Raw genomic sequence first — 71,898 nt, 5'->3', positions numbered from 1 at the left:
AGGACCGATTTGTCAGATGCATCACTAGTGCTTGCAATATTGGCAGAGTGTTGTTGTCGATTCTTAAATTGTAACTTCCTACACTCAAACTTGGTGTGGCCTGGTTTCTTACAATAATTGCACATGATGCTCCCGAATTTGGTGTGCGGTTATCGTGGTCCTTGTGAATTACCTCCTTTAAATCCACTTGGAGTAGAGTTTCTTTCGGTGCGGAATGATTACGACTCACCAAGGCGCTATTCGAGGAGTTGAAGAGGTAGTCTCGTGCGAAGAACACGAGTAAACACATCTTGTAAAGAGGAGACATCGAGAACCGAGAGAGAACTTGTGACTTTGCGAGTCAAATTCAGATGAGAGTCCTGCAAGAAAACTCATAATAGCCATCTGTTCTCGTTGGCGCTGTTGAACTTTTACATCAGGACTAAACGGTAATAGCACATTAAGTTCTTCATATGTTTTCTTGAAAGCCATAAAATAATTCATAAGAGACTTATCTTGTTTCTCCGCGCGATAAAAAGCTTTGCAAACATCATATATGCGAGATATGTTGTCTTTGCCAGAATACAAAAACTCCAAGTAACCCATTAGTTCTTTAACCAATTCACAATGATTAATCAAACTAATTACCTCATTATCGATAGAATTTCGAATTTGAAGGAACAAGCGAGCATCCTCACGGAGCCATATTTTCCTTGAATCGTTTGTTTCTTCAGGAGGATCGTCAGTCAAGTGATCATCTTTGTCAATACTCCTCAAATACAGTCGAATCGTCTTACTCCATTCCAAATAATTCGAACCAATCAACTTATGATCCGTGATTTTAGACATCACGGGAACAACATCAGAAACAACAACTGATTTAGAATCTAATCTTATCTCTGCCATAATCTCAAAAACAAACACAAAGGACAGAGAAAAAGAACAAAAGAACACCAAGGAATGAACACCCAAACACGAAGAAGACAAACAAATACCGAATTACAACCTAGAACAGATGCGAGTGGGCTTAGAAGAACCCAGTGAAGAATCGGCAACAGAACGCCGTCGAAGGCGCCGTCACACGCGCCGGCGCGTGAGCCCCACGCGCAGAAGCTTCAGGCGGCGCGTGAGCCCCACGCGCGAGGAATCCGGCGACCGGACTTCGGGGGTTTGTAGATCGGCGGCTGGCGATCCTCCTATGTGGGCGGTGAGAAAAGATGTTCACTCCAAATAGGATTTTCGAAAACAACCCTAAACTCAAACCCTAAATTTTTTTTTTTTTTTTTTTTTCAGAACCCTAATTTCGAATTTCGAATTTTGAATCACAATGGCTCTGATACCATGTAGAAAATAGTGATTCGAATTGTGTGTTGATTTCATAGAATAATACATATTTATATACAGAGTTAGGAGACTAAATATCTACTAAATATCTACTAAATATCTAACTCTCTTACAGCTAATATACACCTAATATCTAACAGAGACAAATAAGAAGCCCAAATGTAACAAAATTACGGATGGAAGATCAATGTTCTTCTGTGAATTCTCTACAAAAGCTAGGGACACATTAGCTTGTCTGAAAACAAAATGCAACAAATACAACAAATGTAAGAATATCAACTGGTCCCCTTCTCAAGGGTGTAATTCTATAGGCAACAAGGATAAAAGGTGGTCACTCATCAATTTAAATATAGAAAGAAAAGCCACAATTCTTGACAACGTATTGAGGTGGGAATCAAAGGGTGGAAGTGCACAAGATTTTTATATGTTTGGTAGAGACACACATAGTTGATGCTAGAAGCCTGGAAAAGGTATAATGGCAGGATCCAGAAAAGGAATAAGATACATTATTCAATTAATTAGGGAATGAATTAGCAAAGTAAACCTGTCAAAAGTTTTTAAATTAATATAGGGCTGAAGAAGCATTGAACTCAAGCTTGGTAAAAACCTAATGTCATCAGGAGACAAAAGGTGATCATTTTGGTACATTGGAGTAAAAAATATCACAATTTTGTCCATGAATTCAGCCTACATAGTTGAAACATGTGCTTCTAAATGTGTAAAACCATCAGACGTCAGTGAAGCTCCCTATATTTTCTAAGGGAAATCCTTCCACCTTTTCCTTCAGGCATAGAATTACGTACCGAAAACACTACACAAATTTGTTAACCAGAAAATAAATATAGAGAACACCAAACTGGGCAAGTTCCCTTACTTATTCTTACTTTTTCTCATTCAAACCAACATAAAATGCTCAATTAATTTGGCACTAACTATACAAAGGTGAACTCCAAAAAATATTAAAGTAGAATATAGAAATAACCTGTGTAGCGAACTAGAAGTCAAATGTACTTCTTCAAGATCCATCATTCCTTTGTGCCTCTTTCTAAACGTCTCAAAAAGCTCATCTCTAATAGACAGAAGCTGAGGAGAAAATGAGTTAATTGATTCATGTTTTATACATATACATATACATATGAAATAAAATATAGATTTGCTTAAATTAGGTACTGAAATTAATTAACACGAGATGGCACTTGCTATAGAAAGGAAAAAACCATAGTCAGCATAATCTCTAGGACCGATATCATCATTCCTTTCATTATTAAATTAAAATAATAGGAGTAACTTTTGAAAATTGGTTATTGATTATATGTTTATAAATTGGGTAGTTCAAGCAGTGATGCTTGTGGTTTGCACTTTTCTGAGTACTACATAGCAAGCGATTGCTATAATTTCTTGATCCTTAAATATTGTAGGGTTTTTAGACAAGGACTCCAATTTAAAAGTTTAAGAGATAACAATAATAAAATTATATGTTTATATGTCCTGGTGACCCTACTCATGATAAAGATTTGAATTAAAACAGCATCTTATGCAAGGAATCGAGATATTGAAACATTTGCATAAGCACATTGTGGTTTGAAAGTTTTAAAAGAAAAAAATTGGAAGAGTGCCAAACTGTTAGACCTTGTTTGGACCTTGGATTTTACCAATACAATTTTATGAGAGAAAATAATAGGGAAAAATTAATGAAAAATGTATTAACTTTTTTTTCTTTTAATATTTTCATTTTTTGAACATATTTATAATTGTTCTTTTTTGATAAATTTCAATCAAACTCATAGCATTGATCCAATTACCAAAACTCTATCATGGGGTTTATTTATAATTGTTCTAAGTATTAAATTATACTAGATTTTGTTCAAAAAAATAAAAATAAAAATTATACTAGACTTAAGTTTTAATTTTTCTAGAAAAAGAATTCTTAATTTATTGATTCAATATTAACATGTTTGGATCAATTTATCAATATTTTGTTAACATCTATTTAAGCTTTAACACCAAATATCATTAGTTGATTGAGAAAACTAGCATTGGGGAAGCAATATATTAGCCAACTAGCATCAAGTAACTAAACAAAAGATAAAGGTGCAGAAAACAAGAAATACATACCGGTTGCTCCACGTGGTCATTAAAAAAGCTGACTGTAGAATCCTTTGCTTCACGTATCCAATTGTTTATGTCAGAACTTCCCATTAGACTACTATGTTTTAGGAGCCACATAGAACAAACAGAGAGGCCAACTGCACCACATGCATAATGAATCCAGTATCGAGTTACTTTTCTTGGTTTCTTATGTTTTTGGACCTGATTAAAATACAAAAGTGTCAACGATAAGGCTTCTAACAATACTGTCTTTAGGTTGAAAGTTCATTGCCTACAATAAAACAAACCATCCAAATCCAAGCGATGGTAGCCATGAAAAGTGCATACACAAATTAGCAACCAGATTCCAGATATATAAATTTATATATTTCTATTTTATTAAAGAAAACACACACAAATACACACTCAGTTTCAATTTTTTTTTAAACATCCAGGATACAGTTGCAGTAAATAACAATCCGGCCACCATCACACTAATACATTAACATACATCCAACTACGTTATGTTGCAATCTTATTTCAGCATGATAAATTGGCATGACAGACACCTAATACACATGATTTAAAATTACCAATAGATGATTTTTATAAGGTACCGATTTTTAAGTTGATACACGAATCAAATCCACAAGCTCTTACAGTGAAAGATATGTAAGACTCCAACTTGTGTAGATTTTGATAAACCAAGTCAATAGCATTCTTGATTTCAAAATCTGTCCATAGTGGTCCTTCTTGATTTACTTCTGCTAGCTTCTCAAACAGTGGTGGAAATGAGTAGGTTTCATCAATCAATAAATCAATCTGCATAATCATAGCATGAAAACAAAACTATAAATGTGAAATGGAACCAATTCCTGATAAATTTGATTAGAGAAAGGTGAACTTTCTACCACAAAGACCATAGTGATAAACCAAGACCTTATCTTCTTATAGTTACCTGGTGCTTTGTATGTATCTGGCTAATCGATGCTTCTAACTTGGAAAATAAAGCATTAATTTTAACCAATAATGATACCAAGGCCTTGTCTGGATCATTTATGAGCTGCTCCCCCAACTGGTCAGCTTCAACATAAAACTACAGAAAAGCAACAATGAATGATATCATTTTCAAAAAAAATTATTAGAGCTTGTAGAAGAATTATGCAACCATGGAGCTGAATAGCAACAAATTTTGGATTCCACATAAAAGATCATGCCTATATTTGTGTACAGGTGCATTTGTGTCTGTGCCAATGCACGTACACTTGAAAATGGAGATTATGAACCAGCCAACTATGTTCCAGTGGATGAAAAGAAAACTATGTATGAATTGAGTGGTGTATGACAAGGCAATGCCTCAATTTGTTAATCGCTGAAGCTAAGGAGGGAGAAAGCAGGCTCTGTTCTTTGGAAAACTGCAGTGATAGAAACTTTCTGGACTATTTGGTTGGAGAGAAATAGCAGAACCTTTGAGGGAAATAGTTTTACAGGTAAAACTTTATGGGGAAAGATTAAATACTGCACTGGGTCGTTTTAGGGGCCTACAGTGTTAAAGACTTGAAAAAATGTAATAGTATCTGACCTATGTAGAGACTAGAGACTGGGATAGTCTGCTGTAAATCCCAACCATGTTGCCTTTGTTTCTGTGGTTTTCCAACCAAATCCCTATCCTTGTACTTTCCGGTTTTTATAAAGTTTTGTTAAAAATATACATAAAAAAATACAAAAGGTCACTCAAATCACACTTATAGGATAGAACCTAATTAGGGCATTCTTCGGATGATACTAAATGCTCTAGATCTATGTATTCATACGCACAGCTAAATGTGTAAGACATACCAGTAACAAAGTTTCTCTCATACACACATCTGAACATTATATCAAAACATTCTTCCTACAAAAATTTCAAAGAGAATTGTGAAATTCAGAAATGAAAGCATGTCAACCCCCCACCAGCATTCTTACTTATACAATTCAATCAAGAATAAGGTTAACCAAACCAGCTAACCTGAGCCAGAAATGTCGCAAGACAACATTGTAAGCTACTTAAGACAGCTATCCTATCAGATATATGAGCAGATGCAGAATGACTTATATGCTGCATGGAAGAACCTTCAGTAACAGATTCACGTATCAATCGAATCGTTCCATCACATAAAGCCCGCGGCCCTCGCTCAAACAGCATAAAATATGCCTTTCGAGCATTTGTTTCCTGAAATTAGACATTATACACAATCGATGAATATATTATCAAAATGCACTTTACACAAATCAAGAAAAAATATATGTATAAAAAATGAAATTAGATTCCAAACGCCTCTTTTCTTATATATGAAAGAAAATTTGCAGTAAAGCTGATTAACTAACCTCAGCCCTAGATTGCCAAAACTGCAAGTTCTTCTGAATGCTATGCAAATTTGAATATATCTGTTCCAAAATATCCTCCAAAACAATGATAACACTAGATGCTTCTGTTTTCACCCTGTATGTTAAAGCATTATAGAATCAACAAAGTAATAGAGAATAAGATAAAAGAGGAAAGACCACCACGTTCTTACAATATATTGGAACAATTGATTCAATGCTTAAACAATCGTAAATATGTCTCATTAACTAACGATCTTCACAAAATAAATCAACACAAAAAAAAAAAAAACATTAAGAAAGAAAAACTAAATGAATATTTAGGACAACATTCATATTAGTATACATAGCCAATGAATGAACGTGTACTTAACTTCAGGTTACTCACGGACACTCAGAAAACAAAAGTGTACATTTTCTTTGTAAAATCAAGTTCATACTTCATATCACTCTAATAAAGCTCATAAAGTCAATGCCTTCGTTAACAAACTTGCGCAGGTTAACCCTCCCCTCCCCTCTTGTAATCAGTAATGAATTAACTCTTGATTTCGCATTTTATTTCTATAGTCTGTATGATTTCATATAATGACATATCACAACCACATTATTATAAGATTATGGCATTTGAGTTTTGATTGTACAAAACTGGAATAAAATGGAACCAAGAGAGCAAATGAAACAAATTTTCCCATATCCCAGAGTTTTTGGTTCAAACTTGTAATGACACAATGAATCAACATTACTAAGTTTTGTCACTTAGAATCCATTTGTGGTATGCTTAAGCGACAATCAATATATTAAATTCATTTAGTTCTGGTAAGAATCTGATACAACTACAATAATCTAACATTCTTAACAACCTCATTGACTAATTTTCTCCCCAACCAAACAAAGAGAGAAGCAGAGATTTATAAGGCAAAATGAGAGAGTAAGAAAAAAAGTGAGCATACAGAGTCGAATCGAAAGCTTTGGTAGGAAATGGAAGAGGAAGACGCGGGCGACGTCTCCTCGATCGGGCGCGAGAAGCTTGGCGGTAAAGGTTGGTAACTTTCCCGAGAAAATTGGAAGCGGGGGAGGTAAGGAAAGTGAGAGCTCGACTACGGACGTAATTAGAGTAAAATGAAAATAGGGTTTTGAAATCGGCGGAGTGATTTTCGGCGGCGGTGGGAGATGGAGGTGAGAGGTCTTCCATTTTCAAACCTCTCAGGTAAAGGTGTCAAATATGAAATGCGCACGCGCCCTCCCGTTCTTGCTTCGTTGATTTTCTTTGTATAAATAGGATTTGTTCTCTTACGAGAACTGAACTAGTAAAATGGAGTTGTTATGTAAAAGAATAAACACAAATTTTGGTTTATTGTTTTTTTTTTTTTTTAAAAAAAAAAAAAGTAATGAGCAAAATGATTGATAATTAAATGTCATGCAGCCTAAATGATTATACATTTTAAAAAATAAATTAATGAGTAAAAATTTAGGTAAATAAGTTGGTTATCTATTTGAAAAGTATGCCAAGCTAATTTATGTGCAGCCATATTAGTCGATCAATGTATATAAATTAGGGATACCTTGTAAAATTAGATAACAACCATATTAGTCGACCAATGTATATAAATTAGGGATACCTTGTAAAATTGGATAACGTACTTGTTACATTCTCTAACAATAATAATGTCTCCTCACAAAAGCAGATACAATTACAAAAGGATCAAAATCAACTCCTTTAACAAATTTTGAGAGAATAACCTATCCAACATTACTTATGTTTCTAGATAAAATGCTTCAAATACTGAAAATTTTCATATTTCACTTCTAAGTTGACAATTAATATTTGTTCTGCTTCTTCTAAATGTTCCAATTAAAAATAAGATATTTCAAACCGCATAAAATACAAAGATAATTAGCACCTAATAAAAATTACTAAAAATTATTTCTAATGAGACCTAAAGTACAAAAAAAAAAAAATTATCTACTAAAATGTTCTTCTCTAACAAAGTAAGCATATAGTTTGAAGTCGCCAAAACTCAGAACGTTCTATTTTAATAACTTAATAACTTTAATAACTCAATAACTTTATTACTCTAATAACATATAATTAAAATAATCTAATTGTTATATTATTTATAATAATATAATATATAGATTAAATATGTGTAATAAACTAATAATACGTAACATATGACAATGTATATTAGTTTTCATCTTTTTGTAACATTTGGGAGTTACTTGTTACTATGAGTAACCTCCACCATCATCGCCAACATTAAGAGTGTAAAAAGATGTTACACATTTTAATTTGAAATTCTTAATGCTATAGGAGTTATGGTGTGTGTAGGAGTTACATTTGAGTCCATAACATCTATGGAGTTATGAGTTTGAATTTCAAATGGTGATGATATCCTAAACACTATATAAAGAGGTCTAAGGTGCTCATTTTGGAGATGAAGTTTTCTATAAAAAAAAAAAGCACTTTGCTAGAAAACCCTAAGGCTTTTGGACAAAGTTGTAATACCTTGTTCAAGTCATGGTGATCTCCACTAATCTACACTCAAGGTTGTGAATGAGTATATATATATTTCTTCATATTATATATATGTGTGTTATATAATATTGTGTAATCTATCTTCTCTTCTACCTTTCAGATATATGTGTAATATATATACTGTATATATATGTATTGTAACATATATTTAATCAATCTCTTATTCTAATCTTTGTATTATTTTACAATAGAGTTGTAATGTATCTTGATTTTTCTTCCATTGTAATAATATCTCTAACACTAATAACCACAAATACGGATGAGCATAAAATCTAGAAAACCGAAAAAATCGTTCAAATCGACTGGCAGAACACCTCTAGAATCGAAACCGGTAAAACCAAAAATTGAAAAAAGCGCTAACAGTTAAAACCGCCATTGAACGGTCATTTTTTTGGATAATAAACCAACCGAAAAAACTGAAACCGACCGTTATACATATATATTAATTTATTAAGTTTTTTTTTTACTTTATGTATTGTAGTTACTAATAATATATTGTTATTTTATTAATATTAAAGTTAAAAGAATAAGACAATTAGTTTTTGAACAATTAATTTGTATGTTTGAGGCCTTAGAGAAGCAGCTGGCCTACAAGGTGGGGAGGGAGGCCTGCATCCTTCGCTGCCGAGCTTCTAGACTAGGTGGCCATGAGCGCCTCAGAGTTGCCTATGGAGACCTGGGCTTCCTGCAGCAGCGTGGATGCTTTTTGCGTTGGCCCACTCTATTAAGCAGCACGCAGTTGGGGTAAGGCCTCGAGACACTTTATTCCACTTTTCTCTTTTTATTATTATTATTATTATTATTATTATTATTATTATTATTATTATTATTATTATTATTATTATTATTATTATTATTATTATTATTATTATTATTCTACTTCATGCTCCGATACTTTGGCCTATCTAACTTGGCCTATTCTGATAGGTGGCCTTGCTGGCGGAGAGGATCACAAAGGAAGTTGGCACGTTAGTAGCTAATCTGGAGCAAGTCGAGGCGGACAACCACGACTTGCGTGCTGCCCATGACTACTTTAAACTTTTAGGCATTCTTCCTATCTTGATCCTTGTCAGCCTAAAGTTTTAACTAGCGATGCAAACAGATGGGCTAAACTTATAAAAAATCCCCAAAGATGTGCGAGAAGGAATTCGAGCATATTTTTTTTTCTTTCAAGAATTTTGATCAAATACACATCTTATCTCTAGATTTGTGCTTAAGTTTAGCCCCTGAGGAAAGAATTCAAGTACCTTTCTCTCGGGAAGATTTAGTTGAAAACGCTTCCTGTTTTTGGTTGCACGTGTACACTTAAGCTAATCAACTTTAGCAAATGGACGTAAGACACTGTTAGAGTTGTCAATAATCGGGTGTACCGTACCCCCCAAATGAGCTGGGAATTTTGGTCTCAAATTCTCGGTTAATTTCTTAGAGTCTAACTTGTGTCCTTTTCCAGTCCTCGTGGAAGAGGTTTGAGCGTAGTTCTGCTTTGCTCCAGGAAATGTACTATTTTTTTGGGCCACGTCTTTCTTCTTTGTAACCACTTGGAGGGAAATTCTTGAAAGGGTAGCAGTTATCTCACAGCTTTCACAAAAAAAGAGTCGTGGGGTTAGTAAGCGGAAACTCAGTTGTATTGTTGTCCCCAAATGATCCCTCCACGACGTGAATCTCGTAGAGGAAATCATAGGCTTCTTGCGACACAAGAGGCTTTTGGTTTCCCAGAGGGAAAGTCGGGCTTGTGTCCTTGCACTGACAATTTTCTTCATGCTGAGATCCGCTTCGAGAGTCATGCTGCAATTTGTATTGGCAAACTTTGGTCTTTCTCTTAGGAAAAGGCTAAAAGTGCACGAGAAATTTGGACTTTGACTTTGCTTGCAAGAGCCGAAGGAAAAATATCTCAGGGTGAGCAAGAGTTATGTTGAATTTTTAAGAAGCAAGCATCGACTTCCGCGAAGAAAGGCTGAAGTTGCATAAAAATTCAAGCTTAGACTTTGCTTGAAAAGATCAAAGGAAGAAAGCATCACGGGGGGTAAGACAGATTTCAAGCAGTCCTTCCATTCCGAGAAGGAGGGTTGAAGACGTGCCATACTCCCAGTAATCTTTCTTCCACGAAAAATATCGTGCATGCGAGAGACATGTTGAATTTTTATGAGGTAAGCTTCGACTTCCGCGGAAGAAGGCTGAAGTTTCATAAAAATTCAAGTTTAGACTTCGCTTAAAAAGATCAAAGGAAGAAATCATCACGGAGAGTAAGACAGACTTCAAGTAGTCCTTCCATTCCGAGAAGGATGGTTGAAGACATGTCATACCCCCAATGATCTTTCTTGCACAAAAAATATCATTCATGCAAGAGCCATGTTGAATTTTTATGAGGCAAGCTTCGGCTTCCGCGAAGGAAGACTCAAGTTGCATAAAAATTCAAGCTTAGAAAGGATCACAAGGAGTAAAGAAGACTTTAAGAAGTCCTTCCATGCTGGGAAGGAGGGTTGAAGATGTTCCATACCCCCAGTGATCTTTCCTGCACGAAAAATATCGTGCATGCGAGAGTCATGTTGAATTTTTATGAGGCAAGATTTGGCTTCCGCAAAGGAAGACTGAAGTTGCATAAAAATTCAAGCTTAGACTTTGCTTGAAAAGATTAAAGGGAGAAAAAATCACGAGAAGTAAGCAGACTTCAAGCAGTCCTTCCATGCCGGGAAGGAAGGTTGAAGACGTGCCATACCCCCAGTGATCTTTCCTGCACAAAAAACATCGTGCATGTGAGAGTCATGTTGAATTTTTATGAGGCAAGCTTTGGCTTCCGCGAAGGAAGGCTGAAAAGATCAAATGAAGAAAGCATCATGGAGAGTAAGACAGACTTCAAGCAGTCCTTCCATTCCAGGAAGGAGGGTTGAAGACGTGCCATACCCCAGTGATCTTTCTTGCACGAAAAAAATAGCGTGTATGCAAGAGTCCTGTTAAATTTTTATGAGGCAAGTTTTGGCTTCCGCGAAGGAAGGCTGAAGTTGCATAAAAATTCAAGCTTAAACTTTGCTTGAAAAGATCAAAGGGAGAAAGGATCACGGGGAGTAAAGTAGACTTCAAGCAGTCCTTCCATGCCGGGAAGGAGGGTTGAAGACGTGCCATACCCACAGTGATCTTTCCTGCACGAAAAACATCGTGCATGCGAGAGACATGTTGAATTTTTATGAGGCAAGCTTTGGCTTCCGCGGAGGAAGGCTGAAGTTGCATAAAAATCCAAGCTTAGGCTTCGCTTGAAAAGATCAAAGGAAGAAAGCATCATGGAGAGTAAGACAGACTTCAAGCGGTCCTTCCATTCCGAGGAGGAGGCTTGAAGACGTGCCATACCCCAGTGATCTTTCTTGCACGAAAAACACAGCGTGCATGTAAGAGTCCTATTGAATTTTCACGAGGCAAGCTCCGACTTCCGCGAAGGAAGGCTGAAGTTGCAGAAAAATTCAAGCTTAGACTTCACTTGAAAAGATCAAAGGGTGAAAGAGTCAGTGAGAGTAAAGCATACTTCAAGCAGTCTTTCCCTTCCGAGAAGGAGGGTTGAAGACGTGCAACACACCCAATGATCTTTCACGCGCAAAAAGAAATGCGCATGCACCTCTCGAGCTCTGGGAAGCTTTAGGGGTTGCATGCATGCGCCCAAGGATCTCCTGGGCAGTCTGTTTCCTCCGGTGAAGTGCATGGCCTCTAATGGTTTTTGGGGAAAAAACTCAGACTCCCAATAGGATAAGCAGTGGACCAACAGGAGCTTCCTAACTGGTTTATAATGTCTCGAGTTGCTTTCTCTAATGTAACTCTGGGGTTGTAGTCACAACAAGCAACATAAGCCTTTTGAGTGAACTGTGTTAAAAATGGCTTGCCTCAATCAATAGTACCATAACCAGGCCTGACTGGTGGCCCAACAGACGTCGACGATATTGATGGTCTCCTCTTAACCGCCGCTATTACAGGATCAATTTCTGAACAACTTTTCCACCTAGTGCAAAGGCAGGGGAAGTAGTTGTCGGACAACAGATCCAGCACTCACACCAGCACCGGTGCCGGAGTCTCGAGCTAGATAGAGTCGTTGCATCTGACGACCCCTCATGAGTTATTCGTCATAACTGCATCGGGTCATATCTTCTTCATCTGGCTCCAACACCCCTTGTACCTCGTCGTATTTGTGTGGTTACGTCTTGGTGAACGACAAGAGATACATGTCTAAAGATACTGGTGGCCAGTCACCCTTACAGGGAGTTGGCTGGCCAGATCTGAGCTTCTAAGGGCAGATATATGTGCAGCAGACGTTCTAAGACCGCATGCGTTCGTACTTTGTATTCTTCTTTTGCAGATGAAGGCATCAGATCTTACTCTGGGCAACGCCTTCGATCTGCACATTTTTGGCCTTCGACCGGAACTCAGTAAGAGATCAGGAGGTCTTCCTTCTTTTCTCGCATGGGTTCTCTTTCTGACGGGCTTGTGTCGGTAACTACCGTGCATATTTCTTTCTTCAACTCTCAACAAAAGCACCAAAATGTTTATTGAGTTTTTCGACAACTAAATATTTTTAGATCTTAAGAAAGTAACAATGGAATAAATAGTGAAATAACAAACAAGAGATTTTTATGTGGTTTAGGCGTTAACTATCCTTAGTCCACGAGTCCTTTTATTAGGCTCTTTGGTCGATCATTGTTTATACAAATAAAGATACAATGGACTAAGACTTCTTCCCGCCGTGTTCATCCTGAAGAAGAGGAAGCTTAGTCGGAATATTTTGGAGTTAATAAAAGGGTTACAGACATGTGTTTTCTTGGGATGATGGAGAATGGGTCTTCCATCTGAAAAAGAAGGTCCTCCCGCCGTTGTCCTTTTTTGGGATATTTATAGGCCAGCTTCATGTATACGCTGCCTTGGATGGATCTTCGTTGGGGCAAGATCTGTCCATTGGATTGGTAGGTGGTATTTTTCCCATATGGCATTTAAAGGTGTCAGATCGTACTGATTAAACAGGCTGGGCCTTGGATGCGTGTCACTTCAGGGCTTTTCTTATTTGAATTTTCCTTATCCTTAGCCATTGGATTGTTTGGGCAGGTACACGAGGACATGCATGCTTTGCACGATGGTGTGTCATGACAATCTCTGACATCGTACATGAAAAAGTCTGGTCACTAGGTTCGTAGCCTAACATGCGTGGATAAAGCCCGCGCAAGCCGAAGGCGTATCTGGGACTAAGGCAGTCTCAAAATGTCTTGGCCTTTCTAGGAAAATCCCTACTTTTTCGCGATAGTGCATGGTGTTCGTTCCTGGAAGTGAGGGAGACTTTGTTTCACGGGTACCTATCATGTAGCTAGTTAGGGAACTCCTCTTCATGGAACCCCTTCCCGCGAAATTGGTGCCTTTACCTTCCCAGAGCATCAATTGAGAAAGTTGATCCGGCTAATGACTCCGTAGCCTTTTTTGATTGAAGTCCACGTGTCATGTTTACGAAAATGCAGATAACAGTAGTAAATATATTTTTAAAATTTTTATTAGCTAATTTATTACATTTGGCCATTTTCTTAATTTTTTTTAAAAAATAGACATTTATTAATTTAGTTTCTAAATTTACGGTCATTTTACATCTCAACCCTTATATTTTTGGATAATGTAAATATTTTTAGCATCCTTAAAGGATGCTACCATTAAAAATGCTCTTAATTGATAGGAAAAATAAAAACATATGTCATTTATTTATTGGAGGGATGTTAGACTATGAAAATGCTATAGAGGCTTATTAGTAATTTGTAAAGAGTGTGAAAGCCTATAAATATGTAATTGTGTAGCTATTGTTGGATATGGAAATAAAAAATAGAACTTTAGTTCAATTAGTGCTCCCACTCAATTATACTATCATGTTCCTAAGATGTAAATGTTCAGCCGACCAGACTTTAACGAACAACTCGAAGAACATAAATAATACAATTAAGAACGAACCTAACCATCTCAGGATTAAGATCTATAGAGTTAAGATCAACCAGTAATATTGACTTAGAAAGGTATAACAGTAAGTTTATGATATCTTATCCAAGTTCAATATCGATCCAATCCAATGTATGCTCCATACATCCGATACTAGTAAACTTTGCCAATGTCCTGAAAAGGACATAACACTTATCCAATGTGTAAGTATACTTTATCGTTGATTATCATGTCAGTCTAAACCTAGTGTACTGACAAATCATGGAAATTAAACTTTTGAACATATAATCATGATTATATCCCACTGTGCTGACGACACTATAATCATGAACAAATATATATATATATGTTATGAACTTAATAGAATTTATACATTAAACATAATCATAAAATAAATTATGTGAACCATGAAACATAAAACGATTTTTGATCATTATTAATTAGTAAATCTGATTATATTGAAATGGGTTTGATTTAGGGCACAAAATCCAACAAGTAGTCATTGTTGAGTGGAGGGTAGCATGGTCTTGTCGATTAGCAAAAGACCATCGGAGCAAAGGACGTTGACTTGGTCTTTATAATCACTGGTTTGCAGAAGAAATATATATACATCCTTTATTGGATTAATTTTTGCAAATATTTCAGAGTGTGAATGAAGCTTCAATTCGCTGAGATTCCATAGAGGTCACAACTCCAAAGATAATGGTTGTTGTTTTTTAAAAAAAAAACTAGAAGAAGACGAAGGAGAAGTAGAAAGGCGGTGCATCATCAGTGACATGGAAACTCTCTTTGCCCTATGAATTTTAGCCTGGGCTTGAAGCTAAATTTTTAAAATAAATAAATGTTGGCTTGGAATTAGTTTTATATTTCGAATGTTTTCTTGTGCTTTTTTTTTTTTTACCACCTTAAGGACAATGTAATTTTGAAGGGTGGAAAAGTGTTAGAGCATCTCCAATGGAGAGCTATAAATATAGTGTATTGCTATTTTTTAGAACATTTTGCTAACAGTTAATTCCAATGGTAATATAAAATGTATGCCAAATTTGGCCCAAGCTAAAAATTATGCTAAATTTGGCACAAAAGATAACATTAGCCAAATTTTAGCCCACAATAAATACTACTTTTTTTAATTACCTCTTTGCCACTTATTAATACTATTCATTGATTTTGAATAAGATATATTTATAAAATATTAAAATAATATAAATAAAATTAATTATTTTGTATATTTTTTTTGGCATAGTGATTAAAATCACTTATGAATTTACGATGCAGACATCCGCAAACAGCGCAGGAACCTCCTTGAACTTGGATAGCCTATCGTCTAACTGAAGGACATGTCTTGTCAAATCATGAACTACTAAAGATAGCGAGCAATATGGGACAAAACTGCCCCCAAAAATTTAGACAATATATTTATAGCTTCCCCAAACATCACACCCAAAGAGCTAAAGCTTTAACTTGTATCACTGAATACTACACACTTACTCATTAACATATCAAGAATGGTCCCAAAAATATCTACAAAATAAAATAAGATAAAAAATAAATTAATCTCCTAGCGATGATATTAAAACGTAATAAGAGAATTCTCAATAGTTAGAAGATAACAACTCTTAAATAAATAATATTTGTTGTCGAGTGAATTTTGCAACACCAAATTATATTATTTTGTTAATATCAAAGAGAATTTTATGTGTAATGACAAGTGCGAGTATTCAACCTAGAATGGCGAGTACTCGACTGGGAATGGGAAAACAATCAACAAAAGCTGGAAAATAACAATAAGACAGAGAATTATAGTGGTTCAGTCAGATTATGATCTGCTTAGTCCACTGTAGCAAGGGATTCGTAGGTGCCATTTCATGGTGGACCACCCCTTTATATACAAAGCAGGTGTCCAATCGGTTACACAAGGATCACATTCATTGTTAATCCATTATTTACATATTGAATTGCAATAATTAAGCCCAAGCAACGTTAACATTAATAAATGAACGACAGTTACTAAGTCCATCAACGTATGCGTCTTCCGCCTCTGCGAGTTGACTGTTCATGTTCCTTTGTTGAGCTCGCAGGGTGATCAGTATTTTTGGAACGTGTCGTACCCTTAGGTAATTGTCTCTTGTAGACATCGCATGTCGAGCTGGTAGAATCTAGACATGCGAATCTATATCGGCTTATCAGGGCTATTGGGTCGTTGGGACCAAATCGCACCATAGAGAGTTGGTCTCTATGTTCTCGCATAAGTATAGAGGGGATATTCACATATGTCCTGGCACATGCGAGTTGGGTCTACCCTGCATAATACGAACTACGGTTATGCGATCCGACTTAGGTCGTACTCGCAGTATCTCGCTGGCTTTATCCTGGGCGAGGTTTAAACATCGAGGAGTCTCTCATGGACATTTCAGCTTTCATTGGAAATCTGAATACACGTGTCCTTTAAATAGGAGTCTGGTCTCGAGTTTCTAGGTGAGAGAAATCTCACTATAACACATGCCCCTAGTTTCGCGATGTGACAGGTGCGGTCACAGAGGGAAACTATTACTCGAGAGACAGGTGAAGGGTTGTCACGAGGAGGTGACCTTTTGGTTGTCCCATCGAGGGTTTCGAAAAATGACGACTGCAATTATTACCTTTTATTGCATTTATGGCTCCACGTCACAAAAACTCCTCGGTTTTCGTGTAGGCGTGGCCATCGTTGGCCGTTGGATTGGGCGACCTTAGGCATTCCAGTTGCCACATGTCGTGATCCCAATTAATGATGGATATGGGTATTTAAACCCTTTGATACGAATCAAATCTCCCATTTTTCCCTCTTGTTTCTTAACTTCCTTCTTCCCTCCCTTACAGAGATTTCAAATCCATTTTCACCTTTTGCCCAGTTTTCTACCGATTTTCTAAAGCATCCTCAATCTCATAAGTAATCGAGAGCAACCGCAGGAACAACTTGCCAAAACTAAAGGTTAGTTTCGAGTTCCATTGCATTTTTTTTTTGTTTTCTGTGTTCGAGAAAGAGTGTTTCTTCTGGGTTTTGGTATTTTGGGGCTTTTTAGGAATGTATGTTTGTAAGGGATATGTATGAGTTTACGTTTTTTGGGTGAAAAACTGGGTAATCTTATGAAAAATGACCTGTAATTTGGAATAACCGCATACTGTGTAAGAAATATTTAAATAGACGCTGTTTCATACTTTGAATACTCGCGGGTATTCGGATGAACAGTTCGAATACCCGCACACTGACAGAACTTATTTACCTCTGATTATTAGCTAGATCTTTTAGGATTTTACATGCTGTGGGTTGAATTGCGAGAGTATTAATCGCTATTCCAAATGGTGGGTGTGTCACAGTATTCTAATGGTCATATATGCGATTATATGCCCCTTGAGATACTGAGATACACCCAGCCATTTGCGACATGCGTTAATATTCAAATGAGCGTACTCCTTGGCTGATAGGTAGTCTCGGAACGGTGGGAGAAACTCAGTAATTTCAGGGTCATGTTTGAGAACGCATGCCCCTTGAGTAACTGAGTTTCTCCCAGCCGTTTCTGGAGATATATCACTTGGCCCAGGATGCGCGACTTACTCGCATTTCAACTCACATACAAATGGGGTGGTCAGCATTCGTAAGGATGCTGACTATTCTGGCAACTGCGATTCTGTAATATCCCGATAAGTCTAATGGTAATTAATTAGGGTTTATATTTATATTATGTGTTAATCAGGTAATAAGTGGGATTATGATCCTACTAATTTATTTCAGCATAAAATTTAAATTTTACTATAAGTGAGTAAATAAGCGTAATTTATAAATTACGGAGATTTATATAGAATGTGTGAATGTAATATGAGCTATATGTGGAATAAAAATATTTTCAGGTTCGGTGACCTTGAAGACCTGATTAGTGCATAAATAAGCGTAATTTGTTAATTACGGAGATTTATTTGAAATATGTGGATATAATATGAATTATTTGTGAAATAAAAATATTTTCAAGTTTGGCGACCCTGGAGACCCGATTGGAGGCAAAAAATGTCACAACAGTTTTAGTTAGAAATATTGATGAGATTATTGGGATAAGTTGATTTTAAAAATATCGGGGTATTTTAGGGTACTCGAAGTTGGCCAAATACCCTAGAAATAGAGATTTCTTAGTGGCTAAGAAATAATAAGATAACTATTAATAATAAAGTTTTTATTAATATTATTATTAATATTATATTATTATTATTATTATTATTATTATTATTATTATTATTAATATTATATTATTATTATTATTATTATTATTATTATTATATATAAAAACGAAACAGTGATTTCGTTTTGTTTAAAAATATGTATATATTAAGTTTTAAGTTATAACAGTACAGAACGAACGAAAGGAACGAAACCCTCGTTCTATCCCTTCGACAAAATTTTCTCTTTTTATATCCATTTTTTTCGATTTTCAATCCAAAACTTAGCGATCTAAGCTCCGGTAGTAGCAGGATAGCAAATCCTTGAAAAGGGAAAGCTTAAGGTATGGTTTAATTTCGTTTTAAGTTTAAAAACGATTGGTTTTATATAGGGGCTTTATGATTTAAAAAGGTTATGGAGATTCTGACTTTGTAGAACTGTTCTTTGGTAAATATGGGACTAGTTTATGTGTTTACTTGTTGAATTTGAAGTGATTTTGAGTTAGAAATCGAGTTTGGAACTTTTTAAAGCTTAGTCCGAACGTTAATGGCGTTTTTCATTTAAAGGGTCGATTTTTATTTCTGTTACGTAAGGATGGTAATATTTATGGTATATATGCGCCCTGTGAAGTTTGGAGTGATTTGGATAAGTTTTGATAGTGTTTCGGTGAGTGCGAAAATTGTGATTCTCGAGTTTTATAGTTTTTAGAAATTCCTAAGAGATCAGAAATCGTATTTTTGTCATAACTTTTGACTCGGGTGTCCGTTTTGGACATTCTATATACCGTTTCGAAGCTTGCGACGAGCTCTACAATATGGTGTATGCTTTAGAATCAAAATATAAGTTTTATTTTAGTGTATTTATACCGCGGGGTTTGGTAGAAAACCCTAGATTGTCTTATGTTAATATAAGCAGTGTTTTGGGATAAACACTTATTAGTTTATCGTTGTTGTGACATAGGGCCGAGATCATCGGGAATAGTTCTCCACTTGAATTGGCCGAATTGTATGAACCTGGATTAAAGGTAAGAAAGTATATTGTACTGCATAGTACGTTGTATGTAATACAATTAGTATTATTATGAATTGATTAATATTGAGATATAGTTAATATTGTTATATATTAAAAAGTATATTGTACTGTATAGTACGTTGTATGTAATACAATTAGTATTGTTATGAATTGATTAATATTGAGATATAGTTAATATTGTTATATATTGAAAAGACTGATTCGTTGAGTATTGATAATGTGATAATATTATGCATGTGATATATGGGCTCACCTGATTAGGTGATGCAATTTTCCTAGCGACGTACTGGGCGTAAGTACGGGCGTCAGTGATATATGATGAGTACCGAGTGTAGGTACGGGCTCACCTGATTAGGTGGTGTGATTTTCCTGGCGACGTACTGGGCGTAAGTACGGGCGTCAGTGATATGATAAGTATCGGGCGTAGGTACGAGCTCGTCTAATTAGACGATACGATATATTGGTGCAAGATTGTGGCAGGGGCTCACCTGATTAGGTGATGCAATTATATGATATATGAGTGCAGGTGTTTCGCATAGGCTCACCTGATTAGGTGATGCAGTTATGCGACATATGGGTGCCAGGCTATGGCACGGGCTTGCCTGATTAGGCGGTACAATACAAGATCGTCAGATTAAAGCATCGACTTGCCTGATTAGGCAACATGATGTCATGAAGATGGTTGCTTTATGAGGTAACATATATATTATTTATATGATTAAATGAATATGAATTCCATTATTGATATAATGGTTTTGTATTACCAAATATCCTTATACTAATGTTTATTCGTGACAGATGCCAGTAGTGATTTAGATTTCATCTTATGAATAAAGTGTGATGGTTTGATTCTTATTGTGTATAAATGACAATATTCGAATAATAAACTATATGATTGTTATTATTACTTTTCTTGCTGAGTCCTTGTGACTCACGGGTGCTATGTGGTGCAGGTAAAGTCAAAGAAAAGCTAGATCAACCATGAGGTGGCAGTCTTCTCCAGCAATGTACATATTGACCTCACTGGCCTGCGTGCCGAGTTGCCAGGAGTTGTTTTGGACTGGCTGTATCTGCTGTGTATTTTGATTTTTTGTTTAAATGGTTGTCGTATATATTTCTTTAGCAAAACTTTTTATAACAGGGATTCCCAGAACACACTTTTTATGCCGTTATAATGTCCGTTTTTAGTGTTTTAATTTAGTGAAGTTTTTAATATTATCACAGTTTTTGATATTAATTAATTATATTAGTATTAAACTAGTTTATAAAATCACACACGTGGCGTCCCTATAGATTAGGGCGTTACAACTTGGTATCAGAGCAGCCATGGTTTTAAAGGTCCTGAAGACTGGTCGAATATGTACATTTGCTGCAAGGACAGGTCGACTCATGGTATATATGTTGGAAATTATTTTACCAGGATCTTAGATCTACTCACAAGTATGTTTATTAACATCCTAAATAAGAACTTTCTAAAACGATGAAATAAACACATATAAAGTTTAAGAAACCTTACATTGGGTGCAGCGGAATAATATGACTCCTTCCGTTCAGATATCTAGCCCTTGATTCCTTTCTGTAGCAGAGCATTATCAATATCTGAACCTGGATCTCTTTCTCTGAATCCTTGATGCTGAATCTCCTTTGTTGATGATCTTTCTTCACGATCTTCCTCACTATGATTGAGGTATTACTTGATGTGTGTGGGCACTACTCATACACTAAGGATTTCGAAATTATTAAGAGGGAAGAGAAAGAAGAAGTGGCAGCTAAAGATAGGGAGAGAGAAAGCTCAGGTTTTCAGAATCAGAAGAAGTGTTTTTCCTGAAGCCTTCACTATCTATTTATAGCATTCCACTAGGGTTAGATTTGAATTATATGGCATTAAAATAATGAAAAAATCAACTTAAAATACCTACATAGGTGGCCGGCCATACACTTAGTGGATCGGGCCTTGCTTTTTGCAATTTTGCAATTTTAGCACCTTTTGTATCTGATTTTCTCAAAAATGCCAATTTCCTAATTCAACCATTTAAATGCCAATTCTAACTATTTAATAACTATAAATAATTATTAAATAATATTGTCATTTATCATATTTATTAATTGAACCATACAAAGTATCATAATTAACAAATATGCCCCTATAAACTCTTTCTTTACAATTTCGCCCTTACTTAGTGAAAATTTCACAAATAGACATAGTCTAATTTGTGAATTATAATTGATTAATCAAAACCAATTACATGAGTCTTACAAGCAATATTATCTCAACTAGTGGGGGGACCATGGGTCTATATAACCGAGCTTCCAATAAGTAGATCAAGAATTTAGGACTAAAATTCACTAACTTATTAATTCTTCGTTGAATCCACGCATAGAACTTAGAATTGCACTCTCAGTATATAGAATGCTCTATATGTTCCACCATATAGACACATCATTAGTTATCCATTGTTACAATCCTAATGTGATCAATTATCCTCTATATGAATGATCTACACAGTAAAGGGATTAAATTACCGTAACACCCTACTATGTATTTTATCCTTAAAACACTTGACCCCGTATAAATGATATTTCAGCTTATGTGAAATGAGATCTCCACCATTTATTTTCGTTTGGTCAAGCTTGAAGGTGATCATCCTTTGCTTACTATTCGCCAGATAGAAGCTATAGATTCCATGTTTATGCTAGCGCTCCCACTCAATTGCACTACCGTGTTCCCAAAAAGTACGTATCACCCTGACCTAAAAGTAGGCTTAACTAACAATTCAAGGAACACGAATAGCCTTTCAAGATTGAGCCTAATCATAACAGGATTAAGATCATTTGATCTAGGATCAACTTGGCGATATTGACTTGAATAGATTTTACGGTAAGTTTAATTAAATCTAAGTCAAAGTTCAATATCGGTCCCTTCCGATGCATACTCCATGCATCCAACCTGAGCTTTACTTTAACCAATGCTCTGGAAAGAACATAGCACTTCTCCAAATGCAAGTAAACTCTGTTGTAGATTATCATATTAGTAAAACCCTATGTCTGATAAATCTAGGAAACTTTATTCACATAGTCATGTTTACTTTCCAATGTGTTGACGGCACAATAAACAGGATCAAGTATGTGAAAAGGGTTTCAGATGAATTTATACATTATGTACATATAATCATGAAATAAATCATGTGAACCATGCAACATTAAATGTTATTTCTGATCTATATTAATAAGTAAATCTGATTATATTGAAATGAGTTTTATTTAGGGCATAAAACCCAACAATATAGTAAGTATTTATATTATTTTCTATTGGCTACCTGCCTAGGCAATTATAAAGTATTTTGGGAAAAGTAGCATACTGATAATTTTGATAAGAATATGTGTATGGTATATGCATAATGATATTAATATTCGTCTGAGTTTTAAATAGTTAGAAGATGTGGACTAAATTTGTGATAAGTTAAGCAGTAAGGGCAATTAAATAGTCTGATTAGCGAGGCATGCAGGCTCATGGCAAACGGTAAGGAAGAGAATTCTTCATTGCCATAATGCTGGGAACATGTAAATTCTGTTATGCAGGATATGATTAGACAATAAAGGAAAACAGATCTGAGATTTGAAAGAACAATAGGCTCATCTTTTGTCTATTCTTATATTACCAACACTTCCTGTTTTACCACTAGATGTGGTGGAATATATGAAGCCAACTTACTAGTAGATCAAGAAGCGAAAACTAAATGAACCACAAATTATGAGATAGAACGAAAGGTTCTATGGTGACCATGATAGCCGTCAAAGTGAATATAAGAGATGGTGACCTTATCCGGAGTGTTCAAGATGTAAAAAGGCGCCATTTGAACCAATGTAGAGCCATATCTTGTTTTATTGTGGGGTAGTGGGTCATCTGAAAAGAACCTGTCCACAGTTAAGAAAGATTAATGTTAAAGAAAAAAAAAAGTGTACGGATCCTGCCCAAGTGCCGGTTATGATTCAAGGGGGCCCGAATATCGGTCCTTCGGCCGACTCAAGCTAGAATTTATGGGCAATATTATAATTGTTATTGATATTAAACATTGTACATTTAGTTAGAGACATCAAGAAATCTGAATGGACTGTGCATGTATGTTATTTAGTGGTAATTCATTTAATAGGATAGACAGATTAGAAAGATGACAATATGAGTTAAACTGTTGATATTCCCTAGTGGGATATAGAACATAAGTAGTTAATGGAGGCATCGATCTAATTGATTCAAATAACAAAATCTTTTGTATAGAAGTGATCTAGCGTTACCAAAGGCAAGGCAATTTATGAGTATTGTCTGGAACCTAGGTGAATTGAAGACAACGATTGTGTAATAATTTTGAGATTATGTAGGCGTGGGACTATCTATGTTAGCAAGAAGCATCTTGTTTTGGTAGCTCACCATGAGGGAACTTCATGGTTGAGTGTCTTTGACTTGGGGTGATTTCATTTAGGAAATTTCCCCATGAAGCGTGCGAGTTGGAGCAAAGCATGTTGGAAACACTTGGATTGGTCCGTGGGACCAATCGTCAGTCCAGGAAATAGCTAGAGTGATGCACTCATGTATAAGAGCCATCATTCTGTGAGCGTAAGGGCCCAATGGAGACTTGAAGCGGGGATGTTACTAGGGTAATGTATAAAAGAGCGTTAGGAAGAATAGTGGTATCACTAAAGTAAAGAAGATTACCTAAATTACTTAAGGTGACACGATAATGATGGAGAGTACTTTATAATTATTTCGGATAGTCAATGTGATTTATAAGGAGACCATTGAAATTCTAGGAAATGATTACTTTATTAAGCAATTATTGAAAGACATACTCACCCAGAATGGGGAAAAACTTATGAATTGAGATGTAATTTAATGGACATGTATTTGAGTGATTGGTGAATATTGGATCACAAAGTATGTTGTTTATTAAACAAAAAGCTATATAATTGAGTGTACAATAAGTTTTAAAGTGGTTAACCAAGTATGAAGATAGTGATGATTGCAAGGAAGCGGTGGTATCGTATGAACTAGGGAGTGAAACTTTAGTGGTAATGATGGAAAAGAACATTAAGAGTCTCAGATATCGATGAATCAGCATCATCAATGGGAGACTCACTATAAATTGGTATGGTAGTTTGTACCAAAGGTTGTCAATAAAATAAAGAATATACTTGAGGTATGTATTTTTCTGGATGTGCTTGAAAATATTATCAATATTTCTACCAAACACAAAAAAAAAAAAAAACTTCAGGATCAAGGAATGATCTTTAATTAAATGTTATTAGTTGAGAATTCGGGAAATGGGTATTTCCAGTTTAGTTGTGGGTACTTGGTATGAGCAATGTTGCCTCTACTGTATACGTTACATTGATTCACTTTATAATGGTAGTTAACTGTAAGTGATTGGGAAATTTTAAAGTTGTGTCAGCTCAAGAGAAATTGATGCAAGTTAAAATAAGTAGAAACGAACAAGATTCAAGTTAACAATAAGATGGGAATTCCTTAAGTTTAAGTGAACAAAAACCGAAGAGGAATTGCAAGAGGTTAATGAAGGGAGTGATGGCAATTGAATTTTATTAATGAAAGAATGAAAGCAAGAAATACAATTAGGAACGACAAAGAAGCATCTACTTTCTGATAACCCACTATGAGCTTACCTTGGAGTTAAGCATACTTAACTTGGGTAATCTCAAGATAGGAAATCTTTCGGTGAGTCATCCCGGAAAGCGTATGAGTGAGGACAAAGTACGCTAGAAAGATTCATATTAGGATGCAGAATTGATAGTCGTTCCAGAGATTATCAAGAGGAATGGATGTGTTAATAAGCAGAAATTTACCAGGTATTGAGACAAGTAAGTGGGCGGAAATAAGAAGCGCTCTAATTGAATATCTATCAGAAATGAATACTTAACTTGTTACTAAGTTAAGTCAGTAGATCAGCTTAGGAGATCTCATAGAAGGAGTAGAAAGACATAATTATGAATTATGTACTATGGGATGTTATGATTTTGACCGAGTAGTAACGGTTGGAAATACAGAGTTAATATGTTGTCTATCAGTGTAGAAAATTTATACTATAAATGAGAATACAGAATTCATACGAAGGAATAGTCTAATCTTGTGAAATTCCAAGGTTGATATCTTTGGCTATGATATTAAGAATTAAAGAAGGTTATTGAGAACCATGGAGGTTAAAGCGAAAATAGTATGATGTTTTATTCTTGAAAGGTGGGTAACCTGAGAAGATCAATGGAATATTAGAAACATGTTGTGAGCATATTTAATAAAGGATAGATTATCTTAAAATAATCTCTTCCCTGATGAGGTTTTTATTTAAAAGTGATAATTAAATGTACCACAGGTTAAGTACCTTAATAAGTGTGGTACAAGAGAAATATTAGATACTTGTTTACTGAGGTAATTAGGCTAGGTAGCCTATCAACTAGCCTTAACTCCTGCGTTGTCCGGAGTATATAATGTGTTTCATGTCTCTATGCTGAGAAAATATGTATTAGACTGGACCCATATTCTGAGCTGTGATGATGTTCAAGTTCAAACAAATTTATTATATGGGAAAAAATATCTTGTCCATGTTTTGGACTAGAAAGATGAGGTACTATAAAATGAGACAGTTCCACTAGTTAAGAAATTGCTGTAAAAATATATACAGCAAGGTAGAAACAACAATTTGAGAGTTAGAATCATAGATATGGGGGTAATATCCCAAATTGTTTAAATAAATTTCGAGGACGAAATTTTTATAAGGAGGGGATGGTTGTAATATCCCGATAAGTCTAATGGTAATTAATTAGGGTTTATATTTATATTATGTGTTAATCAGGTAATAAGTGGGATTATGATCCTACTAATTTATTTCAGCATAAAATTTAAATTTTACTATAAGTGAGTAAATAAGCGTAATTTATAAATTACGGAGATTTATATAGAATGTGTGAATGTAATATGAGCTATATGTGGAATAAAAATATTTTCAGGTTCGGTGACCTTGAAGACCTGATTAGTGGATAAATAAGCGTAATTTGTTAATTACGGAGATTTATTTGAAATATGTGGATATAATATGAATTATTTGTGAAATAAAAATATTTTCAAGTTTGGCGACCCTGGAGACCCGATTGGAGGCCAAAAATGTCACAATAGTTTTAGTTAGAAATATTGATGAGATTATTGGGATAAGTTGATTTTAAAAATATTGGGATATTTTAGGGTACTCGAAGTTGGCCAAATACCCTAGAAATAGAGATTTCTTAGTGGCTAAGAAATAATAAGATAACTATTAATAATAAAGTTTTTATTATTACTATTATTATTATTATTATTATTATTATTATTATTATTATTAATATTATATTATTATTATTATTATATATATATAAAAACGAAACAGTGATTTCGTTTTGTTTAAAAATATATATATATTAAGTTTTAAGTTATAACAGTACAGAACGAACGAAAGGAACGAAACCCTCGTTCTCTCCCTTCGACAAAATTTTCTCATCTTATATCCATTTTTTTCGATTTTCAATCCAAAACTTAGCGATCTAAGCTCCGGTAGTAGCAGGATAGCAAATCCTTGAAAAGGGAAAGCTTAAGGTATGGTTTAATTTCGTTTTAAGTTTAAAAACGATTGGTTTTATATAGGGGCTTTATGATTTAAAAAGGTTATGGAGATTCTGACTTTGTAGAACTGTTCTTTGGCAAATATGGGACTAGTTTATGTGTTTACTTGTTGAATTTGAAGTGATTTTGAGTTAGAAAATCGAGTTTGGAACTTTTTAAAGCTTAGTCCGAACGTTAATGGCGTTTTTCATTTAAAGGGTCGATTTTTATTTCTGTTACGTAAGGATGGTAATATTTATGGTATATATGCGCCCTGTGAAGTTTGGAGTGATTTGGATAAGTTTTGATAGTGTTTCGGTGAGTGCGAAAATTGTGATTCTCGAGTTTTATAGTTTTTAGAAATTCCTAAGAGATCAGAAATCATATTTTTGTCATAACTTTTGACTCGGGTGTCCGTTTTGGACATTCTATATACCGTTTCGAAGCTTGCGACGAGCTCTACAATATGGTGTATGCTTTAGAATCAAAATATAAGTTTTATTTTAGTGTATTTATACCGCGGGGTTTGGTAGAAAACCCTAGATTGTCTTATGTGAATATAAGCAGTGTTTTGGGATAAACACTTATTAGTTTATCGTTGTTGTGACATAGGGCCGAGATCATCGGGAATAGTTCTCCACTTGGGTTGGCCGAATTGTATGAACCTAGATTAAAGGTAAGAAAGTATATTGTACTGCATAGTACGTTGTATGTAATATAATTAGTATTATTATGAATTGATTAATATTGAGATATAGTTAATATTGTTATATATTAAAAAATATATTGTACTGTATAGTACGTTGTATGTAATACAATTAGTATTGTTATGAATTGATTAATATTGAGATATAGTTAATATTGTTATATATTGAAAAGACTGATTCGTTGAGTATTGATAATGTGATAATATTATGCATGTGATATATGGGCTCACCTAATTAGGTGATGTAATTTTCCTAGCGACGTACTGGGCGTAAGTACGGGCGTCAGTGATATATGATGAGTACCGAGTGTAGGTACGGGCTCACCTGATTAGGTGGTGTGATTTTCCTGGCGACGTACTGGGCGTAAGTACGGGCGTCAGTGATATGATAAGTATCGGGCGTAGGTACGAGCTCGTCTAATTAGACGATACGATATATTGGTGCAAGATTGTGGCACGGGCTCACCTGATTAGGTGATGCAATTATATGATATATGAGTGCAGGTGTTTGGCATAGGCTCACCTGATTAGGTGATGCAGTTATGCGACATATGGGTGCCAGGCTATGGCACGGGCTTGCCTGATTAGGCGGTACAATACAAGATCGTCAGATTAAAGCATCGACTTGCCTGATTAGGCAACATGATGTCATGAAGATGGTTGCTTTATGAGGTAACATATATATTATTTATATGATTAAATGAATATGAATTCCATTATTGGTATAATGGTTTTGTATTACCAAATATCCGTATACTAATGTTTATTCGTGGCAGATGCCAGTAGTGATTTAAATTTCATCTTATGAATAAAGTGTGATGGTTTGATTCTTATTGTGTATAAATGACAATATTCAAATAATAAACTATATGATTGTTATTATTACTTTTCTTGCTGAGTCCTTGTGACTCACGGGTGCTATGTCGTTCAGGTAAAGGCAAAGAAAAGCTAGATCAACCATGAGGTGGCAGTCTTCTCCAGCAATGTACATTGACCTCACTGGCCTGCGTGCCGAGTTGCCAGGAGTTGTTTTGGACTGGCTGTATCTGCTGTGTATTTTGATTTTTTGTTTAAATGGTTGTCGTATATATTTCTTTAGCAAAACTTTTTATAACAGGGATTCCCGGAACACACTTTTTATGCCGTTATAATGTCCGTTTTTAGTGTTTTAATTTAGTGAAGTTTTTAATATTATCACAGTTTTTAATATTAATTAATTATATTAGTATTAAACTAGTTTATAAAATCACACACGTGGCGTCCCTATAGATTAGGGCGTTACAGATTCTATAGTTTTAATGCGGGTGAGATCACTTATTTTTGTTTTTCACACATTCATCGCGCTGAAAAGATCTTCTATCTTTCAGATGAGCGACTTGTCGGATAGCCAACAGCTAGGCTCGGGAGGCCATGCATTCGATGGCGACGATGACCAGGAGGAAAACAGCTTTCTCCCAACCTCGATTTCAGAAGAAGAGGCCGCACCAATAGAGCTAGGCCCGATGTCTTCTGTAGACATCGAAAGAATGGTGCAGGAACTTGCCGAACCTGGGACCATCGACATTCGAGAGAGTGAGTCCACGGTGTCGGCCCGCGACTACCTTATTCACTCGAGGCATGCTCCTGACGTCGAAGTCGAGGAGATGGACGATGACTGGACGGCCCCAGCTCGCGAATCAGGCAAGGATGAAGAAGAGGCGGAAGGGAGTGGGACAGATTCGGTCGACGATACCCAGCTGAACGAGCCCTTTGCGTGCGAAGATCTGATTTCGAGGGTTACCAAATCAGACTTCATTACCTTTACGAGGTTAAATCTGCTGCGACTTGCGTTTCAGCGACCTAAACCAACCCAAAGGGCGCATCTCCCTTTTACCAACCCTGCGATTATTCCCACAGAGGATGTGGTAGTCTCAATACCCATTCTCTGATGTGGGGTATCAGTCCCCTTCCATCCCTTCATCGCAGCCATTCTCAAACGGTACGATGTATCACCTTTCCAACTAACCCCAAACAGTTATCGCACTGCCCTAACCTTTTACGCGATGTATATGGAGTATGTCCATAGGGCTCCCTCAGTAGAAGAGTTCAGATATTTCTACGATATAAAGAGCGTAGGCCTTCATAACGGTTTCTACTGGTTCAGCAAATGGGCGACTTCTGAAATTAATGGAGTAGAATGAATGGTGTCGAATATGGGGGACTGGAAATCAAAGTGGTTCTACGTCTTTAAAGTCCCTGGGATTAGAACTGACTTTAATCGCAGACCTAGTACGTCGCGTGTTTTTTAACTTGGGCATTTTCTGATTTATTTTGAGATTTTATGCTAACTCGCTTTTCCTTGTTCTCGCAGATAGACCGGCACTTGACGCGACTCGCAGAGAGACAGCTGAAATCCTCGGGAGCCTTCCGGTACAAGATCACGACTGGCGATTACTGTGTACAACTGCGAAGCTGCGAGAACACCAGCTGATTCCAGAGAACGCAAGTCTTCAGAGGGAGCCAGTATACAAAGAACCGTCTGAGAGACAACAAGAGCGGATAGACAAACGCCTCTCCAAGCAAACTTCTCGACCAGTCTCAGGTAGTTTATCTCTTGTTATAAACTGACGCCTTGAGTTTTATTTATACTTATCTTTTATTTATCCTCACAGAGATGACTTTTTTGAAGTCCGCGCCCATCCTTAAGATCAAGTCGAAGGGTGGAACAGCGACGACATCGCCCGTTGTCGCCCAGAAGAGGAAGAGCGATGTGGTGGCTACTCTTGCCGCAGATTCTTCCAAGAAGCTGGCCAAGACCACGCAGGACAAGGGGAAGAAAGTCCTGATCGAGCCAACTGTCCGAGCTCGCGACTTCCTGGCTATGCAGGAGAAGTTCGTGGGCGAGGAGTTCATGTCCAAGGCTGAGAAGATCCCTTCTGAGGAGCTTGTTCCGCGTTCTGTGGAGTTGGCTTCGCAGTCGATGACCCTTTTCCTGAAAGCTGCTGCCGCTGGTTCGAAGGAAGCTGACTCGCTGAAGAGGCACAATGCCCAGCTTCAAGAGAACATGAAGAGGCTGAAGCAAGAGGCGGCTAGAAAGGATAAAGAGCTTGAAGAAATTTGCAAGGCTAAGGAGCAGGCTGAGCTCGAGGCCAAGAACTCTCGGGCGAAGATCGAGGAGATGACTCGCGACTTGGAGGCCGAGAAAGAGAATGGGAAGAAACAATATGATCAGGCAGCTTCTGATTATATTTACACCACTCTTTCCAAAGTCCCAGACTTTGACTTCTCGATCCTCGAGGCAGAAGCCGCTGAGATGGCCGAGGCTTTTCGCGCTATGTCGCCCACTCAAACCCAAGGTGGTGGAGGGAACCTTCCTGAAGAGGTCGAGGGTGCGGATGCTGAGGAAGCCGAGAACGAGGTTGTCAGCAAAGTCGCGGATGAGACTGCTCCTGTTGCTCCAGATGCTTGACTTTTCTATGTTAAAACTGTTATGCTTTTTAATTTTACTTGTTTAGTTTTTTTATGCGGTACAGGGGTACTCGCACTTTGTACTTAGACAAATTTACTTTTTACTTTGGACAAATTTATATCCTCGCGGGGATAATGATCCTTTAACATTTTTGCAGTACACGGGTACTCGCGTTTTTTAAATATATATATCTGCGACTTTAATTACAGCTTGGTGTAATAAGTAGAAATATTTACAAGTCTTTGACAAAATTTGAAAATTTAACAATCATGAATTAATTTCCTTTATATAATCAATAGTACATTCTGGCATATACACCCCCCTATACTTAGGATTTTTTTTTTTTTTTTTTTTTTTTTTTTTTTTTATGAAAAATATCTAAGTATAAGTATAAGAGTGAACATAGTTTAATACTGCGAGTACTATTGATAATATAATTTTAAACTCTCGCCGTTCCAAGCTCGTGGAATCGCAGTTCCATCGAGTGTTGCGAGTCGGTACGTGGCATCACCAATTTTTTCTGTGATGAGATATGGTCCTTCCCAATTATCTCCTAAGACTCCATGTGATGGGTTTTTGGTGTTTGGCATTACCCTTCTGAGGACTAAGTCTCCTGCTCGCAGGACTTTTACCTTCACCTTGGAGTTAAATTATCTTGCAGTTCGCTGCTGGTAAGCCGCATTTTTTAAGTGCGCTTGATCACGCTTTTCTTCCAGAAGATCGAGGCAGAATAGCTGTTTCTCGTTGTTCTGCGAGATGTTAAAAACATCTCTGCGTAGGGAACTGTTAGGTTATAATTAACCTATATTTCGGGTCTTTAAAGTTAGCATTATCTCGTCTATTGATGTCTTTTGGAGCAGTTTTACGCTTGATTTTCATTATTTCAGGTTCCCGGGGTGTTAAAGTTCGAATTCAGTCAAATGGCAAAAAACTGGGACAAACTTGGAAAAAATTGGAAAATTCGGTTCCTGAAGCATCAGTAGTCGCGACCTCCAGAGAGCCAGGTCGCGACCCTTTTTCCTGGTCGCGACCCTTTTTCCTGGTCGCGACCCTGGTCGCGACTTCGTAAGATAGGCAGAAACTCGGTTTTTCGAGTTTTGCCTGTAGTCGCGACCAGCTTAAATGCTAGTCGCGACTATGTACGGAAATCGCAGATTTGACCTAATTTTGATTTTTCACTCAATTGGAGGCTCACCACTCATCCCTATATAAGGAATACGACATTTAAGGTCAGATGGAAGCAAAAACAGACCTAATAGTGGAGGCAAAGTGGAGAGGAAGCTATCTTGAAGACCCGGAGCGATACCACCTTCTAGTTTCTTTCTTTTACCCTTTTTATTCATCTTTATGTTTGTTTTTATTTCTGAATTAATCATGGATGTTTTTAGAGTTATTATGAACTAAATTTCCCAATAAGGGAGGATGATGATTGTTGTTTAAGTTTATGCCTAGTTAATAAATAATTGCCATTCCTTCATCTTATGTGTGAATACTATCTTTATTTGTGTTTAATTTCATGTGTAAGCTTGATCACCTTTTACATGCTCTATGATCCTAATTCGAAATCTGAAAAGTGAGAATTAGGAATGCTAAAATTTGGATAGTCTAGGTTTTGATGTAAAACGAAAGTATTTACATAGCCTAGTGACTAATAGATTATTGCTTAATGCTGATTTTGTGTTGATCTAATTAAGAAGTTAATTAGAGAACATATTATTTAGAACCTAAAAGATCTGAAAAGAGTTAGGTTAATTTATAATCTGTCTTTCACATTGAGATAAGGATAGCAATTAGGCATTAACATAGGTAACTTATCAACAGGATTCACCTCCCTAATCTCTCATCTTGATTAATCTTCGTTTATATTCCCTTTAATTTCTGAGTTCTTTATTTTTAAATTGCAAACTTATTATTTTACCAAATAGAATCATAAGGATAATTTAGTAGTACTTAATCCAATTCCCTGTGGTTCGACCTCACTTGCGTGAGATACTACTTGATACGTACACTTGCGTAATAAACAGAATTTTCGTAACAAGTTTTTTGGCGCTTGAATTCTTACAGTGAATTGTTTAAAGATTGATATTACACAAAATTATACTAACTTCTACTTTGGTATATTTTCTCTTGCTGATTTTTCTAACCTTTTTCTTGCAATATTTTCTTGATCTATTTCAGGAATCATAAGTGTATGCGCCGTCAAGGACAAGCAGTGATATTACCAGTTGATCCCGAAATCGAGAAAACTTGTAGGAGAAACCGAAAGAACAAGAGGCAAGAGGGAGTTTCAGCAACTGCTGAAACTTCAGACATCATGGCTGCCAATGCTGCAAACAATGGAGGCAATAACGGTAACAATGGTGGCGCAGTAGAAGATCAAGCTAATGGCCGCAGCTTGAGAGATTACATTCTCCCTACTCTGACGGGAGTGCAATCATGTATCAGGCCACCGGCAGTGGATGCAAATAACTTTGAGATCAAACCTGCCATACTTCAGATGGTGCAGTCTTCAGTTCAGTTTGGTGGCCTCCCTTCTGAAGATCCTAATCTGCATCTCTCTAATTTCATGGAACTTTGTGAAACCTTTAAAGTTAATGGAGTTAGTGATGATGCTATTCGACTGAGACTGTTCCCATTCTCTCTTAGAGAGCGAGCCAAGAGTTGGCTAAACTCCTTGCCACCCAACTCTATTGCCACCTGGAATGATCTGGCAACGAAATTCTTGTCAAAGTTCTTTCCTCCAGCCAAATCTGCAAAGCTGAGAGGAGAAATTAATAACTTCTGCCAACAAGATAATGAATCTCTCCATGAGGCTTGGGAGAGGTTTAAAGATCTGATCAGAAAGTGCCCTCACCATGGTATAGAGAAGTGGATGCTGGTCCACAACTTCTACAATGGGTTGGTAGGAAATACAAGAACTTTAATAGATGCTGCAGCTGGAGGAGCCTTTATGAGGAAGAGTGCTAATGAGGCTTATGATCTATTAGAGGAGATGGCTCTAAACAATCAACAGTGGCCAACTGAGAGGAGTCAATCAAAGAAGGTAGCTGGTGTGTTAGAGGTCGATGCCATCACCAAGTTGACAGCACAGGTTGAGGCATTGACAAAGATAATTGAAGGGCAAGCTAAACAAGCCCAAGTTGTGTGTGAGTTATGTGGGGGAAGCCATCACTTTTCAGAATGCCAAGCTGATGTGGATGATTTGCCAATGGATGAAGCTAAAGCCATTGGAAACTATTCACAGAACAACAACAACAACTATGGGTTCAACCAGGGTAACAACCGAAGAAACAGTGGGTTCTATCAGCAACGAAATCAGAACCAGAATCAGAATCAACAGTTTAATCAGCAACAAACCTCTGGTGGAAATTCTAGTTTGCAGACAGATTTACTGCTTCAATTCATGACTGAAACTAGATCTTCAATCAAAGACCTGCAGACACAGATGGGCCAACTAGCAACTCAAGTAGCAACCCGTCCTCAAGGGAATTTGCCTAGCACAACTGAAGTAAACCCCAAGGAAAATTATGATGGTCCTGAATTGCCACAACTAGTGAATGGAGAAAAGGAGAATGAAGAGCAACCGATGTCGACCCCAACACCCACTCCAACGAAGACTACTGATAGTCAACCACGGCCTACGAGCCAGTCTCCACCAACTAATATAGATCACCATGTGAAAATACCCTATCCTCAGAGGCTCAGAAAGTCAAGTCTAGACAAGCAGTTCACCAAATTCCTGGAAGTGTTCAAAAGACTTCACATTAACATTCCCTTTGCTGAAGCTTTAGAGCAGATGCCAAGTTATGTGAAGTTTATGAAGGAAATCCTGTCAAAGAAGAGAAAGATGGAGGACTATGAGACAGTGGCTCTAACTGAAGAGTGCAGTGCCATCCTACAGAAGAAACTCCCTCCTAAACTCAGAGATCCAGGGAGTTTCACTATTCCTTGTACTATAGGAAAAATTGAGGGAATAAATGCACTTTGTGACTTGGGAGCTAGCATTAACTTGATGCCTCTATCGGTGTTTAAAAGACTGCAGTTGGGTGAAGCAAAGCCAACAACAGTAACTCTCCAATTGGCGGACCGATCACTAGCCCATCCTAGAGGAGTCATTGAGGATGTGTTAGTTAAGGTTGATAAGTTCATCTTTCCAGCTGATTTCATCGTTTTGGATATGGAAGAAGATAGCAATGTCCCAATTATTCTTGGGAGACCATTCTTGGCAACTGGCCAAGCCTTAATCGATGTTCAGAAAGGTGAATTAAAGCTGAGAGTCCAAGGAGAAGAAGTGGTCTTTAATGTGCTAAAGGCTATGACGTACCCAAAGGCAAGTGATAACTGCTTCTTTATTGATTTGATTGATGAAATGGTGAGTGAGAAAAAGCTGCTAGATGATCCTCTTGAACTAAGTCTAACTGAAGATGAATTGACGGAGCAAGAAGGACAAGAGGTCATGGGGTATGTGAAGTGGCTCGATTCCTATGGGCCTTTGAACAGAAGATACTTTGAGGAATTGGGAGCGGTTCCAAAAGAGCTGAAGCCATCTACTGAAAAGCCCCCAGAACTTGAATTGAAGGTGCTTCCTAGTCACTTGAGGTATGAGTTTTTGGGTCAAGATAAAAAGCTGCCAGTTATTGTTTCAGCTTCTCTCTCTGATGTGGAAACTGATAGACTTTTGAGGGTACTTCGAGCTCATAACAAGGCCATCGCTTGGACACTAGGAGATGTTAAAGGAATCAGTCCTTCAACAGTGATGCATCGAATTCTCATGGAAGACAACGCCAAACCAACTATTGATGCTCAAAGAAGACTCAATCCACCCATGAAAGAAGTAGTCAGAAAAGAAGTAGTTAAGTGGTTGGATGCTGGAGTTGCTTATCCTATTTCAGATAGTAAGTGGGTTAGTCCGGTGCAAGTGGTCCCGAAGAAAGGTGGAATGACGGTGATCAAGAATGAAAAGAATGAGTTGATTCCTACAAGAACAGTCACCGGTTGGAGGATCTGCATCGATTATAGGAAACTCAACAAAGCAACAAGAAAAGATCACTTCCCTTTGCCCTTCATTGATCAAATGCTAGACAGATTAGCAGGGCAAGAATATTACTGTTTTCTTGATGGATATTCTGGATACCACCAGATAGCCATAGCACCTGAAGATCAGGAGAAGACTACTTTCACATGTCCCTATGGTACCTTTGCTTTCAGAAGAATGCCCTTCGGCTTGTGCAACGCCCCTGCCACTTTTCAAAGGTGTATGATGGCTATCTTTTCAGATTTGATTGAATCTTGTATTGAAATTTTTATGGATGATTTCTCAGTGTTTGGTTCTTCCTTTGATCATTGTTTGGAAAACCTGGAAAAAGTACTAACAAGGTGCGAGAAGTCTAACTTGGTGTTAAACTGGGAGAAGTGTCACTTTATGGTAACAGAAGGAATTGTTCTTGGGCACAAAATTTCAAAAGCAGGAATTGAGGTGGATAAGGCAAAGGTCTCAACAATAGAAAATTTGCCACCTCCAGTTTCTGTAAAAGGAGTGAGGAGTTTCCTGGGACATGCTGGCTTCTACCGCAGATTTATCAAGGACTTCTCTAAAATCTCAAAACCTTTATCGAGCTTACTTGTAAATGGAGTTCCATTTGAGTTCGGAGAAGATTGTTTAAAAGCTTTCAAGATTTTAAAGGAGAAATTGATTACAGCACCGATAGTAACTTCACCAAATTGGGAACTGCCGTTTGAGTTGATGTGTGATGCTAGTGACTATGCCATTGGAGCGGTTCTGGGTCAAAGAGTTGACAGAGTATTCCACACAATCTACTATGCTAGCAGAACTCTGAATGACGCTCAATTAAACTACGCCACTACAGAGAAAGAAATGCTGGCAATAGTGTTTGCTTGTGACAAATTTCGACCTTACCTAATTGGAAATAAGGTAATTGTTTACACAGATCATTCAGCAATCAAATACCTTATGACCAAGAAGGATGCGAAACCAAGACTGATTCGGTGGGTACTCTTACTTCAAGAGTTTGACTTAGAGATAAAAGATAAAAAGGGCACCGAGAACCTGGTAGCAGACCATTTGTCAAGATTAGAGCTGCAAGAGAGTCAGAATACAAAGGAGGTACAAATAAATGAGCAATTTCCTGATGAACAACTCTTTAGTGTGAGGGAAAACCTGATGGTACCTTGGTACGCTGACTATGTTAATTTCTTGGCTGCAAAAATAACTCCACCCGAGCTTTCGCGTCAACAATTGAAGAAATTCTTTTCTGAGGTGAAGCATTACTATTGGGAAGAACCAATCCTCTACAAGCACTGCGCCGATCAGATCATAAGGAGATGTGTTCCTGAAGAGGAGATGTATTCTATCCTAAATCATTGTCATGCTTTACCATGTGGGGGACATTTTAGTGGAAATAGAACAGCTGCAAAGGTGTTGCAATGTGGATTCTTTTGGCCAACGCTATTCAAGGATGCTACTACTTTTGTAAAGGCATGTGATCGTTGTCAACGAACAGGTAATATCTCAAGAAGAAACGAGATGCCTTTAACAGGAATTTTAGAAGTTGAATTGTTTGATGTATGGGGAATAGACTTTATGGGTCCTTTTCCTTCATCCTTTAGCAATCAGTACATTCTTTTGGTTGTTGATTATGTGTCCAAATGGGTCGAAGCTTCAGCTACACCTCAAAATGATGGAAAGACAGTTCTCCGCTTCTTACAAAAGAACATTTTTACTCGGTTTGGTACTCCTCGAGCAATAGTAAGCGATGAAGGGAGCCACTTCTGTAACAAGCAGTTTGAAGCACTCCTCTCAAGATATGGTGTTCGACATCGAACTGCTTTACCATACCATCCCCAAAGTAATGGCCAAGCTGAAATCTCTAACCGAGAGATTAAGATGATTCTGGAGAAAACAGTGCAAAGATCAAGGAAAGATTGGTCAAGGAAGTTGGATGACGCACTGTGGGCATACAGAACAGCTTTCAAAACACCGATTGGCATGTCCCCATATCGGTTGGTGTTTGGAAAGGCTTGTCATTTACCGGTGGAGTTAGAGCATAGAGCTTTTTGGGCCATGAAGACTCTTAACATGGAACTAAAAGCTGCAGGGGAGAAAAGACTGTTACAGCTGAATGAGCTAGATGAGTTTCGGAACGAAGCCTATGAAAACGCAAAGATATACAAAGAGAGAACTAAAAAGTGGCACGATCAAGGTCTAATACGGAAAGAGTTTCAACCAGGACAGCAAGTGCTACTCTTCAATTCAAGGCTGAAACTGTTTCCTGGAAAGCTGAAATCAAGATGGTCGGGACCATTTACGGTGGTCAAGGTGTTTCCTTATGGAGCGGTGGAGTTAAAAGGTGAAAGTCCAACAACTTTCAAAGTCAATGGACAAAGGTTAAAGCTCTACTTGGGAGGTCAGTTTGACCAAGCCAAGTCCGCCATGATCCTGGCGCCACTTTGAAGTGCAAGGCTCAGCGTCTAGCTGCATGACGATAAACACAGCGCTTCTGGGAGGCAGCCCAAGTATTATTTTGTTTTGATTGTTTTGTTAGTATTTTCAATTTTTAGTTTAGTACCAGACATTATTGCTTTTAATTGAATCGTGAAAAGCGTGAAAAAAAAAATATTTTTCGACCTGAACCCAGAAGTCGCGACTAGCATTAAGCCTAGTCGCGACCTATTTCTCAAGTCGCGACCTCAGTCGCGACTTGCTGATTTTCCAGAAAGGCCTGAATTTTCCTCGTTAGCTAGTCGCGACTAGCCTTTGGCCAAGTCGCGACTTGCTGACGAAAAATTCTATAAATTCACACTTTCCCCCTCATTCAACCCTACACAAACCAAATTCAAATTTCAAATCCTCTCAGCCGACCCTACCCTATTTTCCTCTCAAAAATTCAATTTTTCATCTTCAATCTTCATTCTTTTCATCTTTTCTCAATTTTCTTAAACCCAATCTAATCAAAAACCCAATTTCACTCAACAATCTACACATATCATAAAAACCCACACCAAAGAATACCCAAATTCAAAAAAACAAAAAAAAAATCACCATTGTTGTCACCCTCAACCTCAAGCTTTCAAGAACATTCAACAATGGAGGTGGAGTAAAGCGTTTTCGGGTATTGTAAGTATCACTTTCTTCATTCTTTCAAAAATTTGATTAATTATTTTGAGATTTTGAGTGATATAATTGTGTGTGGTGTAAAAAAATATTGATGATAGTGGGTTTATTATTATTGTATTGTGGTATTGAGTGGTTAGGAACATTGATTGAGTGAATTTTGTATTTTTGGGATAGAAGAAATTTAAGGGGAGGTGCTGCCCAATTTTTCTTAGAAAAAAAAAAAAGTTTCAGAAAAAAAAAAGAGAAAAAAAAAAGAAAAGAGAAAAAATGGCACCAAAGAGGACAAGGAATGTTGAAGAAGGTTCGTCTTCGAACCCACCACCAACGGGTTTTGATAGAACCCGCTTTGGTAGTATCGAGGCTCACAATCGCTTCGTAAGGTTGAAGAATAGAGCCTATATTGAAGATAGGGGTATTGAATTCCCGGAAAATCCATTGAGGCGCCAACCTCGTTTTGAGACGATCAGAGCGCAAATTGAAAGAATGAAGTGGGGAAGTTTTGTGGATACTCGGGGTCGGGCTAACGTTACTATGGCCTGTGAATTCCTTGCGAATTGGCCCGACCGCCGAAATGGGGAAGTGAAGGTTCGTGGAAAGAAAGTTCCCGCCACTGCTGACGCATTCAATGTGATGTTCTCTGTCCCAGATTACACTAGGGAAGAACAACGCCTCCGAATTATTGAGGAGGAAGAGCAATTTGATATGGTGGATGTCGCGGAGACAGTGGGATTTCCTAGGTTGAGGTTCCATGACAATGATGGTACCGAGGGGTCGCCCAATATTCTGTACCGGTGTGAGCTTAACCCGGTGGCAAAAACATGGCTGTACTTTGTGAGTGCTCGGTTAGTGCCCAACAAGCATTTTTCCGATGTCCAAATGGATCGCCTTAAATATGTGTACGCCATAATGAAAGGGTACAACATTAACATTGGACAAGTCATACGGCAGAGCATTGACCAAATCGTGCAAGGAGCCACGGGAGGTGGTTTCGGTTTGGCAGGGGTTATCACAGAACTCTGCGGGGCATATGAAGTTCCCCAGTTAGAGTTTGACAACACGGTGTTGCCACTTTCTAAGATGGACATCGCCTTTGTCAACAGGCTGAAAGAGCCACACCCCTATGGGCAGCCACCACCTGATGCACCGCAAGGGCGTAGGCGGCAACGTGAGCCTAGTGTTGAAGAAGAAGAAGAGGAGCAAACACTTCAATTGCCTGGGCCCATCGATCCTACAACACAATACACTCATGCACAGCTGAGTTACATAATTCAGCAGAACAACCACATGCAACAATACATGGTGCAGAGGAGTATCTATGATGAGGGACAAGTTCAGCAACTCAACTCTCTCATCAACAGAATGAACATTGGGATTGATGACCCGAACTACTTGGCACAACCTCCTCGGTTCTATCCCTATGACCAGCCGCCACCACCCAACCCTTTCTGAAAGGGTCTCAGGTAAGTTTCTTCTCTCTGCATTTTACTGTATACATTGGGGACAATGTAATATTTAGTTTGGGGGGAGAGGCTTAAGAATTTTTTTTTTTTTTTTTAAATTCTGCACTTTAATTTCTGCATTTTAATTTTCTATTTTAGTTTTTTGTTTTAGTTAAGGAATGGCAATAAGCTTGATGATAGTTGTATACTGCTGATTAGTGTGATGTGATCTGAAACTGTAAAATAACTGTGTGCTTGATTTTGTTAACTCTTTGGATTAGTTTGGATGCTTAGAAACCTGTGTTTTTCTGCAAGTACTCAATTTGTGAAAATTGTTATAACTGTTTTACTATGGTTTGTGGTAAGATTGACAGGATAGCTTAGAACTTGCATGTTTATTCTTTTGAGGCGAAATCCTTGATAGTGTTCAATTGGAATATGACTTAGGCATTTGTTGGATAGTTTGAGCCTTTCAAGCCTACCATAATGTATATCCCTAGTTACCCTTTTGAGCCTTAACCTGTTGTGTTTTCACCCACTGATCTGAAATGTTGCAACCACACTATTAATTTTTATTCTCACCATGATTATCAATGATATCATAAGCTACATGATTAGTTTGGGGGAGGAGAAACATTTAGTGTGAGGAAATAGTGAGAGGGAGAAAAACTTGTAAGATTGAGAAGAGAAAAAATTGTGTAATTCAATGTCACTGAAAAAAAATATGAAAAAAAAACACAATGAAAAAGTAAAAATATGTGTTCAAAAAAAAAAAAAAATTAATAAAGTATATGATTTCAGTGATGTTGGAAAATAGTAAATATATCTTCTCTCAGTCTTGGTAGATGTGGGAATACTATGGGGTATTGAAAAAGAAAAGTAAGAAGCTTGTGGGTTCTGTTTGTGCGCTTATGATATTTTGAGCCAAAATTGTTTTTTTTTGCCTATCCCTGAATATCTGAGCCATATCACCTAAACCTTGAAAAGACCTAATGATTCCAAAGAATACTGTCAACATTAGTGGAGAAAGGTAAACATGCAAGCTTATGAGTTATCGGATTGTGGAATTAATGGAAAGAGTAAAACTCTTATAACAATGTTTCACATTTGAGTAGATTGTTGCAGTTGTACATAGTGATTATAATTGAGCATCCGAGTTAATTGTTAGAGTTAGTAAGATCAAAATTCTAGTTTATGCAAGGAAGAAAACAGAGCATGAGTCAGCAGTGTAGTGATTATCTGATAGCGTAGTTAGTTTTTTTTTATCTTACTCGGGGGCGAGTAAGAATCTAGTTTGGGGGAATTTGTTAGGTTATAATTAACCTATATTTCGGGTCTTTAAAGTTAGCATTATCTCGTCTATTGATGTCTTTTGGAGCAGTTTTACGCTTGATTTTCATTATTTCAGGTTCCCGGGGTGTTAAAGTTCGAATTCAGTCAAATGGCGAAAAACTGGGACAAACTTGGAAAAAATTGGAAAATTCGGTTCCTGAAGCATCAGTAGTCGCGACCTCCAGAGAGCCAGGTCGCGACCCTTTTTCCTGGTCGCGACCCTGGTCGCGACTTCGTAAGATAGGCAGAAACTCGGTTTTTCGAGTTTTGCCTGTAGTCGCGACCAGCTTAAATGCTAGTCGCGACTATGTACGGAAATCGCAGATTTGACCTAATTTTGATTTTTCACTCAATTGGAGGCTCACCACTCATCCCTATATAAGGAATACGACATTTAAGGTCAGATGGAAGCAAAAACAGACCTAATAGTGGAGGCAAAGTGGAGAGGAAGCTATCTTGAAGACCCGGAGCGATACCACCTTCTAGTTTCTTTCTTTTACCCTTTTTATTCATCTTTATGTTTGTTTTTATTTCTGAATTAATCATGGATGTTTTTAGAGTTATTATGAACTAAATTTCCCAATAAGGGAGGATGATGATTGTTGTTTAAGTTTATGCCTAGTTAATAAATAATTGCCATTCCTTCATCTTATGTGTGAATACTATCTTTATTTGTGTTTAATTTCATGTGTAAGCTTGATCACCTTTTACATGCTCTATGATCCTAATTCGAAATCTGAAAAGTGAGAATTAGGAATGCTAAAATTTGGATAGTCTAGGTTTTGATGTAAAACGAAAGTATTTACATAGCCTAGTGACTAATAGATTATTGCTTAATGCTGATTTTGTGTTGATCTAATTAAGAAGTTAATTAGAGAACATATTATTTAGAACCTAAAAGATCTGAAAAGAGTTAGGTTAATTTATAATCTGTCTTTCACATTGAGATAAGGATAGCAATTAGGCATTAACATAGGTAACTTATCAACAGGATTCACCTCCCTAATCTCTCATCTTGATTAATCTTCGTTTATATTCCCTTTAATTTCTGAGTTCTTTATTTTTAAATTGCAAACTTATTATTTTACCAAATAGAATCATAAGGATAATTTAGTAGTACTTAATCCAATTCCCTGTGGTTCGACCTCACTTGCGTGAGATACTACTTGATACGTACACTTGCGTAATAAACAGAATTTTCGTAACAGGAACCTACCCCAATCTCAACTGGCAACATGGCCTCGCACCCGTAAGAAAGTGAGAAGGGTGTTTCGCCAGTTGTAGATTGAGAAGTTGTATTATAAGACCATAGGACTTGCGGTAACTCGTCTGGCCAAGCCCCTTTGCGATCTTCTAGTTTCCCTTTAATGGTGTGCTTGATTATTTTATTAACAACTTCAGTCTGTCCATTGCTCTGCGGGTAAGCAACCGCGGAGAATGCCTTTTTGATTCCCAAATCGTCGCATAGTTGTCGCATCTCTTTGCAATCAAACTGTCTTCCATTGTCTGAGATGAGTTTGTATGGAATGCCAAAGCGACAAATGATGGAGGTATAGACAAACTCGCACAATTTTGTTGCTGTGATGGTTGCGAGTGTTTTGGCTTCGGCCCACTTCGTGAAGTAATCTACCGCGACTACCGCATACTTGACTCCACCTTTCCCTTTAGGTAACTCGCCGATTAAGTCAATCCCCCATATTACAAAGGGCCATGGACTTGTGATAGAATGGAGGTTACTTGGAGGTTGGTGGGTATATGTGGCTATTCGCTGGCACTTGTCACACTTCTTCGCAAACGCGAGAGCATCTTGTCGCAAGGTTGGCCAGTAATACCCTTGCCGCATGATTTTCAATGCAAGGGAGTTACCTCCGGTATGATTGCCACAAATCCCCCCGTGTACCTCACGAAGTATATAACCACAATCCTCTCCGCTGATGCATTTGAGAAGAGGTTGACTAAAACTTCTTCGATACAACCTTTGGTCATATATTACATAACGGGCGGCTCGCTGTCGCAACTTTCTTGCTTCAATTTTGTCATCAGGCAAGAGCCCTTTTTCCAGATATGCGAGGATAGGAGTCATCCAGGTGATCTCCTGAACAGTATCTATTTCCATGATCACTTCTTGATTTATAGTTGGGTGAGCCAATACGTCTACCGGAATCACATCGAGCAATTCGGCTTCTCTAGTTGAGGCCAAACGGGCCAGTGCGTCTGCGTGTGAATTTTGAGCACGCGGTACTCGAGACACGACTACTTTTTTGAACTTCTGCATTATTTCGCAGACAATGGCTAAATATTTAACCAATCTCCCGCCTCTTGCCAGATATTCTCCACTCACCTAGCATACCACGATTTGGGAGTCGCTGAAAGCCTGAAGATACTCGATTTTCATCTCGAGAGCGAGTTTCAATCCTGCGATTAATGCTTCATATTCGGCTTCATTGTTAGATGCAGAAAATTCAAAACGTAAAGCAGCGTGTACCTTGAAATTATTAGGACTAATTAACAGGATCCCACTACCGGAACCTTCACTATTTGAGGCTCCATCGACGTACAATGTCCATGTCTCTCTATTTGTTATAATAATGTCGCTTCTGTCTTCTATGAGTGCTACCTCGGTGCTAGGAAATTCAAGTATAAAATCTGCCAAGGCTTGCCCCTTGATCGCAGTTCTTGGTTTATACTTGATGTCGAACTGACTCAACTCCATCGCCCATTTTAACAATCTCCCCGATGCTTCTGGTTTTGCCAGAACTTGTCTTAAGGGGTAGTTCGTCAAAACTTCAATGCTGTGGGCCTGGAAATAAGGTCGCAATTTTCTTGATGATATTATCAAGGCAAAAGCCAACTTCTCCATTTGGGGATAACGCGTCTCGGCATCCAGTAATCACTTACTGACATAATACACTGGGTATTCACGTCCTTGGTCCTCGCGTATTAGTACCGAACTAATCGCATATTCCAAAACAGCTAAATAGATGGATAGGATTTCACTGGTCAATGGCTTTGACAAGATCGGAGGTTGCCCCAAGTGTATTTTTAAAGTTTGAAAGGCCTGCTCGCACTTTTCGGTCCAATGGAACTTTTTGTTGCCTTCCAAGATCTGAAAAAACTCCTTGCACTTATCAGAAGATCTGGATATAAAGCGGTTTAAAGCTGCGACTTTACCTGTGAGGCTTTGAACCTCCTTTGGCTTGGTTGGTGATGGCATTTCCACCAATGCCCTGATCTTCGCCGGATTGGCTTCTATTCCTCGCTGATTAACCATGAACCCAAGGAATTTCCCAAAGCCAACTCCAAAGACACATTTCAGAGGGTTTAACCGCATCTTATACTGTCGTAATATATCGAACATGGTCTGTAAGTGGGCAATATGATCCTTCGCATGTTGAGATTTTACGAGCATATCATCAACATATACCTCCATGGTTTTTCCAATGAGATCTGCGAACATCATGTTCACCAGCCTTTGATAAGTCGCACCTGCGTTTATTAAACCAAAAGGCATTACTTTGTAACAGTATAGTCCTCGATCAGTAATGAACGAGGTATGCTCCTGGTCTGGTTCATACATCGGGATTTGATTATATCCCGAGTATGCGTCCATGAAACTCAAGAGTTCGTGACCTGCAGTGGCATCAACAAGCTGGTCAATGCTAGGAAGGGGAAAGCTGTCTTTGGGACAGGCTTTGTTTAGATCTGTAAAGTCAACACATGTGCGCCATGAGCCATTAGGCTTTGGCACGAGTACGGGGTTCGCTAACCAGTTGGGGTAATACGACTCCCGTATAAAGCCGCAGGCAAGGAGGCGGTCGACTTTTTCTTTTAGCGCTTGGTACCTCGCGGGGTCCATTTTGCGGCACTTTTGTCGGACACCTCGCACCTCGGGGTCAATGTTCAAGCGATGACACATGACTTGCGGAGATATCCCGACCATATCTGAGTGTTTCCAAGCAAAAACATCAAGATTTTGCTTTAAAAAGGTCGTTAATTGTTCTCCCAGCTGAAAATTTAATTTAGAACTAATTTTTAAAACTTTATTATTATCTACAGGATCTATAGTTACCTCAATTGTGTCTTCCGCGACTTGGGCTGCGGCGGTGTGATCGAGGATTCTTGGATCCAAGTCTGGTTCATCTATGTGTGACACCTCCTCGATTCTGAGGATCTCCTGGCGAGGAGGTGGTGCCTCCAAAAGGTAGATAACATTTACCGTCCTTTTCTCTACGAGTTTAACTGCTGCGTTGTAGCATTCCCGTGATTCTGATTGGACTCCCCGCACAAAACCTACTCCAGCGAGAGTAGGGAACTTCATTGTCAGATGATAGATCGAGGTTATGATCTTCATCTCTTTCAGGATTGGTCGACCAATTACGGCGTTATACGGCGAGTGCGCAGTCGATTCTTGCGAAATCTTGCCATTGACTTGGGCACATCCTTTGGGGCAGTTCCCAAAGTGATTGGGAGTTTGATCATTCCTTTTATTGTTATGACGTCTCCCGAAAAACCATAAATGCTCGACGTCATAGGTCGCAGATCCTTCTCCTGCAACCCCATTTGTTTGAATGCTTGGAAATTCAGCAGATTCACTAAACTCCCATTGTCGACGAGTATGCGATGGACATTATTCCCGCCAATATTGGTGACTATGACTAGTGCATCGGAATGCGGGTGATGGACCCATCTCGCATCACTCTCCATAAAGGTGACGTCGTCGCATTCCTTCTTAAACAACTTCTCGGGCCGCTCACTAAGATTATTCACATTGGTAAGCGGCTTTTCCGTGGCTTCTCTGGCATATCGCTCTTGTGACTTGCGAGAGTCCCCTGCGATATGAGGTCCTCCAATTATAGTTAGGATGTTGCGAGGTGTTCTGGAGCCACTCGCATTCTGGCTTTCTCCTTTGTCATCTGCTTGGGGACGACTTTCCTCGCTCTTCTTATACTTGTCGAATTTCCCTCTCCATATTAGCTCCTCGATTTCATCCTGCAAGACCCAACATTCTAAGGTAGTGTGACCAATATCCTTGTGGTACTTACAGAATTTTTTAGGGTCTCTCCTGTCGCGATTTCCCCTGATGGGGGGCGGCTTCTTGAAGACTCCGTTTCTTTCTTCGATTGCGTAGATATGGTCTCGGGGGACTGCGAGTTCAGTATAGTTGACGAAGCGAGGTCCACCTTTCCTTTTCGGCGAGGATTCCTTCTTTGGAGGAGACTTGGCCAACTTCGGACTTCGCTGTCTCCGCGGGCTGCGTCTTCTTGGGCTTCGACCCCTGGAGTTCTTCCCTCGTGGACTGCGAGATCGTAAACGCGGTATAGGTGACCGGCGTTTGTCCTTTCCCTTCTCTAACTCCGCTAGAGAATTCTCGATTCTCTTGTGAGGTTCGGCCATGGAGAAGAATTCAACTAAGGATTCGGGCCTTCGAGCTTGTAACTCCTTCCAAAAGTCGGTCCTCGGCAAGATACCTGTTATCAGCATGCAAACAAGCGAAGACTCGGGAGCCTTCTCGACCTTTGTTACTTCTGCATTAAAGCATTTAAAATAGTCTTGTAAAGACTCACCAGGTTCTTGTTTGGTGTTGGCCAAAGTCGTATAAGGTGGCCTATACGTCATTGTGGCCTGAAAATGTGTGAGGAATAAGTCGACGAAGGTTTCCCACGTCGATATCGATGCCTCAGGTAATTGGGTAAACCAATCATGGGCATTTTCCTCGAGTGTTGCCGCAAGAATGCGGCACTTTGCGAGCTGTGGTACCTGATCCACTTCCATTATAGTATTAAATTTTTCAAGATAATCTATCGGGTTAGAAGTACCTTTATATTTGAGGGATTCGGATAGACGAAACCCTTTTGGAAGTTGAGCCTGTCGCACTTCTGTAGTGAAAGGCGAGGTACCATGCAACTTATATATAGGCTTTCGTTGCTGCTCGAGCATTTTCAAAGCCTGCAGAAGCATGCTTTGGTCAATCCCTCCAGTCGCAGGAGCCGGGGCTGCTACGACTGCGGGAGTCGCAACTACTGCGGCGAGATTTGCTGGGACATTGATCCCAGTGGTCGCGATCGGCGCGGTAGGCGGGTTATTATAAGTATTGGCACCCTAATCGTCCGCATGGGGATCACGGAGTGTCTCAGTATTATGTGGGACGCGAGAGCGTGCCTTGAAAACTGTGTTGAGGTGATCACGCAGATCACCTCGATGTACCTGATAATGTCCTCCCTGTTGTGTCTGCACAGAGCCAGACCTTGTGTACCTGCTTGGAGTGCGACCATGCAATGACGAAGAGGCTGACTCTGCGTCGTTGTCTCTTGATGGTCGACTGCGAGGATTACGGCGTTCAGGGTCTTCATCAACTTGTGTGCTTTGGTTTGGATACCTTGCGGATTGATCCCTCGACATTGGATGGTTCAGGTCCAAACCTTCAGGGTTGGTTTCCGTTCCCTGCGTACACGGTTAGTATGACGTCTAGAAGTCGTTACCTGAGGGTTATCGGTGCGAATAGCAGGAACTCGAGGAAGGCATCGGGCTCGGCTTTGTCCATCTACTTCGGCCTGTAGCGCGCGCAGTTGATCCTGAATCACAGCATACTGATCAGTGGTGAGCTGGATCATTCCCTCGGATACCACTGCCGGAGTGACAGGGGGAAAATTCATGGTTGCTGGTGGCGTGGATGTGTCCCCGACTTGAGGGTTAGTCGTTTCTGGGAATAGGTTGAGAGGTCTGATATTGCTTCTCCCTACTCCGCCGTTAATGACGTCTACAGGTGGCGCTCCAGCTCCAGATAATGGTACGTTCATCATCCCAATGTTGATGGACCCGTTGTTAGCTCCTCCGTTGGCGTGATTTCCAGCCATGATGATATTGTTCTTTGAGATGAATGAAATCTTAGTCGATTATTCCCACAGACGGCGCCAAATGTTGTCGAGTGAATTTCGCAACACCAAATTATATTATTTTGTTAATATCAAAGAGAATTTTATGTGTAATGACAAGTGCGAGTATTCAACCTAGAATGGCGAGTACTCGACTGGGAATGGGAAAACAATCAACAAAAGCTGGAAAATAACAATAAGACAGAGAATTATAGTGGTTCAGTCAGATTATGATCTGCTTAGTCCACTGTAGCAAGGGATTCGTAGGTGCCATTTCATGGTGGACCACCCCTTTATATACAAAGCAGGTGTCCAATCGGTTACACAAGGATCACATTCATTGTTAATCCATTATTTACATATTGAATTGCAATAATTAAGCCCAAGCAACGTTAACATTAATAAATGAACGACAGTTACTAAGTCCATCAACGTATGCGTCTTCCGCCTCTGCGAGTTGACTGTTCATGTTCCTTTGTTGAGCTCGCAGGGTCATCAGTATTTTTGGAACGTGTCGTACCCTTAGGTAATTGTCTCTTGTAGACATCGCATGTCGAGCTGGTAGAATCTAGACATGCGAATCTATATCGGCTTATCAGGGCTATTGGGTCGTTGGGACCAAATCGCACCATAGAGAGTTGGTCTCTATGTTCTCGCATAAGTATAGAGGGGATATTCGCATATGTCCTGGCACATGCGAGTGGGTCTGCCCTGCATAATACGAACTACGGTTATGCGATCCGACTTAGGTCGTACTCGCAGTATCTCGCTGGCTTTATCCTGGGCGAGGTTTAAACATCGAGGAGTCTCTCATGGACATTTCAGCTTTCATTGGAAATCTGAATACACGTGTCCTTTAAATAGGAGTCTGGTCTCGAGTTTCTAGGTGAGAGAAATCTCACTATAACAATATTTAAAATAAATTTATCGGTAAAATCTCTACAACAGTCGGCCTTCCTCAAAACTGACCTACAAATTAACAATAAATAAAACTCTATTACCACATAATTTAATGAAAAAAATAGTTAATGTGAATAAAAATGGTAAAACAATCCATATTATAATGTCAAGACTTGAAAAACTAATCTGTCGGATTTGAAAAGTCGTTTGTAGAAATCATGAATATAAAATGAAACACTTCTCGTACCCATTGACCATATCACAAATCTACCTTACAAAATTAGGGACAAGTCATAAAAATTGAGACAAAAACCATTGAAGGCATGAAAACCATAAAAAAATAGTACAAACAACCAGCGTAGTCATCAAACCTAAAATTATTTTAAAAAATCTATTCGTACCTAAAAATTAAATTGAGTTTTAAATTATAAAACAAAAAATAGCCACCAAACAAAGGCACAACCTTCCACCAAAAATAGCACTACTAACCTCCAATCAAGATACAAATTAGCTACTATAAATGGCTATACAAGAACTAAACAAAATAACTCACTATGCAAATCTAATCCACAAAGTATATTATTAAAAGGAAAAAAACCTACAAAATATTAATTGGTTTGACTAAAATAAAAAAGAACCTAATAAATACATATTATTATAAAAGTTGTCCATTAAAAATAAAAAATAAAAGGAATTAAAATAATATATTATTCATAAAATTAATATATTACTCTTAAATCTCTTCAAAAAAAATATATTGGGACATGATTTGGTCCCGTTATGCCAAAATAGGGAATACAATCCCTGATTGTACTGTAGCCGTTGGATTGAATTGGGGGTTGATCTAAGGGCTGGGGTTAAAGTAGGGGTAGTTAGGGGGGGAAAAATGGTAACCGGTTGGTTTTTTGTATTTTAAATTAATTAATTTTTAAAAAAACTGACACCGATTGACGTTTGATGTACGTGACAGTTACCAATTTTTGAAAATACATTAGTCTTTCCTTCTTCTTCTTCGTGGGTATAAAGAGTTAGGTTTATTTTAGGGCAGTTGTTATTTTCTTTTTCTTCTTCAAATTTTCTTCTTCTTCTTCTCATTTTCTTCTTGTTCTTCGATTTTTCTTCTTCTTCTTCCCATTTTTTTTTTGTTCTTCACATTTTCTTTGGGAGAGGAAACTGTAGTACTTTCAGAGTTGGTGCACTTGGTTTTGTTTGTCTCCGGCTCCTTCTCCGAACGAGGTGGGTTTGTACAAGTAATTTTCTCATTCTTTTGCATATTGTTTGTTATTTACTTTGGATAATGTTAGATACTAGTTAGGAAGGAGGTCCTGACTGCCATTCCTCGTGATTTTTTATTTTTCAATCAATAAAGTACTAAAAAATTATATAGAAATTTGTTGGTGTTAATCTGTTTTCAGAAAAAAAAAAAGTTGTTGTTACAGTAAAACGTTGTATGTGTTCTCCTTCGTTATATTTTACATATTATTGTTATTTTTTTTTATTAAAATGGAATTTTTGTTGTAAAATATATAGTCAAAAAAGTGGAAATTTCAAAGTTATGCAGATAGAACAACTTCATTATTAATTAATTAAGGTGTTGCTTAGCAGCATTCATCACCACTCATAAATTTGTTCCTCATTTTGGGGTAAATTGGATAGTAATGCATTTGTCATTCATGGAAAAAGAAAACTTAATTTGTTTCTCAGTTTGGGTTAAGTTGGATAGTAAAGTATTTGTCAAAATTGTGATGTGGTGTTCAATCCGTGTATTTGCATTGCGTATTTTTTTTTTCTGTTCCATTTTTGGTTTATTGAGTAGTTTTAATCCGTTTTACAGGCCTTAAATCTCCTTATTCAAGAAGTTTTGATTCACGGGTTGCAGAAAATTGAAGGTACATTTTATGTTCCCCAATTTTACACAGTACTAGGAAGTAGTTTTGATTCGATTCATGTGTTTACCCTTTTTGTTTGTTGATTTATTGTGAAAGTGTGTTGGATTAATTTATACCCTTGCAGTGAAACAATTTTAATGAAAGAATGTAATGAAAGAAAGAAAAACAATGTAAACATTGGTATGTACAGTGTTGCTGAAAAATAATTGTTTTCGGAAATCAATTTTATTGTGAAAGTGTTTTGGATTCACGTGTTTGGTCATTCTCGTGTGTATTTTTTTTACCGTAATGTTTTGCCCTCGTCTGCCCTATATTGACCAAAAAAAAATTGAAAGAAAGGAAAACAATGAAATGGTGATGGCTGTCATGTGTTGGGTAGTGAGTGATTTTTGTACTTTAATTAGAAGTTGTAGTTTGTATTTTCCTATTGTTATGAATTTATTTTGAAAAATTGGATGGTTTAGACAGAAGATTCATGAGTTAATGAGATACACTATTGATAAAAACTATGGCAGTTTTGTTTTTTTGTGTATATCAATTATTGGAAAAGTTATTGAAATGGTTATGACAGTTAGTAGTGAAGCATTGTTTTGTTAATTCTGATATTAAATGTTTTCCAAATGGCTTTGTACTCTGTTCATCATGAATTAAGAGGTACAAGGTACCTAGATTGGTTAAGTTTGGGGGAATTTTGTCTATTCATGTGTGTGCTTTATGTTGTTGGTTCTCACGAATTGTAGCAACTCGTTTGTACCACTTTTTGGTTATGAGAGTTAGTAGTTAAGTGTTGTTTTGTTCATTGTTTTGGTTGTGGAAGTGTTGTCGTATAATTTTTGAGTATTGGAAATCATTTAGTTGAAAAGAGTTTCACATCATTTTAATGTACTTTAATGTGTAACATGCAAGAAGCATGAAATGTGTGTTTGAAATCTGAATTTTTCCAATGCCGAATGGTTAAGTTGATTTGATGTGATTTTGGGTGATTACAATGCACGATTTTCATTGTGTTTTGGTCAATTTTTTTTTTTATATAGTGTATTTGTTGAAATATGTAGTCCTTATTGTTTAAATTTGTTTATCTTTAATTTGGTTAGGTTCATCATACATGGCTGGGAAACGCAAAAGGAAAGGGGGAAATGAACCCGTAAAGAAGGATGTCACCCCCGAGCCGAACGATAATGCGGTTGGTTGGAGAAATTTCTTGTAAGTTTTGAATGATGGATAGTTGTTTACTCGTGTGATTGATGGTTAACATTTATTTTATTATATATTTGATTGAAATTATGTCCATATGTAGCAATGCGAACTACAAAGCCCTTCGAGCAGCTGAGAAGGGATTAACTGAGAAAGAGGTTTGATGTCGACTGTTACTTAATTTTTTTATATCAATTGTCTGTAATTGACCTAGGGTTGTTTGACGTACTTTACGATTCTTTCCATGTACTCTGTAGTTGATGTAAGTTTGCCTCATATTACAGGCTACCGACAAATTAAAAGTGCAATATAAAGGTTTCACCGACGAGGAGAAGTCTGAGTGGAGAAGCTATGACCCTAACCCTAATCCCGCTAAGAAGGCTGTGCAAACAAGGGGGAGGAAACCAAAGGCAGCTGATGCCAAGGGGAAGAAAGTGGAGGTGGATGAGGAAGAGGGTGCTCCTGATAGTGAAGAAGCATCTGTGTACGGTCGATGCTCCTTCAACCGTTTAATGAGGATTTGCAAGAACCTGAACCTGGAGCAGAAAGATGTGATCCAAAATGCTGGATTTGGATCATTCATCAGAGAGGATGCACCATACGTTGACACCCGACTAGTGAGTTGGTTAATCAAACATGTTGACCCAACCACTAGCATACTGGATTTGTATGGGAGGAAAATTCACTTATCTGCCGCGATGTTCGGAGATGTTATGGGGGTGGACGACGGAGGGGATCCTGTAGTCACCGAGGGTGATAGTGACACTCGATATCTGGAGGAGATATTGAACGTTGTCGAGTACACCGTGTCCTTGACAATGTTGGAGAAATCTTTGTTGGAGTGCGTTGAGGCAGACAGCCTATTTCTCATTAAATTTTCTTTGGTGGTCATAGGGACAGTCCTTGCGCCGAAAACGGGGGTCGATATCACTTCGGGGTACTTGCACTCCCTTAGGGTTACCAGGGACATTCGCCACAAGAACTGGGCGACTGCGGGGTTCAGGTATCTGATGAACTCAATTTTCAGATTCCGAAATAAGGCGACGAAGAATGTATCTGGCTGCACCTTATTCCTCCAGGTACATTGATTTTGTTATCTTTCAATTATGTAAATGTGTTTATTCAGTTTATAATATAATATTGTCATTTATTAGTCGAATGTATTACCAATACATTGTTTGTTTGTGACAGTTGGTGTACTTGACTCACGTGGAGTGGAACTTTGGATATGTCGACCGAACAGTGCTCCCCGTTGATTTTTGGGGTAGTAAACAATGTAAGTCCGCTTACAAATTTGTGAAAGACAATGGGGGTCCCAACAGCGACAAGGTACATCGAATTTTGGTTACAATGTGGTAAAGTGATTTCAGTTGATATTAATTATTTTGGGTTTGAAAAATTAAATTTGTTATGTTTAACAGATAACGCTCACTTCGAATCCCGTAATATCGCCCAACTACTACTCGGACTCGGAAGGAAGAAAGAGCAGTGACCACTTTGTCAGCTCTATCAACGAGTTGAAGGAGTACATCTCGAATGAGTTAAAGTCTCAGTTGAGATCATTTTCTTTGAAATTTATGGACAAAGGAGAAGGTGTAGGTGGTATTGACCGAGAGTTGGAGGAGGATGCTGCTGCGGAAACGGGGAAGAAGGCGGAGTGCAGCCAGGCCGTGGAGGAGTCCCCGTTGAAGTCCCCTGTCCGTTCGAAGACTAATGTTGTTGGTCTATCCGACGAAAATGTGGTGGATTCTGTAAGTACGCCTTCACTATCTGTTACAAAATCTGTTGAAGATGAAGGTGCTGCACATAAGACCTTCGACGATGAGGACTTTGATATACTCGAAGTGGCATCTTTCTGGAATAAAGGCAAAGCCCCCGTCAAATCAAAGAAGTCACAGTCGGAGAATGTGCCTTTAATTGAGGATGACTTCAACGATAAGGCGTACGAGCAATTCATTGAGTCGGGCAGAACTGTTGTCGGGCCATTCAAGACGAAGGAAGCGATCCCCCGTAACCAATATGGGTTTTACAAGTTTATTTTTAGCAACACGTTAGATCCGGGGTAAGTAAATGTTATTTTCGTATTTCTCATTATGATATACTTGTAGAAATTTTTAATAACAGTTACATTGATTACAATTGAATCAGATATGTGCTTGCGAAATTTCGAAAGTTTGAAGTGGATAGGAGGTGCATGGCATCGTTGCGTCCGTTGCGAGAAGTTGAGGGATCCGTAAGTGTCAAAGTATTAACTAAATATGTATCATTTATTGTACATGTGTAAATCATATTTCATTTTGTTGCAGATCATTGACAGTTTTTCTATACTAATGAACAAGTACGAACGTGATAGTCGATTACGACCAACCTCGTGTTTGGTACATGCCCACTCGCATCTCGGTAATTGCTTTCTTTGTACGGCTTATTTTAAATTTTGTAATTCAGTTTGGGTGTAATTTCTGTTACTTGAGAAGATGAACAATGCTTTTTGCAAAAAACTCTCGGTTCGTTTAATGTGAAGAGGATTGCGAAAGACGGGAGTGGTCAAAACTGTTTTACGAAGACAACTTCGAAAAATGCGTCAAGGTACTTCATCATATACACATGGTCGTTCTTAATTGTAATTTTGAAAACTGAGATATGTTAGCGATGCATATTGGTCATTGTAGTGTCGAATATCTATATGGTCTGTAATTTCAATTTATTTTTGACTTTATTGTTCCTCTATTCAATTGTAGATGTTTGTGCCGGTGTTGACTCTAGAAGGTGCACCACATTGGTTTGGTGCCGAAGTAAATATGAAGTCGAAGGTTGTCTCATTTATGGACTCCCTACACACCGCAATGAATGAGAAGTATCGTGTGGAGGCTACGAAAGAAATGGTAAACTTGCAAAGTTTCATTGTTTGATGTGAATAACTCATTCTTCATTGACTCTAACTAATTGTATACCTTTGCAGTTGTCGACGTTGGACCTTTTGTTTGAGGAGAATAGGTCGAAGAATGTGACTTTCGTGGATTTCAGAATTGACAGGAAAGATCGCGGGCTTCCTCAACAAGACAATGACCGAGATTGCGGAGTATACGTCATGAAGTACATGGACGCTGTGGCCAATGAGGAAGAAGTAGTTGATGAGGTATACCACTTTTTAAATATTTCGAATGTACTACGCAAGTTTGATTGAGATTAACGTTGTGTAATTTAAATTTTATTCGGTGTTTTACCTTGTGAAGTTGATTAGAGTTAATTACATTTTCTAAGTTTTTGTTTTTGTTTCGTATTGTGGCACAGTTTCACCCGGTTGAGGCACGTTTGGAAATCGCTGCGAGGATCATAACTGATGAACAAAATGAAATTCGTACCAAAGTGGTTGAAGATCGTAGGGCTGCACAAGGCAGCTCATTTGCATCGTCCTCGGCCCCTTTGCGTAGTCCGTCAAAGTCTCCACGCGATCCTCGGTTCAGTACAGCGAAGTCTCGCAATGCAAACATGTTTCCCCCGTCAAGAGCCTCCCCTAGGCTTCAGTCTACCAAGACTAAGATTTCATATGGTGAATAGTGTGTGAAAAACACTTGTGTTATTAATAGGTTGTGTTATTAATAGGTCGTGTTATTAGTGTGTTGTGTAGTTTGGATTTGGGAGCATAGGTTGTGTTATTTGTGTGTTGTTTAGTTTGGATTTCGGAGCATTTGGATTTAGACATCTGTTTTTATTAGTTCACGTTTGGAACTGGTTATTATGTTGACAGACTTGTGTTTATTTTAGTTTTGACAATATATTAAACCATACTTAGCAAATCTTTGTACTCATACCATAACAACTCTTACAATGTACCCATACTTCAAAGTAGTTGACTGTACTTCACAGAAATTATTTAACCAGAAAACAAAGGTGACTTCTTAATTTTCTTTATTTGTTTTTTTGGTGAAGAGGTGACTTCTTCTTAATTATTTGAAGGAAATCATGTTACTTGCCTAATCTTACCAAATCTTTGTAGTCATTAAACTTTAAACCGATTTTTCCTTAAACCGTATTTTCAAAACACATGTACTATGACATTACAAATAACGACAAAGGTCACTTGTTAATTGTTTGATGTTAGTTACCAAATCTTTGTAGTCATTCAACTTTAAACTGAGTTTTGAGAACATTTAAAAAAAAAAGATTGAAACCATACCATATCAACTCCCATTACTCTAACCAAATGTACCATTACTCTAACCAAATGTAAATAAACAATAGCCCCCTTAAATATGGTTTTTCATAACATAGTAATGAGGAAAAATATGGAATATAGAACATTCTCATTGCGCTACTTCACATAACAAATACGAAGATGTGAATAATATATAATTTTGCAACTTCACATTGAACCCATTGACGAAATTTGCTACAGAAATTAGAAATGTAGAAAACATAAAATTTTGAGAACGTTGTGGGTACTTCATACCAAATGAAATTTTCGTCATCATCCACACGGTTCTATTAAGTTCTACACAATTAAGTTAAACAAGTTTTGAGAACATAAGACATACAAAACATTTGCATTTTGGGACAACCCATATCTTCAACGCAATATAAGTTGGACAATGATGAGAAGGCAAATAAAAATGATAAAAATTAATTTTCTAATAACATTCTCATTGCGTTTCTTATCTTCTTCGAAAATCTTGATTTGGTTTCGCAATCCAGGTGTAGCATCTGTACTTCTCTTACCATGTGATTTATCGATCCAACAAAAGTAATCACATCCTCGACTTTCATCGTTCTCCTGAGTTGAAAATAACCCTATTAGTTTATCATGGCTGCCTAAGTACAGAAAACATAAATGAGAAGTACTTTTGAATCTAAAAAGACAAAACTCTTACATAGTGTGGACATCCGAAGAATCGACGACCAGGATTTGCTCTACTACTAGAAGTCCAAACATAAGCTAGATCACCACAGTAGCAATGGGGGTGTCCCTGAAGTGAATTTCTCCAAGGCGGACCACCCCCATCGAACCCGCATGAGTCTTCTCCACCACCAGCCACCATGTGTGATGTACTATAATTTCTGAGTGAGGTGTACACATTTTTTTTTTTTTCTAACTATGGTGGAGATAATGTGTGTCACTCACAAGTAAAGGGGGCACCTGTTTATATATAGGCTGTTCCAAATGAGTTAGTGGTGGGAAAATGAATTTTTTTAAAAAGTTTTCTAACATTATCAATCTTGGTGCCAAAATAAACCCCAATTTCAAAACCTAATTCGTACAACATAATAGGGCATGGCTGATTGTTTCGTTGGGAAGCGTATCATGTCATGTCTCAACCGGTCCTTTCTTTTAAAATAATATTTTAGTGTTGTGTGAATTGACAAGGTCCATCAAGTGAACAGTGTACGTCCCATATTACATTACTAAATATTTGTTAAATCCATTAAATAATATTAGTAGGGATGCCAATATTAGTAAACATTAAATATTTTAATTTACGTTGATTGAAATTTAATTTTTCACAATTGTTACTCAAGTTTTGTTGTATTTGTGATAGTTTAATTATTGGTAATAGTCCAAATCGAAAAAACAGTACCGCATCGCACCATTTTCCGCAGTGCGAGTTCTGCGATTTTTAGTTTCGCGGTGCGACTGCGGTTTGAGAAATTGGAAAAACCGCATGTATGGATTGGTTAAAAAAAAAGGGTTAAAAACTACACTACCGACACTGCAAACACCCGAATATATTATTACCACACTTAAGGATATAAAAATACAAACAAATACATTTATAAAAGTCTTGATTAATATTTCTTTATAATTATTTAGTTTTTTTTAATATTATATAATTATTATATATATAAAAAAATAGTGTTGTCTACAGTGAACATCCTGTTACTATCAGTATCTCTGTCATGAAGCCGAAAATTACATGTTGGAATATTTTTTAGAAATTTACAATTCTTCACGGGGGGTTCGTTATGGTAACAATGAACATCCTGTTACTATCAGTATCTCTGACACACAGGTTAATGGTAGTCACAGTAAGTACTCAGGTTAGCATTGGTGTAGCAGAGTCACTATCCTCAGGATCAACTCACTGAACGTCCTCTCGGGCTAGGGTTCTAATGAGCGGCAGTCAACCTTTCACAGCACTCACACTGTTACTGGGGTGTTTTCTGGTTAATGCGAGTCACAGTAAGTACTCAGGTTAGCATTGGTGTAGCAGAGTCACTATCCTCAGGATCAACTCACTGAACGTCCTCTCGGGCCACGGTTCTAATGAGCGGCAGTCAACCTTTCACAGCACGCACACTGTTACTGGGGTGTTTTCTGGTTAATGCGAGTCACAGTAAGTACTCAGGTTAGCATTGGTGTAGCGGAGTCACCATCCTCAGGATCAACTCACTGAACGTCCTCTCGGGCTAGGGTTCTAATGAGCGGCAGTCAACCTTTCACAGCACTCACACTGTTACTGGGGTGTTTTCTGGTTAATGCGAGTCACAGTAAGTACTGAGGTTATCATTGGTGTAGCAGAGTCACTATCCTCAGGATCAACTCACTGAACGTCCTCTCGGGCTACGGTTCTAATGAGCGGCAGTCAACCTTTCGTAGCACTCACACTGTTACTGGGGTGTTTTCTGGTTAATGCGAGTCACAGTAAGTACTCAGGTTAGCATTGGTGTAGCGGAGTCACTATCCTCAGGATCAACTCACTGAACGTCCTCTCGGGCTAGGGTTCTAATGAGCGGCAGTCAACCTTTCACAGCACTCACACTGCTACAGGCGGTGTTTTCTGGTTAATGCGAGTCACAGTAAGTACTCAGGTTAGCATTGGTGTAGCGGAGTCAATATCCTCAGGATCAACTCACTGAACGTCCTCTCGGGCTAGGGTTCTAATGAGCGGCAGTCAACCTTTCACAGCACGCACAGTATGTAGTCAAGTTAGCTTTGGTGTACCGGAGTCACTATCCTCAGGATCAACTCAGTTCATCATGAAGCGTACCGGATTCACTATTCTCCTGATTTTATTACTAGAGTCACTTCTTGTCTTAAAGTACTATTGTATTCATAACATTATACAGTTTTGTTATTAAATATCTATATTTATATAGTATTCAAAAAATTATTGTAATCAATGGCGGTACTATGTTGCTGGGGCCATGGCCCCTCCTCACATTTTGATTTTTAAATGTATATCTATATTAATTGCTTTTTTTTAAATATATATTTCTTGATAGAAAATTGACTATTTCAAAACTCAAAAGCTCATAAATGGGCCAATGATTATTTATGCTTTTATACTAAAACAATTTTGTTTAGAATTGTATCAATATCGTTCTGGTAGACGTGCTATCTATTTCGGCATCTAAAAAAGTTTTGGAAAATTTTACAATACACCACTCCTTTTTAAATGAATATATTGATGCACCATATTTGTTTTAGAATCTAAATAATTTTCTAGTCAAATTTTTTCTTATGGTCGTGTACGTTATTTCATTTTAAGATATCCTATAAAATTTTAAGAAATTTGAAAAAATTTAACACGCCGAAAAATAGGATTCAAAAAGTGTGTTGCACACGTGACTATTTTATTTTATAAGCGTGTGAAATAGATTGTTTGAACACTACTTTCTATATTGTAAATTATTCCGAATTTGTCACAATTTTATAGAATATCTTAATTAACTATAACGTAAACGAATATGAATATGAAAAAAAATTACACTTCAAATTTTTTCTCAATGTCGAAATAGGTAAGGGTGCATTACTGCACCCCTTTTAAGGGGGTGCATTGTAGAATCACCCAAAAATTTTTGGTCTTTTTTTTTTTTCATAATCGCATACGATGTACTTATTTAGGACCATATATAAAATTTTCAAAAAATTTTTAATAGTTTACAGTACCGAAAATAAAGCTCAAATAGTTATTTACCACACGTATAAGAAAAAACAGTCGTATATTCAACTAAATATTTAAACCTTATTTTTTACACTATTTACTATTCGAAATTTTCTAAAAATTTTCAATAATTGTAATGTACGCAATTATGGAAAAATAGTTGACTAAAAGTTGTCCTGAATGCTAAAACAAATACAACCCCTTAAGGGGTATACTATAAATTTACCCTATGCTCTCAATGTACTAAATTCTTCATATTTGTCCTACAAAAGAACAAAAAATCTTTATCCTTATGCTAAAAAAAATCAACATACTTAGGCCCCTCCTAAGACTAAGGGCTGGTTCCGCCACTGATTGTAATCTTGATTCCAACGATTGATACGTTAATGTAATCTTACAAAAAATATTGCAATATTTACTCCAACGAATAATATTTTAATGAAATATTAAAATCGTATTTAAATAAATATTGAGTTTTCATTATTAGTAAACATCCTAATTTAATTTCTTATTCATTTGGCCACACATGTTTAATTGGACATAATATTAGGATATTTGTTGCTACATGTGATAACAATGGGAGCAACATTTACCTTATTTAAATACATAATTTTTGTTTAGCACAGTGAACCAATTCAATGTTGTCACCGAGCATGCATATTGGTTCCAATTACGTCTTCCAAGGAAAAGTTAGTAGGGGGTTGGGTTTGTTGATACTACGTTTTTCAAGGGATTGAAAAAGTCAAATAAATAGCTTTAGGTTATTTGTAGCCGTACCTAGGGTTATATTATTAATTATTATTTTTAAATTTTTGTCAAGACTACACTCAACAATCACATCCACAAGTACTATATATACCCCTCTACCTCTCCTTACTCCTTCACAATTTCGTAGTGTTTTCTACCCTACAGAACTCACTCCCTATATGTAGACGTGTGTATAATATATTAAAAAAATAAATTATGTATTGTTGTTGCACCAAAGTGAAGATGTGCAAACAGAAGGATTGGTATGCACTGCAACCGTGTGTTGTAGGTGCATCAAGGGAATTTCAGCAATTCAATAAATCATCTCATAACAAATTTTGGTAATAACTCAACTCTTTATGTCTATTTATTTCAATATTATATTATTACAAATTGTTTCTTAAAAATTTTATGTATGTGGTACATGTGTATTCAGGAAATGTTGACGAAGGTTTGGGATGGGTGGACTAGGGTGGCGGGAACTACTTCCAAAACGGCCACCCAAATATGTCATCCTACCGAACCTTAACCTCCCGAGTGCACAAGGCGACCGAGGAATGAGTGTTATTATATTTGACACAACGGTGCGCCAGACTCTTGAAGAAAAGATATGCGGGAGGCGAATGTCAGCGTTTTTTACAGTCTTAGGTCAAATTGCTTCCTCATGTACAACCTACTGATTTGACCGTATATGGATTGATGGGAAAATATTATTAAAATGTTTATTATTTTAAAATACAAAAAAGGTCTTCCTCATTTATTTAAAATTGTTTTTTAGGGTTTTGAAGGATTTGTTGTTTACTTTAAGTGTTGAAATTATTATTTTATTGTAAAAACGTACTTAGCTGAGTTTTACATAGTTATATCTCACATCATATGTACTGTTTGAGATTCTATTAACATTAAGTTTCTTTGATATTAACCCAGTGAAAATTCAAAATGTATATTTAAATGACACACATTATTTTCATTCATATTGACTTCAAAGGTTTGTATATTTAAATAAGTATTTTTTATTTTATTAAAAAAGGTAATACATCCTACACATGTCAACTGATTATTGGACATTAGAATTCAAATACAAACTAATAACAACTTTTTCTCTCACAAATTGTACTAATTTCTTACACGTACAAACTGAACCAAACCATAACAAAACCGGTCAATAGGTTGGTTCAAATTACGTCTTCTAAGGAAAATTTATTAGTTGGTTGGGTATGTTGAAGTAACGGTTTTCAATGCATTGACAAAATCAGGTTTGTATTGGTGTCATATCACCCCATGTTTAGCCGTACTAGTTTCTATTAATTATTATTTTTTAATTTTTGAAAAGACTACACAACACAATCACATCCACAAGTACTATATATACCCCTCTACCTGTCCTTACTCCTTCACACCTCAATTTAGTATTGTTCTCTTTCCTAGAGAACTCACTCCCTTCCTGTACACATATGTGTAGGGATAATATATGAAAAAAATAAATTATGTATTGTTGTTGCACCGAAGTGAAGATGTGTAAACAGAAGGATTGGTATGCAATACAACCGTGTGTTGTAGATGCATTAAGGAAATTTCAGCAATTCAATCAATCATCTCATAATAAATCTGGGTAATAACTCAACTATTTTTGTCTATTTTTTTCAATATTATATTATTACAAATTGATTCTTAGAAATTTTATGTACGCGCTACATGTATATTCAGGTAATGTTGACGAAGGGTTCGGACTGGTGGATTAGGCTGGAGGGAACTACTTGAGACGCCGCCAAATCTCCCACCCAACCGAACCTACCCAACCTCCCGTAGTCCACAAGGCCATCGGAGGATGAGTGTTATCATATTTGATACAGCCGTCGGTGCGCCAAACACTGGACCAAAATCGACACGCGGGGTGGAAAACTAAAGTCTTGAGTCAGATAAAGCATCATGTGAAAATAGTACTGATATTATAGTATATCTCAATACAACCTACATTTTTCAGTGTAAAAAACATCCTAATTAATTTATTTTGGGATACAACTAAGTTATGTACAAATTCTGTTCTATTGTGTATGTCTTTGTAACTGTAAACTTAAATTTTATTTGGAATGGAAATATGTTCACTCAATATGTGCCATTGAGTTTCACTATTTCCAATAAGTTACGAACAACACTTGCAATGTCAGATTTTAAAAAATAATTCCAAAATAAAATAAGTGGATGAGCTAGGGTTTTCAAAGTAGATGGTACACCCTAATGTTGTGACCTTATACGGATTAATGGTACAAAATTAGTGAAATAATGACATATAATTACTATCAAGTAATTAGTAATACCTTTGAAATTATTAATTATTATTTTTAAATATTATTTAATTTGAAATTTGAACTCACTTCACAATTTGGGTTGGATTTTCCAAATGTCTTTTTCCAATGCATTGACAAAGTCATCTTGATTGATAGGGTGTACAGTCTAGTCAAATCAGGTTTTAAATGAAAATATTTAATATTAATTTTACCAACACGGATTCATAACATCTTAATGGTAATGGTAGTTGGGTGTTCACTTTTAATATTGGAAATTTGTAATGTTTAAATAAATATGTGAAAAATTGTAATGTGGTTCCCAAAAATTAATTAGCAAATATATTTGTGACGTATTTCAATGTACGGCAGAAGATGGATCTCCCATATCTCAATAAGTTCAAGTTTGAAAATAACGTACATCAATATCTGTGCACAGTACGTCACACCGTAAATACAGTATGGTGCAATTATGTTTACTCAATATTTGAATTTAATGAGATAATTAGAAGTTGTTGTCAAATGTAAACTATAATTTCGTACATATTTATTCGTAAAATACTTATTTTAATACAGTTTCAACCATTTCCTATTTACGAGTTGTACTAAATTTGGACTACTACCCATTCTTAATAGTCCACATTCTTATATTGTTGGGAATTATTTCAAAATTGTCCAAATATTGTAATCTTCTTACCCAAGTATGGACTATTAATTTCCTCTAATTTTAATTTCTGCATACTCACTAAAAAAACCAATTGTTGTCTTATCAATATTTAATTTTCTGTCTACGTCCTACAGTGTACTCACTGACGTTAAATGGAATATTTCATATGCTTTAAATAACGTACGTCGAGATGTCACGGTGTAACGTCAAATCAAATTCAGTACATGCAGATCTCATGGGATTCCCTGATTTGAGTTAATTAAGATACTATATGCAAACACGAAACCTAGGTATATTACTTAAGGAGATTTAATATTTGTTGGGCTGTAATATACTAATATCACATTTTTGTTATTAAAATTTGGACAAGTGAAATGTTAATAAATTATTGACTACTGAAATGAGTGGATGTCATATCACATTTTTTATTTCACCATTTAAACCATGTACTTATTATTTCAAGATGGTGATGTGACATTTTTTTTTTTACTTCAAATCTGGAAATTATTATTTAAATCAAAAAACCGTACGTACTATTCTTTTTAATAGAAAAATGTCACATCACATAGTACTTTTTTTATATTACTTAGATTTTGTTTGGATTTGATTCACTCTATTAACATTGGTTAACTAAATGGGTAAATTGGGATTTTTTAGATTGTCGTAAGTGGATATTACCATTGTCAAAATGGTAATAACTATTAAATGGTTTAATTGGGAAAAAAAAAATCCATTATTAAATTACATGAACCGAATTACGTGTACATCAACCCACCAAACCACTATATAAGTAAAGGTTAGGTTTTACAAAGTAAGCATTTATTTTGAAACCCCGTTTTACTATTTCCTAAATCAAATGGACCCTTACCAAAACTTCAACCCTTTTGAAACAAGTCCTCCAAAATCCCCACCGCATCCTTTCTCTTCCACAAGACCCGTAGGTACACCGTCACGGAGTCCAAGACTCCGTTCAGCCTCCATGTCAGGATGTCCAAACTGTGCAAGGCTGGAGTCTGTTCTCCACGAACACGAAAAGCTGACAAGGAAGGCTCATTCACGAGCCACGGAGGCCAAGCAGGAGTCGTACAACCGGCGCGGAACACCTGTACCATACAGCCCACTTCATGCAAGAAGCCAACACTTCAAGACAAAAATTAGAGGGTATCATGGATGACATTCTCGACTACACCGAGGTGTCCATACCCCACTACCCACTTCATGTAAAACAAGAATCACCAATCACTACTCCAAGAGAAACTCCTTCACGACCAAAGTCCCCGTTCAGAGACAATAGCCCTCCGTCTCAACGGAAGTTCCCTCAAGTTATAGAACTTGATTGAACATCCGTTCGGTTTCAATCGTGGTATTTTATATATATGTAGTGTACTTTTGTTACAACTCATCTCATATGGCCGTTCTATCAACTTTTTGTTAGGCCATTTAATGAGATTGAAGAACTTACCTCCATTATATATATAGTTGTGTGTAACTCTACTATATTATTTTAAGTCTATTTTGTTTCTGTTTGCAGTTGTGATTTCACAATGATTCACTTCACTTTTAATTCCACAATTAATTAATGAGGAAAGTGACATTAATACTGCAAAATAAACCGAAGTACAGATTTCATAACAAATACTGATAGTACATTATAGCATCAAAATATAAAATAACATAACTTGGACACTAACACAAAGCATCATTTACTGTTTTTTGGAGAAGTATCCACTCCTTCTTTGTCCCCAACTTCTACATCATCTCCATTTCGGTCCTCACCTTTGTCAGTCGAATCTTTCACGTTGTCCTGTTCGGGTGATTTATTTGCACCAGAGCATTCACCCTCATCAAACAGTGAGGAAACAGAATTAAGGATAACCTCTTCATCATTATCATCATCAGAATCCCACATGCAGGGAAACTCATTAACACAGCAAAGTTCTCTAACTTGCTGCCCATTGAAGCATTGTCCCGTCTCTCCATGTAGACATAAAGCAGAGAAAGCTTCTATGAAAGATTCATAACGAATTATTTTTATGGACGCATCAGAATTAGTGTTTTTGCTTACAGCGTCTTCGTACCTACTATAGATACCTTCATTTGGTCCATTGAAAATAACCCAGTGTGGACCTGAACTCATACTTGATATATGTAATGCTAATAACTAAATTACAAGTTAATTTCTCTATAAACTTGAAATTTGGATTGGAAAACGTCTCAAGTGTGTTATATAAGTCGTGGAGAATAACCCTATAGTACGTTTTTTAGTTAGTTGTACTCTCTTCGGGATGTACTCCATTGGGCACATACGATGTGTCAAAAGAGGGGTGGTTAAATTTCGAATTACACGATTAAATACACGTGTAGGCGTACGTAGTATGGTCAAATGTCAACATTATTCATCAATCCCGTTTTCCCAGAAAACCTAATGTACTACGGTACTGTTCTAACGTACAACGACAGTTTAATTCATAAGAAGATGTAGGTGAAGGGCCCATTAATATCAGCCCAACATATATAAATGCCCAACATATATAAATGGGAGAAACTACCCATTCTACTAAAAAATGTCATCAATTCATACAAAAAAAAAACATCCTTACTTTTCAATCTTTATTCTCCACAAATACAAAAATGTACTATTACTTTTATCCTGACGTACGAAGTGGTTTAATTCATTAAAAAAGGTTGGTAAAGGCCCATTCATATAAGCCCAACAATTTTAAATGTTACCACCAACCCATACAACTCAACAAAATATCTAAACCCAAAAATCATACAATAACATTATTTTCCAATTAATTTATTCAAAAGTAAATGTAATTGTACTATTTTACTGTTCAAAAGTACGAAGAGAGTGGAATAGAGTTTCCAATATTTGAGAGGCCCATTAATATCAGCCCAACACACTTAAATGTGATCACCAACCCATATTACTCTACAATCTGAGGCATTCAATCTCATAAAATCTAATTTAAATCGACTCACCACTATCTTTCCCTTACTCTTCATCTCTAATTCTTGGATATCAATAACAATCGAACACTGTAACTCCACTCCAGTACATTAACGTCGAAGGAACAATTGGTTACTTATCAGTAAGTCCTTTTTTTTTAATCTTTCTCGAAAACCATTCCTTACCTATTAACTTTATCATTTAATTCGTTAATTCAAACAGATACAATATGGAGGCCGAGTCTCAAGCAGAGAACATGAATGAGGAACAAACCTACGAATGGGAAAGCATAACAACAGAGCTAAACATCACAAAACCAGTGAATGAGATTCAAATATGTGACGTCCTAGGCAAGAGTCTCGACAAACTGGGAAAATGGGAAGCATTCTACGAAATGTATGCGAAACGGATGGGTTTCGGCACAAGAAAAGATGATGTACGACGTTCTCACGGAGTCATCGTAATGCGCGAGTGGGTTTGTTGTTCCGAGGGTTACAAAAGAATCACAATAACGGAAACACAAAGAAAAAAGAGACCTCATGATGTCACTAGAACCGGATGTCAGGCAGCATTACGTATTTTACTCACACAACCGTCTAACACTTGGAAATGCAAAGAGTTCAGCACAATACACAATCACGACCTCGCTTCATCAAGTGAGGTACAATTTTTGAGATCATACCGAGTAGTGTCCGATGGCTTGCTTGCCCAAGTTAGGTCGATGAACTCAGTTGGAATTAAAACTGCCAACATAATGTCTCATGTTGCTTTGCAAAGTGGAGGTTACGAGAGAATGCCATGTCAACTTCGAGATGTCTACAACAGGGTTGCTGGTGCCAAGCGAGAAGAAAAGATAGAGACGGACTCGGAAGGAGCGTTGGGATTTCTTGATTGTCTCGCAGAGAGGGATCCAAATTTCTTCGTTGTATATCAGGTGGACGAGGAGAATCGATTGGCTAACTTATTTTGGGCAGATGGAAACTCACGTGTCGACTATGTGGCTTTTGGGGATGTACTAGGGTTTGATACCACCTACATGACAAATGAGTACAATAAGCCTCTCACTGTTCTCATTGGCGTAAACCACCATTTCAACACATGCATCTTCGGGTTCGCTCTACTCCTCCACGAGAAGCTTCCATCCTATCGTTGGCTACTTCAAAAATTTCTCGAATGCCATGGAGATAAGAAGCCAAATGTTGTAGTTACTGACCAAGATGTGGCCATGAAACAGGCCATCATGGAACACATGCCTGATGTGACACACCGTCTATGTGCTTGGCATCTCAATACAAATGCTTCCAAAAAGGTTAAAGATCCGATCTTCTTGAAAATGTTTAAAGATCTAATGTACAACTACTACGAGGAGGAGGATTTCGAAGCAAGATGGTTAGACGTCGTCGAAACCCAACAACTAACAGATAATGAATGGTGCCAAACAACATTCGACACAAGAAAACAGTGGGCAGAAACTTATTTAAGGGGTTCATTCGTTGCAGGAATGAGAACCACACAACGTTGCGAATCGATCAACTCAGCCCTAAAAAAATTTTTAGAGAAGAATTATTGCTTGCGTGAGTTCGTAACAACCATAGATATGACAGTCTCAAAGCTCAGACACAACGAGACTGCAAATGACTTCAAAAGCAGATGCACTCGACCTCACCCACCTAATCCTACATGCTTGACCACGTACTACAACCAATGTGCTGAATTCTACACAAGAACTATGTACCACAAGGTTGCTGAGCAGCTTGATTTAGAGAATAATTATTTTGTCATAAGTGAGGAGCAAGAAGGAGAGTGGCAGATATACACCATTGGAAAGTTTCAGCATCCGGAAGTCCGATACCGAGTTCATTACTGTGAAGGCCAACGAGCACTACACTGTAGCTGCATGCTATATGAAAGTCAGGGGTACCCTTGTAGACATTTATGGGCTACAATGAAAAGATTAAACATCAGAAGAATACCTAATACTCTTCTCATGAAGCGATGGAGCAAATCCGCGAAGACAAATCTCCACCTACATTTTAACCCCCCGGCCCAAGAACAACAACACATTTATGAGATGGCTAGGTTTGGATCTCTCAGCTCATTAACTTATAACTTGACTTTCTATGCAGCAAAAACAGAGGATTCGTACACGCGTGCAAAGGAAGAGATTGAACGGCTAACTCTAATGTTCAAGGAAGAATTTGAGATGAGTTCCAATCCAGAAGGACAGACGCCACAACCTGGAAGATATCGTAACAACCCCAACATTATTAAAGACCCTGAAGTTGTGAGAACAAAGGGTACGGGAAATCCAAGGGAAGGACCGAACGGGGAGCAGATCCCAAGAAACTCAAGACATTGTCGCATTTGTCGCTCATCAGGCCATGATTATCGGCGGTGCCCAAACCGTCAACAGAATACTGGATCTCAGGGGCAACAGTCAGCACACAATCAACCAACAACTGACTCATTCAATGAACACTCCAACGCGTATTTCCCTGAACCGCCTTCCTCCACACAAGAATCATACTATGGTCATTCATATATATAACTAGCTATTTTTAACCGTTGATGTTTTAAGGTTTATGACTCTAGTTATTGCTTCAAAAACTCTACATTTATATACTTCATGTTATGTTTGCCGTGTTTAAGGTATTTATCTCAACAAATCTCAAATTTATAATTAATGAACAAATAAATTATTTTACCCAAGAAAATTCAATCTTATAAGGTCAAAAATTTCCATAGTAATTAATTTTTTTTATACACAATAATAAAAATAAAAATAATACACCAACGTAAAACTCAATATATACCAACACATAATTTCATAATTTATAACAAATTCTTCTTAACAATGTACTACGAAACAAAAATGAATGTACTCTGTACGTGATATTTTGTACTCGGTACGTGATATTTTGTACACTAATTTCACTAAACAGCATGCATAAACAATTAATGTACTCGGTACGTGATATTATGTACTCAACTACAATTCCAAAATTACATACATGATGTAAAATACCAAAATAACCCCACTCCGACAACATGGACCCACTGCCTACAGTATATTTGTACAATTAACTGCCACGAACAGTAAAGCTGTTGTACTTTTTTTTACTTTAACTGACGTGAACAGTAATTAAATTGTACCTTTTTATTTTTTAATTAAAAATACAAATTTACAACCGGTTACCAAACCTAGAATAACCGGTTGCCAACCTAATTAAATAATTAAAAATTATAACTAATCTAACGTGGGACCTACCTGCCGTACACGGATTCCAATCCGTGTTTTGCACATTTGGGCACAAAATCGGCTGCCAAAATATATTACTCTTAAATAACTTTGACTAACAACTATTAAAAAAGAGTTTTTAATATCTAAATACGAATTAAAACTCTATAAATCAATTTTTATACATAAAAATAAGATAAAAATAAAAAAAATAAGTAAAAATATATATAAATATTAATAATAATAAAATCTCATTAAAGTAAAAATAAAATAAGGAAACAATTTATAAAATTTCTAATTCAATAAAATGAAAAAATTTACACGTATGCTTTACGGAAAAATAATATACAAGAAAAAATTAAGAGAAAAATTACTATTAATAGCAAATAAATGTCATAAATGATATATAAATACTAATATAATTATATAAATTAGATTAATATTAAAAAAGTATAAAATTAAATTAAAAATTGAAAAATTAAAGAAATAAAATACACAAAATAATTAATTAACGGAAATCAATATCAAAATAAAAATGATTAATAAACCATCTCACAAACTACCATATATAATACCAAACAGGCAGCATACAAAACACAAAGAACAATCCACAACACATACAAAAGCAAAGTACCATAACTATAAAATACAAAACAAAATATATAAATTACAATAATTAAAAAATACTACATAAATAGTAATAAAACTTATTATTCCTAATTATTTTATATATTTTGAATGAATATTAATAATAATATTAATTTTTATTATAGCTAATTTATGCATCTCGTGCATTGAAGCACAACTCCAAAAAATGACAAAATATAACTTTATGGTATATTTTGGATTAAATTTAATCCAAAATTTGCATATTGTGTATTAGACTATAAAAATGCTATGAGGCTTATTAGTAATTTGTAAAGGGTGTGAAAACATATAAATATCTAATTGTGTAGCTGTTATTGAATATAAAAATAAAAAATAGAACTTTAGTTCAATTGAAGTTTGTCAGTAACTCAAAAAATATATTTTAGAAAATTTAATTATCCTATATCGAAGGAGATTGTTATGGGGTAAGATTTTGATAGAATAATTGGAAGAGATGA

The 71,898-nt window shown here is 37.1% G+C and overlaps 5 protein-coding genes, 2 long non-coding RNA genes and 1 other non-coding gene across 8 annotated transcripts in view; 5 read left to right on the top strand and 3 right to left on the bottom strand.

Annotated features, from left to right (window-relative positions):
- The window catches only part of LOC115720830 (protein DGS1, mitochondrial), a 13,330-nt gene extending 6,254 nt beyond the window's left edge, over window positions 1–7,076 (bottom strand). Inside the window, exons 1-7 of the mRNA XM_030650010.2 lie at window positions 6,726–7,076; window positions 5,779–5,893; window positions 5,420–5,623; window positions 4,370–4,507; window positions 4,072–4,233; window positions 3,439–3,633; window positions 2,306–2,406 (exon numbers count right to left, since the gene is read on the bottom strand). Of these exons, the coding sequence (XP_030505870.2) occupies window positions 2,306–2,406; window positions 3,439–3,633; window positions 4,072–4,233; window positions 4,370–4,507; window positions 5,420–5,623; window positions 5,779–5,893; window positions 6,726–6,967 (1,157 nt within the window). The 5' untranslated portion in view covers window positions 6,968–7,076. The remainder of the gene's footprint in view (window positions 1–2,305; window positions 2,407–3,438; window positions 3,634–4,071; window positions 4,234–4,369; window positions 4,508–5,419; window positions 5,624–5,778; window positions 5,894–6,725) is intronic.
- A 20,871-nt stretch (window positions 7,077–27,947) lies between these two features.
- Window positions 27,948–28,986, top strand: LOC133033922 (uncharacterized). Its single transcript, XR_009685940.1, has 2 exons — window positions 27,948–28,486; window positions 28,746–28,986. It is a non-coding gene; the product is annotated as an uncharacterized LOC133033922 (long non-coding RNA).
- Window positions 28,987–34,017: 5,031 nt separating this feature from the next.
- On the bottom strand, window positions 34,018–34,124 carry LOC115721446 (small nucleolar RNA R71). The gene has a single exon (XR_004012469.2). It is a non-coding gene; the product is annotated as a small nucleolar RNA R71 (small nucleolar RNA).
- Window positions 34,125–51,548: 17,424 nt separating this feature from the next.
- Window positions 51,549–55,331, top strand: LOC115698838 (uncharacterized). The gene is made up of 6 exons (XM_061109178.1): window positions 51,549–53,031; window positions 53,126–53,180; window positions 53,307–54,101; window positions 54,214–54,351; window positions 54,444–55,084; window positions 55,171–55,331. Exons 1-6 carry the CDS (start codon window positions 52,934–52,936, stop codon window positions 55,304–55,306), a joined length of 1,863 nt encoding a protein of 620 aa, XP_060965161.1. The 5' UTR covers window positions 51,549–52,933; the 3' UTR covers window positions 55,307–55,331.
- Window positions 55,332–55,352: 21 nt separating this feature from the next.
- On the top strand, window positions 55,353–57,481 carry LOC133034146 (uncharacterized). Its single transcript, XM_061109177.1, has 5 exons — window positions 55,353–55,422; window positions 55,544–55,608; window positions 55,761–55,904; window positions 55,982–56,158; window positions 56,314–57,481. The coding sequence occupies exons 1-5, from the start codon at window positions 55,353–55,355 to the stop codon at window positions 56,578–56,580; spliced, it is 723 nt and encodes a 240-aa protein (XP_060965160.1). The 3' UTR covers window positions 56,581–57,481.
- A 55-nt stretch (window positions 57,482–57,536) lies between these two features.
- On the bottom strand, window positions 57,537–58,079 carry LOC133034777 (uncharacterized). Its single transcript, XM_061110165.1, has 2 exons — window positions 57,891–58,079; window positions 57,537–57,793 (listed from the first exon to the last, which is right to left on the bottom strand). The coding sequence occupies exons 1-2, from the start codon at window positions 58,056–58,058 to the stop codon at window positions 57,590–57,592; spliced, it is 372 nt and encodes a 123-aa protein (XP_060966148.1). The 5' UTR covers window positions 58,059–58,079; the 3' UTR covers window positions 57,537–57,589.
- A 3,673-nt stretch (window positions 58,080–61,752) lies between these two features.
- LOC133034778 (uncharacterized) lies at window positions 61,753–62,504 on the top strand. Its single transcript, XR_009686132.1, has 2 exons — window positions 61,753–61,990; window positions 62,086–62,504. It is a non-coding gene; the product is annotated as an uncharacterized LOC133034778 (long non-coding RNA).
- A 5,279-nt stretch (window positions 62,505–67,783) lies between these two features.
- Window positions 67,784–70,102, top strand: LOC115710815 (protein FAR1-RELATED SEQUENCE 5-like). The gene has a single exon (XM_061109176.1). The coding sequence runs from the start codon at window positions 67,784–67,786 to the stop codon at window positions 70,100–70,102; it is 2,319 nt and encodes a 772-aa protein (XP_060965159.1).
- The last annotated feature ends 1,796 nt before the right edge of the window (window positions 70,103–71,898 follow it).

This window comes from Cannabis sativa, chromosome 2, assembly GCF_029168945.1.
Source record: "Cannabis sativa cultivar Pink pepper isolate KNU-18-1 chromosome 2, ASM2916894v1, whole genome shotgun sequence".
Lineage (NCBI taxonomy): Eukaryota > Viridiplantae > Streptophyta > Magnoliopsida > Rosales > Cannabaceae > Cannabis > Cannabis sativa.
Note: the sequence above shows the minus strand (reverse complement) of the source record. Positions and strands in the feature narration are given on the sequence as shown.

Excerpts from the sequence above, each read along its gene's own strand:
- LOC133034146 (XM_061109177.1), top strand. The coding sequence starts at position 55,353 with ATGAACAAGTACGAACGTGATAGTCGATTACGACCAACCTCGTGTTTG. Across the intron at positions 55,423-55,543 it reads ACATGCCCACTCGCATCTCG|AGGATTGCGAAAGACGGGAG; the intron begins GTAATTGCTTTC and ends TTTAATGTGAAG. Across the intron at positions 55,905-55,981 it reads TGGAGGCTACGAAAGAAATG|TTGTCGACGTTGGACCTTTT; the intron begins GTAAACTTGCAA and ends ATACCTTTGCAG.
- LOC133034777 (XM_061110165.1), bottom strand. The coding sequence starts at position 58,058 with ATGGTGGCTGGTGGTGGAGAAGACTCATGCGGGTTCGATGGGGGTGGT. Across the intron at positions 57,794-57,890 it reads TCTTCGGATGTCCACACTAT|GAGAACGATGAAAGTCGAGG; the intron begins GTAAGAGTTTTG and ends TTTTCAACTCAG.
- LOC115698838 (XM_061109178.1), top strand. The coding sequence starts at position 52,934 with ATGGCTGGGAAACGCAAAAGGAAAGGGGGAAATGAACCCGTAAAGAAG. Across the intron at positions 53,032-53,125 it reads GTTGGTTGGAGAAATTTCTT|CAATGCGAACTACAAAGCCC; the intron begins GTAAGTTTTGAA and ends GTCCATATGTAG. Across the intron at positions 54,102-54,213 it reads GCTGCACCTTATTCCTCCAG|TTGGTGTACTTGACTCACGT; the intron begins GTACATTGATTT and ends TGTTTGTGACAG.
- LOC115710815 (XM_061109176.1), top strand. The coding sequence starts at position 67,784 with ATGGAGGCCGAGTCTCAAGCAGAGAACATGAATGAGGAACAAACCTAC.